Genomic DNA, 72,089 nt, shown 5'->3' with positions numbered 1-72,089 from the left:
TGACTGAGTAATTGTCATTCAAAGTGTGAGAGCACCGAAAGCTGAAAATTGGTCTGGTTAGGAAGGGGGTTTAAGTGCCCAGTGGTCAAGTGGTTAATAATTCAAATTCCCCATATGTATTATTAAGATTCCATACCACACTCACAACATAAATTTGGCAAGCACTGCTGAGATATTTTGTAAGAAGGAACCTTACCACATTACAGAACATACTGGTGATTGTATTTGCATATATAGGGATGTGAATAGGGATGAGCCAAACACCCCCTGGTTCGGTTCGCACCAGAACCTGCGAATGGACTGAAACTTTGCACGAACTTTAGAACCCCATTGCAGTCTATGGGACCCGAACGTTCGAAATTAAAAGTGCTAATTTTAAAGGCAAATTTGCATGGTATTGTCCTAAAAAGGGTTTGGGGACCCGGGTCCTGCCCCAGGGGACATGTATCAATGCAAAAAAAGTTTTAAAAATGTCAGTTTTTTCGGGAGCAGTGATTTTAATTATGCTTAAAGTGAAAAAAAAGTGAAATATTCCTTTAAATATCATAGCTGGGGGGTGTCTATAGTATGCCTTTAAAGTGGCGCGTGTTTCTCGTGCTTAGAACAGTCCCTGCACAAAATGACATTTTTAAAGGAATAAAAGTCATTAAAAACTGCTTGCGGCTTAAATGTAATGTCGGGTCCCGGCAATATGGATGAAAATCAGTGAGACAAACGGCATGGGTACCCCTCACCCCCCAGTGAGGCCCTTTGGGTCTTGTATGGATATTAAGGGGAACCCCGCACCCAAATTAAAAAAAGGAAAGGCGTGGGGCCCCCAGGCCCTATATACTCTGAATAGCAGCATACAGGAGGTGCAAACAAGACAGGGACTGTGGGTTTGTTGTTAAGTAGAATCTGTTTGTAATTTTGAACTGGTACATTTTTAAAGTGTAGCTCCAGCCAAAAAAACAATTTTAAGCTTTTTGGAAAACATAGGGAAGGGTTATCACCCCTGTGACATTTGTTTTGCTGTCTGTGCACCTCTTCAGAAGATTTCACCTCACTTTCTGTCCCAATGACAAATATTTTTGACAATTCGGGGTTTTTAGTGAAACAAGGATTGGTGATAAAGCATCAGTGGAGAGGAGACACGTTTTTTCCCATATTAACTCTTACAGGAAAGAATTTCCCTTCCTAGGAGTAGATTTCATCTCACTTCCTGTTGTCTCATTTGGTTTGCAAGTAGGAGTCTTTTGTAAGTTGGATGTTTGAAAGTAGGGGCCTGCCCTATATACTCTGCAGAAATTGGGGCCTTAGGTGTTGGTGTTGCCACAACACTGTAAGCCCTCACAGTTACTCTTGGTGGGCGCAGGAACGGGCCCTGCTGTGAATTATTAGATCAAGAATTGTAATTACATGCACCTGTTGAACAGGGGCAGAAAAATTGGGTCTTTGGTGGTGGTGGTGGTGTTGCCACAACACTGTAAGTCCTCACAGTTACTCTTGGTGAGCGCAGAAACGGGCCCTGCTGTGAAATAATAGATCAAGAATTGTAAGTACATGTCCCTGTTGAACAGGGGCAGAAAAATTGGGCCTTAGGCACTGGTGCCACAACACTGCAACCCCTCACAGATACTCTAGTTGGAGCGCAGGAACGAGCCCTGCTGCAAAATATTGCATCAGAAATTGTAATTACATGCCCCTATTAAACAGGGGCTGAAAAATTGGGCCTTAGGCACTGGTGCCGGTGCCACAACACTGCATTCCTCACAGATACTCTAGTTGGAGCGCAGGAACGAGCCCTGCTGCAAAGTATTGCATCAAAAATTGTAATTACACTCCCCTGTTAAACAGGGGCTGAAAAATTGGGCCTTAGGCACTGGTGCTGGTGCTACAACACTGCAACCCCTCACAAATACTCTAGTTGAGCGCAGCAATGAACCCTCCTTGCCAAATATTGCAGGAAACATTGTAATTACACACCCCTGTTAAACAGGGGCTGAAAAATTGGGCCTTAGCCACTGGTGGCGGCTACCAGAACCAAAAATATTCTTACAAGCTATCAGCATGATCATTGAAGAGGAAGAAGATAGTCACTCAGCATAACAGGATAGTCACTCAGCATCAGCATAGGCAGTCTTAAAAGGGATCTGACATTTCAAAAAAAAATATTCGGTTACATCAGCATCAGGTGCTTGGTAGCTGGTGGAGATCCAAGACTGATTAATTTTCATGAAGGTCAGACGATCGACCGAGTTGGTGGACAGGCGCACCCTGTTATCAGTTACAAAACCTCCAGCTGCACTGAATGTGCATTCCGAAAGAGTGCTGGATGCAGGACAGGCCAGTAGCTCAATTGCATACTGTGCAAGCTCTGGCCAGTGATCCATCCTCAAGACCCAGTAACCCAGAGGATTTTCGGTGGGAAAGGTGTCCAAGTCAGATCTTGCTCCTAGGTATTCCTGCACCAAGTAAAACAGATGCTGGCGATGGTTGCTGGAACCGATCATACCTTGGGGCTGAGGACTTAAAAATTGTCTGAACGCATCGGTCAGATGGCCACCTTCTCCACCGCTCCTTCTTTGACTGACCGAAGCCTCAGCAACATGTTGTTCAGGAACAGGAGTTTGTAACCTCCCAGTCTCTGGGAACGTGTTGCACAGACCTTTCTGCAAGGCCTCCCGAAGATGTTTCATCCTCTGCTCCCTCTGCAATGGCAAGATAAGGTCCACAACCTTACCCTTGTAACGTGGATCAAGGAGGGTTGCCAGCCAGTAATGATCCCTCTCCTTGATACCACGAATACGAGGATCCTTCCGCAGGCTTTGCAGGATCAGGGAGGCCATGCAGCGTAGGTTTGCTGAAGCATTCGGTCTGGAGTCCTCTGGGTCACTAAGGACAACATGATCCACAGCCACCTCCTTCCAGCCACGTACAAGTCCATGGGTTTCTTGGGACTGTAAATGATCCCTTAAAGACTGCTGCTGATGCTGAGTGCCAGGTTCCACCTCCATGCTGACCAAATCCTCCTCCTCCTCCTTTTCCTGTGTGATCAGCGGGCTAGAAGGAACACTGTCTGGATAAAGGGGGCCTTAAGAGGTAAGGAAGTCCTCCTCTTCCTGCCTCTGTTCTGCCTCAAGTGCCATGTCCATTATTCCACGCAGCATGTGCTCCAAAAGGTGGACAAAGGGGACAGTGTCACTGATGCATGCACTGTCACTGCTCACCATCCTCATGGCTGCCTCAAATGGTGACAGGACAGTGCATGCATCCCTGATCATGGCCCATTGGCGTGGGGAAAAAAACAAGCTCCCCTGACCCTGTCCTGGTGCCATAGTCGCACAGGTACTCATTGATGGCCCTCTGCTGCATGTGAAGCCGCTGCAGCGTGGGCAACGTTGAGTTCCACCTGGTGGGCATGTCACAGATTAGGCGGTTCTTGGGCAGGTTAAATTCCTTCTGGAGGTCAGCCAGCCGAGCACCGGCGGAAATACACACAGACTTTCCTGGCCTGCCTCAGGACATCCTGTAAGCCCAGTTACCTGCCCAAGAACCGCTGCATCACCAAGTTAAGGATGTGAGCCAAACAGGGCACATGGGTCAGTTGAGGAGTTTGGTGCCATTGTCGCAAACCACAATTCCTGGATGAAACTGGTGTGGCATCAACCACCTCTAAGCCTGCCCCTGCAGAGCTGACAGAATCTCTGCCCCAGTTTGGCTCCTGTGCCCCAAGCACACCAGCTCAAGCACTGCATGGCATCTTTTGGCCTGCATACTTGCATAGCCCCTTGAACGCCTACGGAACACCGCTGGTTCCGAGGACAAAGCACAGGAAGAGGCCATGGAGGAAGAAGAAGAGGAGGGCGTGGAGGAGAGAGGTGTGTCAGAATCACCAGTAGTAGCATTTTGGAGGTGTGGTGGTGGAACAACCTCCAACACTACTGCACCTTGTCCTGCATCCTTCCCAGTTGCCAGAAGAGTCACCCAATGCGTCATGAAAGATAGGTAACGGCCCTGTCCATGCCTGCTGGACCATGAGTCAGCGGTAATATGCACCTTACCGCTGACCACCCTGTCCAGCAAGGCCATTGCCTTCCACATGCCGGAAGAGAGCCGGAATCGCCTTCCATGAAAAAAAGTGGCGTTTGGGAACCTGCCACTTAGGAACCACACATTCCACAAACTCACAGAAGGGGGCAGAGTCTACCAACTGAAAAGGCAGCAGTTGAAGTGCTAGCAATTTAGCCAAGCTAGCATTCAACCGCTGGGCATGTGGATGGCTGGGAGCGAACTTCTTTCTGTGGTGCAGCAGCTGGGGCAGGGAAATTTGCCTGGTAAAATCTGACGTTGGTGTACCGATAGCAGATTGCCCGCAAGTACTTAGCTGTGACACACCTAATTCTACACCTTCATTCCTCTCAGTGCAGGTCTCAGAGAGGACTGAAGGTATAGTTGGGTTGGAGATCCTAGCTGATGAGGAGCAAGTAGAGGTCCTCTTTGTTCTTTGGTGCGGGTCTTTTAGGTACGCTTGCCAACAAACTGCATGGCAGGTCAACATATGTCTGGTCAAGCAAGTGGTGCCCAAGCGGGTGATGTTTTGGCCACGCGAGATACGCTTGAGACATATGTTGCAAATAGCAGCTGTGGGATCTGATGCACTCATATCAAAAAAGGCCCACACCAAAGAACTTTTGGAATAATGCAGAGACAGCACCGCCCTGCACTCTGCGGTGTGAACCAGTCAGTGTGCTGCCCTTAAGCTGGCCCCTGGAGGGCATCCTGCCTCGTTGGTGATGTGCCTCCTCCTCCTCCTCTCTCCTATCAGGCACCCATGTGGAGTCAGTGACCTCATCATCCCCTCCCTCCTCATCACTGGAGCAAAGCTGGCAGTATGCTGCAGCTGGGGGAACATGACTGCCAGATTGCTGTCCTTCTTGGGCACCCCCTCTGTCTGGGCTCACGTTACTGCCTTCCTCTAGCTGAGTACCATCACTGGAGCCTTCAAAACGCTGGGCATCCTCCTGGAGCATGTACTCAACACTGTGGTCAAACAGTTCGGGGGACTCCTCAGGAGGACATGGTTTGGCTAGGGAAGGAGTGACTGATGCCATTGAGCTGAGGGAAGAGGCCGCATTGGCAGCTGCTTTGCCAGACAACATACCCTGAGCCTGGGTGAAAGAGGATGAGGAGGATGAGGACAGCTTGGTCATCCACTCTACCAAGTCTTCTGCATGTTGCGGCTCAACACGGCCAGCTGCTGAAAAAAAGGACAAGCGTGTCCCATGGCCACGTGCTGATGAGGATGCACTTTGTCCAAGACCAGCACTGTTGCCTCTAGACACAGAGCCTGCTTGCCCTCTTTTATTGGCTTGTGACTGTCTGCCTCTCCTTGTTGGCCTTCCAGACATACTAATGACCTGCACTGCAGTGAGATGTAGCTGCACAAAACTGGGATGTACATATACTGATTATAGAGCAGCTAGCAGAATGCCTGCCTGTGGTATTAATAGGAAGAAGCACACCAGCACTTGTCTTCAGGTAGTTATAGGTGCAACTGTGCAGGGTACACAGTACACTAACTGTAAATACTTCAAGAGCCTGCCTGCACTATTAATAGGATCAGAAGAAGAACACAAGCACTTGTCTTCAGGTAGCTATACTGTAGGTGCAACTGTGCAGGGTACACTGTACACTAACTGTAAATACTTCAAGAGCCTGCCTGTACTATTAACAGGATCAGAAAAAGAACACAAACACTTGTCTTCAGGTAGCTATAGGTGCAACTGTGCAGGGTACACAGTACACTAACTGCAAATACTTCAAGAGCCTGCCTGTGCTATTAATAGGATCAGAAGAAGCACACAAGCACGTGTCTTCAGGTAGCTATAGGTGCAATTGTGCAGGGTACACAGTACACTAACTGTAAATACTTCAAGAGCCTGCCTGCGCTATTAATAGGATCAGAAGAAGCACACAAGCACTTGTCTTCGGGTAGCTATAGGTGCAACTGTGCAGGGTACACAGTACACTAACTGTAAATACTTCAAGAGCCTGCCTGCGCTATTAATAGGATCAGAAGAAGAACACAAGCACTTGTCTTCAGGTAGCTATACTGTAGGTGCAACTGTGCAGGGTACACAGTACACTAACTGTAAATACTTCAAGAGCCTGTCTGTGTTATTAATAGGATCAGAAGAAGAACACAAGCACTTGTCTTCAGGTAGCTATACTGTAGGTGGAACTGTGTAGGGTACACAGTACACTAACTGTAAATACTTCAAGAGCCTGCCTGTGCTAATAATAGGGTCAGAAGAAGAACACAAGCACTTGTCTTCTGGTAGCTATACTGTAGGTGCAACTGTGCAGGGTACACAGTACACTAACTTTAATACTGTAAAAACACCTGCCTGCCTGTCAGTATATTAGGAAGAGAATAACAGGAACAGATCTAGATAAACTGAATACAGTGTGTATATATATATATATATATATATATATATATATATATATATATATATATACAACACCTGGGATGGCCGCCACAAGGCCGCCATGCAGGTGGCCTTATATAGTGTGGGGCGTGTACTAAACCCCCTGAGCCATAATTGAACAAAGCCACCCTGGCTTTGGCCAATTACGGCTCTCTGTACACATGGCGCTGGGATTGGCCAAGCATGCGGGTCATAGCGCATGCTTGGCCAATCATCAGCCAGCAATGCACTGCGATGCCGCAGTGAATTATGGGCCTTGACGCGCCACTCAAATTTGCCGCAAATGGCCCATATCGTTCGCAATTCGACGAACGGTCGAACAGGCGATGTTCAAGTCGAACATGGGTTCGACTCAAACTCAAAGCTCATCCCTAGTTGTGTAGGATATCTGTTTATAGTAACATGGCAGGAAGTAATAATGAATCAAATTCATGGTAATACCACCTCAGCTGTAGCTACCTCAAACCTGAAAAAGGCTACTGAGCCTCAGGACAACTTAAATGGAGTCCTTGACTATGGTGTAAACAAATACATTCATGAGTTTATCAAAGAGGAGAAAGAACAGGCCGATAGGTTAAGTAATAATTTTTTTATTGACGATGGCCGGGTTTACCAACTGATTATGGCTTTTGCTGGCGCAAAAGACACAAAACAATCTAGACCGGCTTATTATGGAGTCATGGCCGATATTGTGGTTTTTGTGTAATGAAGTTGCCAAACAAATGCCAGCCTTATGCCGTGTACACATGAGTGGACTTTCGATAGACTGAACCCCGAAGGACTTTTTGACGGACTTTCGACGGAGTTCCAACGGAGTTGGAATGGACTTGCCTACACACGATCACAACAAAGTTCGACTGATTCGAACATGATGACACACGACCAGACTAGAATAAGGAAGTTCATATCCAGTAGCCAATAGCTGCCCTTGCGTCGTTGTTCGTCCGTCAGACTAGCACACAGACGAACAGATTTTTTGACCGGACTCGAGTCTGTCGGAAAGTTTTAAAACATGTTCTGTTTCTCAAGTCCGTCTGATTTTTTGACAGCAAAGGTCCAGTGAAGCCCACACATTATCAAATTGTCCAACGGTTTCATTCCATCGGACCTTTGCTGTCGAAAAGTCCGGTCGCGTGTACACGGCATAAAAGAAAGAACTGCTGGAAGCCCGCACCACCTTAAATAACAAAAAAGAGAAGAGAATCCCTGTCAATTGAGATTCAACAGATTGAAGGTAGACTTAGACAATATAGAGAAGGTCAGGAAAAGTTAGCAGGCTATATCCAAAATGCTCAGGCCTTATACTGTATGAAGAGTCCCGTCACGTATTCAAACAAACTGCAAGAGAAATATCAAAAAGGTAAACAAGAAATAGAACGTTACAAACAAGAGAGAAAAGGCCCCATTGAAGCAAACTCTGCTGCTGGAGATAAAGAGAATAAAGCAAAAATTGAGAGACTCAAATCCGAGCATAGAGCAATGGAGGAACGGATAGAAAAATTAACTTCCCAGTTAAACTATGAATCCATGAGCCGAAGTCGCTTAGAGGAACTGGAAATGGAAAGACGGAAATATTCATATTTCCAGGGGACACAATGAGACAGGTTGAGAATACAGATCACCCCATAAGCTCCAAAAATACTCCCCAGAGTGTACAGAGGAGGAAGTAGCTAGAGCTTCATATGGGCAGAAAAGGAAGCCTAGGACCCCAGTTAGGACACCCCCAAAATGATAAAATTCTTAAAAGAAACTGTTCCCGTTTTTTCCCAGAAAGGATCCCCAACCATCACTGACCATCTAGGAACATACGAATGTACCTTAAAAATATTAAACATTCCGGGGGGGCGGAGCCGGCGGCTAGAGCGGATGGCAGTGTGAGTGCTTAGCTCTGCCACAACAGGCTCTCTACAGTGGCTCACAGCACACAGAAACGTCCAATTTTGGCATCAGCAGAGAGGGGAGACAGCGGAGATCACACAGGGCACAATGCATAAGAGGAAGGAGAGAGAAGGGCCACGAAAGCTGACAGATTTCTTTCCTCCTGTGATGGACCGGCCAAACCAAGATGGCACTGGCGCTGGGACCTGTATTCTCACAGTGCCAGCTAATGTACCTATCAATCCAGCACAATCAGAGGGTGAGTCGCCTGATTCAGGCAATCTACTACCATCTTCACCTTTTACTAGCCCTTCTAAGCAGAAACAGAGGCTGGGGGAGCAGGAAGATGTGCAGCATGGCACAGGAGTAGAGGGGGAAGAAATGGAGGAATCTAACACATGCAGCCAGCAATTAGATGAGTTCCCCATTACAGGGCAGTCCATCCTGGACACCACAATGAAGGAGATGCTGCAAACATTAAGGGGGGCTCTCCAGCATGACATGGCAACTTTTATGAAATCCACAAAGTCTGAATTGGCTGTGGTTAGCAACAGAGTGGAGTATGTGGAAAAAAAATGGAGGAATTCACAATGGCGCATGATGAGCTAGTAGATGCCCACTTTGATGTAGAAGCAGAGATCAAAGCTATGCACCTCAAAATGGTGGACATCGAAGACAGGTCACGCAGGAACAACCTCAAATTTAGGGGGATCCCCGAATCCGTTAAACCAGCTGACCTGCAATCATACCTTCAAAAGCTCATGACAACGGCTCTCCCATCCCTGGGGCCGGCTGATATAGTCATAGATAGAGTCCACAGACTGCCAAAACCATCCTATCTTCCTGAGAAGATCCCAAGGGATGTGATCGCTAGAATCCATTTCTACCATGTGAAGGATCAACTAATGCGATACTTCAGGCAACACCCTGCCCTACCCGATCCCTTTACAGGTATCGCAATATACGCCGATCTGTCCCAAGCTACCATGTCGGCGAGACACAACTTAGTGCCTATTACTAAGATCCTGCGTAACCACAAAATTGTCTATAAGTGGGGCTTCCCAGCCAAGCTACTAATAGAAATGAACAATGAACCACATTCCATCTCGTCACTGGAAAGAGGTATGGCACTCCTCCAGAAATGGCGTCTTCTCCCCCAGAAAGGCGACACTGCTGACCCGGAACCATTCCTAGAGCAATGTCAGAATCACCGCCATATAAGTAGAGGTAAATAGTGCTACACTGCCAAAGCTACACAGTTTATACAATCACATCTCTTCCCTCATCAGAATGCATATAGCCCTGGTGCCTTACAACATCAATACATATTCTGTGATACTTCACCTAAGGCCCGTTGTTTAGGCTGATAAAAGCACTGATATTAACCCCACATTTATATGTGTGATGTTTCCCGCATTCTGTTTTCAACAACAGTTGAAATTTGTTATTGACAATTACTTGCCTATCTTTGTTTGGCTAAGTTTTGATGAACAATGTTCCTTAGGGGATATGCAGAAACTTTTTTCTCAGCACATGCACAATTCTTGCTTTGTTATTCCATCCCGGTCCACACCGAAGATCACCACTGGACGGCAACAACGCACCTCATACTTCACAAATTAATATTAAAGTCATGACATTCAATGTGAGAGGCTTGAAAAGCCCATACAAATGCAGATCTCTATGGAAATCAGCTCTGGACTTACACTGTGACGTTCTATGTGTGCAGGAGACGCACTTCTCCGACACAAAACCTCCGAAATGCACGCATGTCAAATTCCCATACGTGTTTACAGCCAATAACTCAACCAAAAGAAATGGAGTGCTAATTGCTATGAAGGACTCTGTAACCTTTTCCCTACTTCAACAGTATATTGACCCGCGTGGTCGCTTCATTATTCTGGTTGCAGAAATGAATGGTAAAACCTACACCCTGGTAAACCTGTATGCACCCAACACTAAACCCCTAAAGTTTATCCGCAATGTAGTTAAACTCGCTAAACAAATGTTGAAAGGTAATTTACTGTTGTGTGGTGATTTTAACATGATCTTGAATGAGGAGCTTGATTCCTCCTCAGTGGCTCGGAGAAAGAGAGCTAACCTAGGAGCTTTCTGCCTAGAGGAAAGGCTATTTGATCCATGGCGCTGCCTCCGAACCACTGAGAAGGATTACACATACTATTCCATGGCTCATAACAGCTATTCCAGAATAGATTTCTTTCTTACAGATGTGTACACTCTGCAGACCATAGGTAAAGCGGACATTCACAACATCACATGGTCGGATCACGCTCCGGTAAGCATTGAGGTTGTGGATTCAGGCAAAGTATCCCACAGACCCTTGTGGTGCAATAACACCTTCCTTCTGTCGCAACCCAATTTGAGGGATGAGATCGAAGGAAAAATCCAGGATTACTTCATGATAAATGACATTGGGGACTGTTCCCCCACGACAGTTTGGTGCGCACATAAGGCGTACACCAGAGGGATTCTTATACAAATTGCCTCTAGGGAAAAGAAAAAGAAAATGTAGCGTATAACAACATTGCAAAAATCTATAGCGGATCCTGAAGCACAACACAAAAACCCCAAAACCGCCTCTACCCAAATACTTAAGAACCTTAATACATGCCGCGATGACTTAAGACAGGAGCTTAGGGCAGATTATGACCTTTACTTCAAAAGACTCAAATTAAGATACTACGCACAAAACAATAGAGCAGGAAAACTACTGGCCTCCCAACTAAAAAAAACGACATGCACGCTCCAACCTCACCCAGATAAAACACCATCAAACCAATGCCACTATACTAAACCCGAAAGCTATAGCTAATGCATTCAAAGACTACTACCACTCCCTCTACAATCTTAATACTGACCCAGACATTCACCAACCCACTGAAGCCGAGATCAATAAATTCCTTAATGGTATCCAATTACCTTCGATAGATAGCACCACACTGCAGAAACTGAACTCCCCTATTACTGAAACGGAAGTTGACGCGGTTAAAACCCTTCCTATGCACAAAGCACCAGGAGCAGATGGCTTCTCCACTGAATACTATAAAGCATTTACTAACCTACTTACCCCTAAACTAGTTGAAATCTTCAATGGGGCGGCAAAATCTGGCGCTTTCCCGAGCAAAATGTTACAAGCAGTAATAATCACTCTTCCCAAACCTGGTAAGGACCCGTCAACCCCCCAAAACTTTAGACCCATATCACTGCTAAACACAGATCTTAAAATATTTGCCAAAACCCTAGCTAACGGATTAATGGAAATTACACCAGCCCTCATAGACCTGGATCAGGTTGGTTTTGTAAAAGGGAGACAAGCACCTGACGGGACTAGAAGAATGCTTGACCTACTGCGTTTTGCAGAAATGTCTAAAGAATCTAGCATTTTCCTAGCCCTGGATGCCGAAAAGGCCTTTGACAGGGTCCATTGGGGATTCCTGTCCAAGACCCTACATAAATTTGCATATCTGGAATGATCCATTCAGCGATCATGTCCCTGTACTCCAAACCCTCTGCTCCAGTTTACACATCCAGCTTACTTTTGGATCCATTTGCTCTCTCAAATGGGACTCGTCAAGGATGCCCATTATCCCCGATCATTTTTTCGCTTGTCATAGAGCCTCTAGCAGAATACATAAGATCCAGTAAAGTAATACAAGGTATCAACATAGGCAATGAACGTCACAAACTAGGTTTGTTTGCTGACGACGTTATACTGACCATAACCAAACCAGAATCATCTATCCCAGAAATTGGGTCTCTACTGATTAAATTTGGGGAAGTCTCTTTCTATAAAGTTAACACAACCAAATGTTATGCCCTTACACTAAATATCCCCAAGGAAGCAGTCCATAGCCTCAAAAAGGTATTCCCCTGCAATTGGGAACCCCCCTCGATCACCTATTTAGGTATACAGCTGACCTCATCATCCACAAAAATTTACGCTAGTAACTACCCTCCTCTGCTCACCAAAGTGGAAGAGGAACTTAACCAGATAGGCAAACTCCAACTGAAGTGGCTTGGTAGAATTGCGGCTTACCAAAATCAAGTGATGCCCAAATTACTATACTACTTTAGAGCTCTACCCATCCCCATCCCTCAATAGTTCTTTTCGCAACTAACAACATGCCTGCGGAAGTTCATATGGGCTGGGAAAAAATCTAGAATAGCACTATCACATCTATATAAAGCCAAATCACTTGGAGGTGTAGGTCTCCCTAATACGCAAGAATACTATAGAGCTGCAGTACTCGATCAAATGAAGGTATTGGTGAGAAATCACGCGAGGGCACAATCTTCCAGCATTAGCAATGGCGGCCAGCCTACACCATAACCCGTCTATTCCCCCTTACCAGACCATACAAGCCACAACAGCAGCATGGTCTTCACTGACGAGGCAAAAATTTGATGACACACCATTATGCACTCTACCAATACCCTTAGCATCCTACGAATATCTAATCCCGGGGCTATCTACCCTATCCTGGGCAAAAAAGGGGATGCATTTCTCTACAGCTGACATACCAGACCCAGATGCGCTAGATAGATACATAACTTATCAATTTCAGCACTACAAACTCTCAAATCAGGTCCACTCCATAGAAATACCGCTTTCAGTATGGAACTTTCTACGGAACAAAATACCAGGCAAAATAAAAGGGATATCATTATTTTATAAGGTTATCTCTCCCCTATATATTAAAGTCAAAACACCCAACATGATAAAGTGGGAAAGGGATTTACAGAGAGAATTTACACTACCTCAATGGCATGTAGCAATACGTTATAGCAGCAGCTCCTCAGCATGTGTTGATCATTGGGATAATACACAGAAAATAATGCACAGGTGGTATCTCACGCCTGTCCGCATAAACAAAATGGAGCCCATCGCCTCACCAAAGTGCTGGCGCAATTGCAATGGCACTGGAAATCTAATGCACATACTCTGGAGCTGTGTAGTGAAAAGTTTTGTCCCTCATTCAAATAACAACCGGAAATAGGTGCGCATTAACACCGTCTTTAGCATTACTGAGCTTGGGTGTTGAGCAATTTCCCCCACTCATGAGAAAAGTGATTATACATATTCTACTTGCTACACGTATCATGCTAGCAAAGGATTGGCAATCTAAGACATCTCCAAACATAGAGGAAGTTATTTCCAGAATGAACACGCAATATACTATGGAAAAGATGTTTGCATACAAGAATGGGAGAGCCAAGTATTTTCATAAACACTGGGATATATGGAGAAACTCCTCAAATGCCTCCTCACATTTCACATTTATGATGTACAACCAAGTTAACCATGACAGATGTTTCATGATATGAACAAGTACAAGGTTCACCCTCCGGTGATGATATTGACAATTACCCCAGCATACTAAGGCGACTGTAAAACTACATACGCTAAGAATTGCTAGAAAATGTGCGTAGAGCGACTCCGTATGCATGAGTTTTCTTCTTTTTTTTTTTTTTTTTCTTTAGTTTGTTTATTAACTAATACTACTAGACACAAGTAGGTTTGAAATAAATGAGCTCCCCAGCTCTACTCCAGGGCTCGGGGCAGGTCTCTGACTAATGTACATTTTGATACCTGATCACAGTGTGAACCCAAAAGGGGTGACAGGTTGTAGCTCATGGCAACACTACCCTATGTTGCATTTCGAAGAGACTGCAAGTGATTAGATATGTTTATGCCTTGATATCCTTCCTTGTGGTGAGACACTGCATAACTACTGTTTAGTTTTGTTCAAACTGCAACATGTACTGTAATATCTAATGTGAAAATCAATAAAAATCTATTGTTTAAAAAAAAAAAAAAAAAAATTTTAAACATTCCGGACTATCGTACCAAAATTGAGTTACTACCATGGATATTTGAAGAAAAAGTACAGACAATTCTTTGATTCATTACAGGCCCTGTATGGTCAGTCATGGAGGGAGATTAAACATAGGTGTCAAATGGAGTTTGGACCCTACAAAACTGTCACTGCTGCCAAAGCCATGGCCTACAATTTAAAATGTGGCCCTAATCAGTGTCCCACAGAATTTCTGGCCGTATTGAGAAGCGCTTACTTTCTGGCTGAAAAGAACCCCAATCCGGACCAGCCAGAATTCAAGACTCTATTTTATGAAGCATTACCTGCTTATATAAAATTAGGGCTGGCAAGGGCTTTTAAAAAGGGATATTCCCTGGATTGGTTAGTCAGAGAGAGTGATCACCTATTCTCAATCTAGCAATCTAGCGAAGGTGGGGTAAAAAGAGAAGCCAAACCCAACCCTAAAACCGTAGCAGCCACTACTGTGACCCCTCAACCTCTTGGTCTGCAAACAGAGAGAAAATCATATTCTGAGGTAGTCCAAGATGGGAAACCCAAGCTTTAACCAAAACCCACAACTTCATAAGAGACCCTAATTTTAATGAAAATCCCAATAATCACAGGTCACCTCCCAATCAGCACAAAAGAAGGATGGACCCCTGTATCGCTACTGGGATCCAAAAAAGTGGCTACTTCGGGCAACAATAAGTCAACACCAGGGTATGTATATTAAAAAAGTATAATGTATTTTATTGTTTTGATTAAAACACTGCTTCAACATGCTTAAAAAGCATCTACATGCAGGGCATTAGCTCTTGCACATAATGTGCACCACCAGGTGCTACAATAGAGCACTATCTTAGTGGGCACTTTGGTTGGTGAATACACATCAAACAACAGGAAAATTCACAAAAACCTGAACAAGCAAAAAGACAGACAACACACAAGGGACACATACATAACATAACCACAACACAGACAGTCTGGACGCCGGCTAGACCACTCACAGTGAGGATGGGTACAATAACCACAGGTGAACTCCGTAACTACCCAATGAATGGGCAGGAGATATGGGGATCAATTCCCATGTGTATGTTCATGCAGGGATGTGCCCAGTATTACTGTGAGGGCTCCCCATGGGATGACCTATGGTTATAAATGGCAATGCTGGGCTAAGGCTAAATGAACATGTGTTTATTGGGTAAATGGTGCTGTTGTCCAGGTATGGCTGGATTCAATGAGTTATTCCCAACCGGGAAAATCAAACGCTCTCACCAAAATCCCTCACAGAGTATAGTATACAGCAAATAATGGCTGTTATAGCCTCTTGATCCGCCAGATCATCTGTTTGGTCACATAAGGCAGTCCAATCCCATAGCAAAAACTTCTGTCAGTTCATCAAGTATGTAATACAATATAGTAAACGTGTTCACAGGGCACGTAAAGCCCTTAATGCTGGCATAGATTGTGGCAGCAGGTATAAGTGGACAGGTATCTGCAGATAGACTGACAGGTGAAAGGTGAAGAGGATATATAGAGGCAAGATGTACATTACCGCCTGGCCGGTCAGCATGCCTGGATCGCCATCTTCGTTTCATCGCACATTAATGTTATCCTATGTGCTAGCATGTAATAATGCTGTCTTTGATCTTTGCCTTATGGTCATCGAAGGCATGGGGCTGGTGAGGTTACTCCGCCGTGGCTTCAGTATGGCAATGCAGCAATAGGGCCGGTAAAAATGCTCGTCTATTCAGATTTCCCAACACTCGTCTCCTTCACCGTGATGATAACCAATGGGGAGATGGACGTGTCATCCGGCCGGCGTCACGTGACCGCTGTGACGTCAACGCATTTCGCTTGACCAATCAGCATAGCTTCATCTGGACTAGGCGTGGTTAGGAGCTGTCATTCTTTTATGTGTATCTCCATTACGGCCGCTCCGCCCAAGCTGTCATAAGCTTCGTAAGTCCAGGCCGTGCCTTCGCCTCCTGATTGGGATGATTCACTTGCATACAAACGTAAACATAAACACTTCACCTCCATCTATATTTCTCGTGCCTACAGCTCCTACTGTAAAACTTTAAGCTTCACACTATCAATATTGGTTTAATCATATGCATATTTAGTTAACTTACACTCACCCACCATGGCGTTTGTTTTGGGAGATGAAATAGATCAGGAGATTAGAATTGCCTTCCGGAAGGATTTGTAACAATCCACCAGTGCGGAGGAGGATATCAGAAACAAGTTCAGAGAACATAAGAAATTACTTGTAAAACATCTAAATAGGAAGTGGGACATATCGTTTCTAGAAACTTATATAGATCATAAAATTATCCCACGAGGACTAAGAGACCATACAGTTCCAGCTGAACACCTTCACAATGAGAGGTTCCTTCCTAAATGGAAGGAACTATGTATAAACCACGGGTTGGCAGTAATGGGTCTCATTGTGGAAGAAAAGATACAACTGGAGGAATTAAAAAAGAAAATAGATATAAGTGCTCAGGATCTAGACCCCCTAAAAAGTCTGGAGGAATTTACCAGGCAGAATGACACCCTTAAGAAGGAGATCGAGAGGATACAGCTTAACCTCAAGACAACCAAACAATCTAAATTTAGGAGAGACTTAGCAGACTTTGAAAAGGATGAGGTTTTTGACCTCACAATAAGGAGAGGAAGAAGCGGTTCAAGAAGGAGGGGATATAGGTCCCACTCAAGGGGAAGACAGGAAAAACAATGGGAGGAAGGGAACGAGGAAGGGACCACTAAAAGCGTGACTTTTTTGGAACAGGAGGGGGAGGTTGTCTTAGGAAACCTCTCCCTCCCCCAAAGAACAAAATTCAAAGGAAAACAACAGGAACAAGGAACAAACCAAAACAACGCAGAGAGGATCGCGTACACGCAGTCAGAGAAGATAGACTGGCCCCCGGAACCTTCAGAAGCAGATATGAAGGTTATCAACCTTTCTTCTTTCCCTCTCTCCCCTAATCATATTGATCTCCTCCAAAAAGGCATGTCATTTTCACCTTCGACAGGTATGGACAAATTCACAGTCTACAAAGACGTGGCTCTATACTTTAGGAAGGTTTTGTATAGATCCTTGTACCAAAATAAGGAGGCTGTAGCTCCCGTAGATACCCAACTGAACATAGAGGACCAACAGGCCATTGACATGTTAAATGCATTACTAGAGGAAAATGAGAATCCAACTGCCCCTAGTTGCCCCACCAGACGAATAGCAGACCTGACGATACGTTCAACCAAAATGCCCTCCCTAAGTAAAAACAGATGGCTTTACCTCTTCTTGGAAATGGTCCAAGACGATTTGAAGAAAATCGATTGGACCGAAAGAGGAAAGGACAATCTAACAAAGGAAGAGAGACTTGCACTCACTGAACTAAAAAAATGCCAAAAACGTAATTTTTAAAAAGAGTGATAAAGGGGGGAATGTCATCTTAATGGACGACAAACACTACGAGACAGAGGCAAAGCGATTACTGGGGGACTCCTTGACATACAAGAGATTAGACCATGACCCATTTCCTAATATGGTGCAAAAATTAAATGGCATTCTTTTGGAAGCCAAGGAATAGGCTGTATTGAACCAACGAGAGTTTGACTATTTATCTGTGAGGGAGTTTAATATCCCCACTTTCTATATCATTCCTAAAGTACATAAGTGTCTCGAAAAACCGCCGAGCAGGCCGATTGTTTCAGCTATCAAGGGACCTTTAGAGAAAGTGGGGATTTACTTGGACTTGCTGTGCAAACTAGCTGAACTGGGGGATGTGTGCTTGTGGGGATAGACGTTGAGTCTTTATACACCTCTATCCCACATCAGTGCGGACTCCAAGCAGTAAAAACTTTCCTCGAATCAGAATATCCAGAATTTTGATCTCAGAACAAATTCTTATTAAAACTCCTAGAATTCGCCCTCAAAAACAATTTCTTTCAGTTTTCCTCCTATTTCTACCAGCAGATCAGGGGCACCTCCATGGGAGCAGCATGGGCGCCTGCATATGCATGCCTCCATTTAGGTTTATGGGAAGAGGAGTAGGTCTTCCAATCACCAATGTACTCAGAACATGTGCATACATAGCTGAGGTACATTGATGATGCATTGGTCATATGGAGGGGCATAAAGGAAGAGGTATATGCCTTCATTGATGTACTAAACAGGAATGATCGGAATATTCGCCTGACCTACATCATTGATGAGAAACAGATACCCTTCCTAGATCTCCTGATTTCCATTGAAAATGGAAAAGTTTGCACCAGTACCTTTCGGAAGGAAACATCGGCGAATACGCTGTTAAGGGCCGATAGTCACCATCCTCCCTGGCTCAAGAACGGCATTCCAGTTGGCCAATTTTTAAGAATTAAAAGGAATTGCACCCGAAGGAACGATCTTAAAAAAGAGAATATAGACCTATATAAGAGGTTCCGGGAACGAGGGTATTCACATGGGCAAATTCGTAAAGCTAGGACCAAGGCGGCATGTAGAAGCAGGGAAAGTCTGTTAACTTTGAAAACTACACCAAAGGAGAGGAAAAACATCGACCCAGGCCCTGTGAGACTAATTACCCCATATGGTGCACAATGGGAGTCCGTACGAAGTATCCTCAATAAACATTGGGGAATACTTCAGAACGGTCCAGGAATTAGAGAGATTGTAGGAGCGTCACCCATTTTGGTGGCCAAAAGAGCCAGGAATTTGGGTGACATGTTGATATGGTCGGAATATGTAAAAGAACCAAATTCAAACTGGCTCTCGAACTACCCTGGAAGCAAAGGCATGTATCCATGTAATGGGTGTCAGGTATGTCCCTATGTGGATAGGACTGCAGTGTTCCATGACATATCGGGACAACAGTCCTTTGAAATACGGGATCTAATCAATTGTCTAACTAGTAAAGTGATCTATATGCTCCCCTGTCCCTGTCCGAAGATCTACATTGGTAAAACCAAGAGGTCTATCAGGACTCGGATAGGTGAGCATTTGCGAGAGATCAAAGGTGAAAAAGAAAGAGATCCAACAAAAACTCAAGAAAAACCACTGGCAAAGCACTTTGCTCTATATCATGGAGGTAAACCAGATGGCCTAAAGATAAAAGGCATTTACGCACTTAAATTGTCCCCGAGGAGGGGGGACTTCAACCGCATCCTCCTACAGAAGGAGAAGAGGTGGATTTATCGGTTGGGGTCCCTTGCTTCTCGGGGACTTAACACCGAACTAAACTAATGCCGCGTACACACAAGCGGACTTTACGGCGGACTTTGCCCGGCGGACTTTTCGTCGGACTTTGTTTGCTCCTTGCGCCGGACTTAAAAACGAACGGACTTGGCCACACACGGTCACTGCAAAAGTCCGCTGGTTTTGAACGCGGTGACGTATAGCACGTACGACGGGACTAGAAAAAGGAAGTCCAAGCCCCACTCCGGCACCCTTTGGGCTCCTTCTGCTAATCTCGTGTTAGTAGAAGTTTGGTTAGAGACGATTCGCGCTTTTCACACTTCAGCTTATTTCGTTCGTTTTCTGCGGTTCAGTTTGTGCTTGTGAGGTTTGTATCTGCTTTTCAGTGCGTGTTGGTCAGTTCGTAACCTGCCTTGCAGGCCGTTCTGCTCCGCTCGTTCCTGATTTTCAGGTCGTTCTTCATAGGCCTTGCTGTTCTTCAGTGTGTTTGTTATAAGTTTGTTTGTTTGAGCAGCCGACCGTTTTGAAGCCATGTCGAGTGGACGTTCTCGTTCTCGAGTTCGTGCTTTGTGGGGACTTGGTGTTGGGGTTAATACTTTGACCCGAGTCCAGTCCATGAACAGGGCGAGGAGGAGTTCATGGACCAAGAATTGGTTGCGCCAGCGTGACCAGTTCTGTCATATGCCTTTGCTCCGTGAGCTCCGTGAGAACAATCCTGATGATTTCAGGAATTTTCTCAGGATGACGGACCCCATCTTTGAGCGTCTGCTGGCTATGCTGACCCCCTATATCAGCAGGCAGGATACCTGCATGAGGCAAGCCATCAGTGCGGAGCAGAGGCTAGTTGCCACGTTACGTTATTTGGCGACAGGGAGAAGTCTTCAGGACTTAAAGTTCTCGACAGGCATCTCCCCCCAGGCTCTGGGGATCATAATCCCAGAGACCTGTTCTGCTATTATTCAGGTCCTGCAGAAGGAATATATGAAGGTAAGTTTTATCCTTTAACATTACATGATATGTATTAAATGTTTTTTGATGTATTGTAGAACTGTCCTCTTTACCTAATTGCCATGCTTTCAATCTGCTGTGAATGTCCCCTTTATCTTTGTGAATGCCTATTTTAATAATTTATTGCCCTATGCATGCCTAATTTTTTTCATTAACCTCCCCACCATGCAATGCTGGGTGCATTTTTATCTCTAGACTATAGTCCATTGAACAATGTATATTGTCTGCTCCATTGTCTTGTTTGTCCCTCCCCCACCCCACTAATGTTTCAGCCAGTCAGGTGTGTTTGTTAACCTAATTAGAACCCCTCCCCCACCCCACTAATGTTTCAGCCAGTCAGGTGTGTTTGTTAACCTAATTAGAACCCCTCCCCCACCCCACTAATGTTTCAGCCAGTCAGGTGTGTTTGTTAACCTAATTAGAACCCCTCCCCCACCCCACTAATGTTTCAGCCAGTCAGGTGTGTTTGTTAACCTAATTAGAACCCCTCCCCCACCCCACTAATGTTTCAGCCAGTCAGGTGTGTTTGTTAACCTAATTAGAACCCCTCCCCCACCCCACTAATGTTTCAGCCAGTCAGGTGTGTTTGTTAACCTAATTAGAACCCCTCCCCCACATTCAAATGTATCAATGGGCCATCATAGGGGGTGATTAATCTTATAAGTGTGCCTTATGTTTTTCAACATTTCAATTACAAACACACATATTCATAATATTTGACTGCTGTTGTTTACTAATGTTTTGGTGTAATCTGAAATAAAATTTTTGTTATTAAAGTCCTTATCTTTTTTTTTGCACTCCACAGTTTCCTACAAGTCCACAGGAATGGCAGACTGTGGCCTCCCAGTTCGCTGACCGTTGAGACTTTCCCAACTGTGTCGGGGCGATTGACGGGAAACATGTCCGGATTGTGCCACCACCGCATTCGGGGTCTTATTTCTTTAACTACAAGGGGTTCCATAGTGTAGTTTTGATGGCGGTGGTCTCGGCACATTTGGAGTTTATGTTTGTGGATGTGGGGAAGAACGGCCGGATGTCTGATGGAGGAGTCTTTGCACAGACCGAGCTGTGCCATCGTCTCCAGACCGGTGGCCTGGAATTGCCACCTGATGACGATAATGTGGATGGACTCCCCTCAGTTTTTATTGCTGATGAAGCATTTGCTCTCTGTGAGAACTTGATGAGGCCGTTCCCCCAAAGGACACTCACCCCTGAGAGGAGGGTATTTAATTATCGGCTGGCCAGAGCAAGAAGGGTTGTGGAGAATGCCTTTGGTATTCTGGCCAGCCGGTTCCGTATCTTCCTTACGGCTATTAATTTGGCGGACTATAAAATCAACCACGTCATCCTTGCTTGCTGCATCTTGCATAACTTTTTAAGGAGACATTCAGCTACATATCTATCCTCTGTTGGGCCTGAGCCCAGACTGGAAGAGTCTAGTAGCACTTTCACAGGCCTAGAAATTGGGCGTATTGGCTTGGCCCCCCGAACCGCACGTCAAGTGCGTGACCGTTATGTCAATTATTTTAATGGTCGGGGGGCCATTGCTATTCAGCAACAGCTGTAAGTTTATATCAAAAATAAAAAAGAAAATTGGTTTATCTAAATATCTTGTTTTTATTGTTGTTTACCTTTAAGTTATGTCTGTCTCCTAGTGCACTTGTAGTAGTGTCAAGTGCGTTTCGCTTTAGTTAATCAGGCCCACAAAAACAACCCCGAAATTTTGACTTCAAGAAACAGCCACACACATTGTATAGGGTAAAAAATTTTACTTGGTGCACATTGAAAGGTGCATTTTTTACCATATATTTTTTTTTTTTTTTTATTTTTTTTTTTTTCAAAAATATTTTACGTTGTGTAAAAAAATACTATTTTAGTAAATTATTCAAGCCATTTTTTCTCAAAAATATAGACCTTTATCTAACAAGATTTACATACACAACAGTGTTTTTAGAAACAAAAATTAGAATATAAATGAACTTACAAAGTTCAACAATATTTCGAGAACGGTGCATGTAATGTCACCCTTGGAAATTGTTCATTTATAAGATGCTCAAAATTGAGCTTTAAGAAAGGGTCAAGTCAACATGTGCTATCTCCTATCATGGGAGAGCAATGTACGTGTTTTGTGTGTGCAATCCCATTTTTGGTTCCTCTCACCACCAAAGAATTTTCAGGATGAAGGGTTTGCAAACACAAAACAAGTACATTGCTAACCCATGATGGAAGATAGCACATGATGACACACCGTGTGCATCACACATTTTAAATTTGGGTATACCCCCAAAATATTCCTAAAATTTTTGATAACAAAATAACTTCACAAGGAAATGAAGAACATGATTGATGTTTTTAGGCCAAACGTGATTATATTCGGCCCAAAACATCAATCATGTTCTTCATTTCCTGTTGCATGGAGTCCAGGCGAAGTTTCATGCTGTGAATTTGTTCACGCATTTGATCTATGTGGCCATTCCACAGCATAATCTGGCCAATTAATCTTTGTGCACTGTCTGTGGTGAAGTGCTCTGCCGCTTGGCCTTCCACAACCAGAAACTCACCTAAAACGAGTGAATAAAAACAAGGTTTACAATATGCACGCCAAAATACAGTAAAACTGAAGCTGGGGTGTCAGTCACTCACTTGGTGGGCTTGAAACCTCGCACACTTCCTCCACCTCTCCTTCCTCAAGGTCGTCGGGTGGGCATGGTCTTGGGCTGGGGCTTGGGGTAGGTTCGGCCTCAGGCTGGTGACTTGGGGGGGTCCTGAGATCCTTGGACTGTTGTCTGAGTCTTTTCTCCCCTATGAGATTAGAAAAAAAGGTATAGTTAAAAAACACTGATCTTTTATGTTTTAATAAATAAAGTAGAACGTTGGTTAATATTTTTTGGAAATTTTCACAGATGCTGACACCTCAATGATCTCCTATGTGTATTACCCCTCAAAAATTTCGTTATGGTCACATAGTACACTAGAAAATGCATTTCCTTAGCAAAATGCGTGGGAATGCTGAATAGCTACATGGCTAAAATGACCGCCATCAAAACTGCCCCATCATATTCCTATATTATAAATCAGTACATGGTGTGTCTGTCCCCTCCCCCTGGGCTCTGTAATCAGAGCTGAGATGCTCCAGCCACCTCCCCCCTGTGTATAACAGAAGCTTGGGTAACCATGGCAACAAAACAAACACAGTACACTCTGATTAATGTCTAAAATGTCACGAAATGACCTCTAAACAAAAATCTTTTTCTCCAAAATTTAAAAAAATATCAAACAGAAAGGATATAGCCAGATAGATGAATATTTAGTGAACATTGTAAAGTTTGTTTGGTGTCTCTAGGTGAAAGTATGAAGGACCGGAAACTTTTGGGAGCGGAAGAAGAATTTGAGGATTTCAAGCATGCTCCCATTGAATTCAATGTTGAAAAAAGTGAATAAAAAATTATTATTTAAGAAAGTATAAATGTTATTAACAAATTTGAAAATGACCACACATCAGCTAAAAGAGACGAACATTTTAATAGTTGAATGGTTTTAATAGCTGAAAGTATGCAGAAGTTACGCAGAGCCAAAAAACGTACGGAAGAAAAGTCTAAGTAAATTTATACACAAATAAAATCGAAGAACAATAGTGGGACTGCTAAATCATTCCCACTAACTATAGTGCTCGTGAGTCCAGATGTGGAAACAGCTGCTGTGTCCTGTCCCTACATTACACTGAATCATTTTGGATGAAGCATTATATTTTCAAACACATCTACACCACATCAACTCATTGTGGGAATTCGCAAAATTATCAAGCCATAAATGTATATCCAACCCTGTACCATCGTATTTGGCGAAAAAATAACGTCACTTTCTAAAGTATCCGATCTATTCCAAAGAACGGTATTTACGAACGATGCAGAAAAACCGCCAAAAATAAGGATCAGCATGCAAGTTCTGTATCTCAATAGTAAAACACAAGTACTTACTTTTTTTCAGCAGCTTCTTTATTCGCCAATATTGCTCTGGCTCACGACTTTTTATGTCAGACCACCGCTTCCGCAATTGTTCTTTCGAACGTTTTGTCCCAAATTTCTCTTCCAGAGCGGTGACAACTGAGGACATTATTTTGTCCTTTCTCAGATTGGGTCGTGTGTACGGTCCTTTTTTGCCATCGTAGTCCTCCCTTCTTAATATGGACACCATCTCCACCATCTCTCCAAAAGCCATGTTGGTGGCCTTATATCTCCTCCGGGATGTGGATGTTTGGGGCTCCGGGCTTTCCTCCGCGCTACTTGCACTTAATCGCTCCGCCATCTTTTGCTATCTACTCCCACTGCACAACGAAGAGTGAAGGGGCGGGGCCAAATCGTACTTACGAACGTCAGGGGAGGGCGACGCAGGCGGAGCATGACACATGCGCAGTGTATATAAAGCTAGTACGATGGCCTATGTATGTCCGTGCGGAAGTAGCGAGCGGAACAAACGAAGGTAAGATTAAACTGTGTGTGTGTGTGTGTGTGTGTTTGTGTGTGTCCCCGTGTGTGTCCCCTAGATTACAACACAAACTAATCCTGAGATTTGGGACTGACATTTAAGTTTTGATCTTGTGTCTTGTCTTGCAGAAATAATGAATCCCTTTAAAGAGGAAGAGTTTTTGACACATTTCATTGATCTCTATGAGCAGAAGAAAAACCTCTGGGAGGTCAAACACCCCCAATATTATAATCGTGATGTTAGGAAGGCAACACTGGGCACACTTTTAGAGTTTGTGAAGACTCGACTCCCCCAGGCAGACCTCAAGTTTGTGGACAGGAAAATAGGTATCTTGCGTAATATGTATAAGCGGGAACACAGAAAAATCCTGGAGTCGCTGAGATCCGGGGCAGCAGCTGACCAAGTTTATGTACCCAAGTTGTGGTATTACCACAAACTGCAATTCCTGGATGAGCAGACCGAAGCCAGGCAATCCCTTTCCACCCTTCCCTCCAGCCTTCCCTCCACCCTTCCCTCCAGCCTTCCCTCCAGCCTTCCCTCCAGCCTTCCATCCACCTCCACCCCAGCTGAGGAGTCCCAGGATGAACTGGGCCTTTTCACCATAGATGAAGTGGATGCGCCCAGCTTCAGCCAGGTATACTTTTTTGGAACATTTTGGGATTGTGTAAATGTTATTAATGATGTTAAGGTGTTAATTTTGAAAGTGCTTCATCAAAAATCACTTCTGCACAAAGAGTAATATGTAGACATATCACTAGACGTAACTTCTGATCTTGTTGATCATCTGAAATAATGGTGTGGTCAAATAGATAGCCTTTACTATTTTGTGTAATTATCTTTGAAAGTTAGGAGCTGAAAATTGTGTGTGATTGCATAACCGAAAATTACAACTATGTCCCTTTTTTTTACACAGGATGACCTCAGCCAGGAGGAGGCCTTGCCCAGTGGGAGAGAGGAGGAGGCCTTGCCCAGTGGGAGAGAGGAGGAGGCTGTGGCTGGGCCAAGTAGAAGCCGCACAGAGTGTCAGGTGCCTCCCCTCCGCATTCTCCACCAAAGGCCCAGGAGGATGACTGCAACAGAGCAGGAATCCCTGAAGCTCATACGGGAAGCAAGCCGGATCCTGAGTAAACCTCCCAATGTAGAGGAGGCGTATGGCACCTATATAGCCGGCAGATTACAGGAGTTGGAAAAGGGCCAACGCCTCCTCTGTGAGGGTCTATTTTTCCAGGCTTACCAGAAGGGCTTGAGAGGGGAGCTTACTGCTAACACATATATAGCAGATGAAGCCACTCCTACTCCTCCTCCTCCTCCTGCAACAAGTACACCACCAGAGGCACAACCTCCGAGGAAGGCTGCAGAGAAGCGTGGAGGGAAGGCTGCAGAGAAGCGTGGAGGGAAGGCTACACGGAAGAGTCGAAAGTGATTGCCTGGTTTCTGTCTGGTCTGACTGTGCTCCCTGTGCTCCCTATAGTCGCAAGATACCTATTTTCTTGTCCTGAAACTTGATGTGTGTCCTGGGGGACGAAAGGCTTCCCAGATTCTAAAAGTGTGTCCAGTGTTGCCTTCCTAATTTTTGTGTTTATTAAAAAAATACTTTTGGGTTTACCTTACATTCTTGCCTATGTCTTTGGATTAAAAGACGCCATTTTGTTTGGGAGTAGGCAGGTACAGGTCGAAAAGACTATGGGGTTGATTTTAGAAAAGCAAATAGTCTGTGCACTTTGCAGAGGGCAGTTGCCCTCTGCAAGTGCAATTGCTCCAGAGCATCAGAAATTAGTTAAAAGCTTGACTTTGCAAAGAGTACCCAATCCTGTGCAAGTAAAACCAAAAAAATAACCTTTTTGCTTGCACATGATTGGATGATGGAAGTCAGCAGAGCTGCTTCACATTTAATAAAGCTTGGGAGCAACTGCTCTTGCAGAGGGCAAATGCAATTTCAAAAATGCACAGCCTTTTTACCTTTAGGAAAGCAACCCCTATGTGTGTTTTTGTCAAATAAAAAGAATTTATTTTGATTTTACATGATTTTAGGAATCAATCAGCAGAGCTTCCCCGAATTTAAGCTCTTGCCCTCAGTTTTTATGCGACTGCACTTCCAACAAGTGCACTTGGTGTGCAATTTCTCAAGTGAACGTTTCACTTGATATTCTTAAATGATTTAAGCCTTTTGTCAAAAACAAGCTCGGGGGAAGCTCTGCTGATTTTTTCAGAAAAACATGTCAAATAAAAATTAATTGTTTTGGTTTGGGCTTCCTTGCATGTGCCCCTCGGATCCACAGCGAACACACTTCAAAATGCTCTTTATGTGGAATTATATGTATAATTAGCAATTGGAGTGAAAAATGATTTTGCATTTGTTAAATACACCCCCCTATGTCTAATGAACAAGGGACAACAACCTCATTAAGGTTCTTTAAAACAACACAAAATATGAATGTTAATTGTGGTAACTTGAAAATACACACCAAAAATGTGGTTAGCATTTAACACACATTGTAAAATAGCTAAAGTGTTGAAATAAAAAAAATAAAAAAAAAAAAAATATTTTACAATTAAAAATTTATGGAGATCTGGCTGTTACAAAATATTATATTAGTCATGGCAGGAGGATAAATCACGAAGAAAGAAGTTTGTGAGAACTCTGTGTGAATATAAAGCAGAAAAACAACTTCATTCCTCTCGCATTATCAATCCTAAAAAAAGGCTGTATTAAAAGACGACAGAAGAGGAATGTGCTAGCTTCAAGACGAAGGCTAGTTTTACCAGACCGAGCGCTTCCGTCTTGTAATTGCTTCAGAGCATGCGTCAGTTTGAGTTCGTCGGACTAGCACACAGACAATCGGTTTGTCCGCTAGAAAGAAGAGTCCGTCGGATAAATTTTAAACAAGTTTCAAATCTAATTCCGTCCAACTTTTTAGAAAACAAAGTCCGCTGGAGCCCACACACATCGAATTGTCCGACGAAATCCAGTCCGCCGGGCAAAGTCCGCCGTAAAGTCCGCTCGTGTGTACGCGGCATTACAGGCCTTCCTGGAACCATAATAATGTGAGAGCATGCATGTCACACCAGTCCCCTTTGAGTGGGATAGTCGAGGACCTCATGAGAGACATACTTCATCAAGGGGATTAAGACACATATGTCTAAAAATAAGTTTGGAGTTCTAGGCCCTAATTTTGTAGATGACTTACCCAGTGTGTAATAACTATAAGAACTTTTAATAAAGTTGGCTCTGTGCGCAACTTTCCTGGACATACTGATTAATTGTATTATGTGTGTTATAAATATATTTTCTATTATAGTTCAGGGGTCTAATCCTTAATAAAATTTATATACATCACAATAAACATACTGGCCTTTCATCCTGACAAATAGGTCCGATTGACCTTACTGTCTTTCTCATTATAAGACCAACAATGATTACAGGTCAACAGTTACATCTTAATCTATCTGTCCCAATCCATCTGCTCAAAACGGGAATACTGGAGTATATTTTGAATTGATTTTTGCATTTCTATGTTATCTTTTGTCGGTACCTTTCATGTGAGTCCCATCTTTCTTGTGAACCGAGGAGCCTGTCACTTCAAATAAGAGAATAGGTATAATTGAAATACCATCAGGAATAGCTCTGTGTGCTTGTTAATAAACAAGCACAAACCTTGTGAAAGAGATTGTCACAACAGTGACTTTTGTCAATATTAATCACCACTGATTATACCAACTAGGAATAGGTGATGGTAAAAATGAGATAAAGAACTCTGAACTACTAAAACACATATATATGAACAATATTCTCCCAAAAAAGGCACAAGAAATATAGATGGAGGTGAAGTGTTTATGTTTAAGTTTGTATGCAAGTGAATCATCCCAATCAGGAGGCGAAGGCACGGCCTGGACTTACGAAGCTTATGACAGCTTGGGCGGAGCGGCCGTAATGGAGATACACATAAAAGAATGACAGCTCCTAACCACGCCTAGTCCAGATGAAGCTGCGCTGATTGGTCAAGCGAAACGCATTGACGTCACAGCGGTCACGTGACGCCGGCCGGATGACACGTCCATCTCCCCATTGGTTATCGTCACAGTGAAGGAGACGAGTCTTGGGAAATCTGAATAGACGAGCATTTTTACCGGCCCTATTGCTGCATTGCCATACTGAAGCCACGGCAGAGTAACCTCACCAGCCCCATGCCTTCAATGACCATAAGGCAAAGATCAAAGAGAGCATTATTACATGCTAGCACATAGGATAACATTAATGTGCGGCGAAACGAAGATGGCGATCCAGGCATGCTGACCGGCCAGGCGGTAATGTACACCTTGCCTCTATATATCCTCTTCACCTTTCACCTGTCAGTCTATCTGCAGATACCTGTCCACTTATACCTGCTGCCACAATCTATGCCAGCATTAAGGGCTTTACGTGCCCTGTGAACACGTTTACTATATTGTATTACATACTTGATGAACTGACAGAAGTTTTTGCTATGGGATTGGACTGCCTTATGTGACCAAACAGATGATCTGGCGGATCAAGAGGCTATAACAGCCATTATTTGCTGTATACTATACTCTGTGAGGGATTTTGGTGAGAGCGTTTGATTTTCCCGGTTGGGAATAACTCATTGAATCCAGCCATACCTGGACGACAGCACCATTTACCCAATAAACACATGTTCATTTAGCCTTAGCTCAGCATTGCCATTTATAACCATAGGTCATCCCATGGGGAGCCCTCACAGTAATACTGGGTACATCCCTGCATGAACATACATATGGGAATTGATCCCCATATCTCCTGCCCATTCATTGGGTAGTTACGGAGTTCACCTGTGGTTATTGTACCCATCCTCACTGTGAGTGGTCTAGCCGGCGTCCAGACTGTCTGTGTTGTGGTTATGTTATGTATGTGTCCCTTGTGTGTTGTCTGTCTTTTTGTTTGTTCAGGTTTTTGTGAATTTTCCTGTTGTTTGATGTGTATTCACCAACCAAAGTGCCCACTAAGATAGTGCTCTATTGTAGCACCTGGTGGTGCACATTATGTGCAAGAGCTAATGCCCTGCATGTAGATGCTTTTTAAGCGTGTTGAAGCAGTGTTTCAATCAAAACAATAAATACATTATACTTTTTTAATATACATACCCTGGTGTTGACTTATTGTTGCCCGAAGTAGCCACTTTTTTTGGTCCCAGTAGCGATACAGGGATCCATCCTTCTTTTGTGTGCATTGGTTCTTTTGGCTGTAGCAACATTACCAGATTCTGGTATGTTCATAAAGGGTTCATTATCTTCTTTTCCCTATCACCGGGCTATGTATACAGTAGGACCTGGTTTTATTTTTTTTTCTTTTGGTTACACCTCCCAATCAGGAACACATCAGTAAACCCAGGGTTGGTTTAGCTCCCCTAATTCCCCAAAATCAAAGAGAACCACAGGAACCCCTGAGAGAAAGGCCGCAGCATCAAGACCAGAGGAGTGGTGATGAGTCTGATGCATCTCTGCAGTCTCGTCCTGAACGCAACCGGGTCAGGCGAAAAATGGCAAATTGCCAAAGTGTCATGGGTCGGCGAATTGAACAGGTAGAGACCCAAATTAATCGAATGTGCGAACAAATGACACACCTGATTAACCGCCAATCTGCTAACCCGCCTTTTTTAGAGGCCACTCCTTTGACCAACCCAGGGTCACAGAATGCATAAAAACCCAAACAGTCCTCCAGCAGGGGACAACCCTGGGTGCAATGACAGGAGATACACACCATACCCCTGACATGCCCCTAAACAGGGGGGATCAGTGCTGGATTGTTAATTCTGCTCCTGTTTTTCAGTATCCTTCTAACCCCTCTAATGTAGCTGAGTCACTGGGAGTCGTTGTAAATGACCAATCGGGCGGGATGCATCCTACTCCATGTGCTTCCGTCCTGAGCAGACCCCACAGGCCATCCTGCAGGAATCGTAAGCGCAAAGAAGCTGTGACATGGGGTGAGATAAATACCAACTGTAAATTATTGGAAAGCCCACAGATCCTCAACCACGCTAATTTCATGTGTGAGTTGATTGAATCTGATGGAAGATATTTCACTACGGTAAAGGTACATGAGGCTGGTGATCACCCCATTTCAGGTTTCATTGACACGGGATCCCAAGCCACCATCCTGTCACAGGAACAATTTAATGAAGTAATAAATTCAATGCCCAAAAACCAAAACTAAAATTCCCCATGATAAAATAAAATAGATCTCCCTCCAGGATAATGTACTGACCATATCCTTCCATCAGGAAAATAAAACTAAGAAAGGGGGAAATCATGCCCAGCAAAGACCTATTTATTCCTATCCAGATAAATGGTCTTAATAGGTCAAAATATGCCAAAATTGATTTAAAGCATGATTAGCCACCTTTCCGAAATGGAAATGATCCATTTCTCCACTTCTCAGTGACATTGGATGTCAGATGCCCTTGATGACTCTGAGGACCATAACTCAATTGCTAGATGCCTTTTAAATATCACTATAGGTAATAAGACAACCACCCATGTGTTCATAGTGCTGGATAATCCCCAATCCCAAACTTACCTCGGCAATGATTTACTGCATTGTTTTGCCACCAAAATTGATCTGATAAATGACTGCTTATGGAGTCGACTAAAGGGGGACCCCGAGGAATACCAGGACATGACCTCAGCCCTGAAATTCCAGCAACAGATGCCTTATACTGTTGAAATTAAGGTAGCTTGAGAAATTATCATCCCCAGGAACATAAAAAATGTCCTACTCCCTATAAATTTAAAAAAGGGACAATAACCGAAGGGGTCAGATGCATTAGTGTGCCTGTCCCAAAGAAAACAGGAGGAGGGAATAAAAATTACTCACACACCTTTGATCAATACACATCAGTCTATAATATCCATCTATGTCCACAACCTCTTAAATCAGGACCTAAACCTAACCAAGGGCACCCTTATCGGCCTTGCAGTAGAGATGGGTATTATACGTTTGAAGTCACCAACCAAGTGATTGGACTCATACCAGATGAATATTATCTGAGGAGAAATTAATTGAACAATCATTCAATTCTTTACCCAAGGGTATGTTCACTATAGAGTCCATTTACCCCTACAATTCTAAGGATGGTACCTGTAGAATTGAAGAGTACCCCAAGAGACCTGACTGGGAGAAAAGCACACATCGCATACTCAATGACCTGACCACCAGGCTTGAAGTGGCCTATGAGATAGGGCAACCTGAAAGCTTTTCTGTATTCAAAGAGATAATCGAGGAGATAATAGCCCTAGCCGATGCATGCACCAATGATCTTTAGCGACAAATGCTCCTTGAGCTTCTCTTTGAATTCCAGGAAATCTTTGCTCAGGATTCTTACGATTGTGGGAGTACTGAACTCCACATCGCCAGAATCCAGACCGACCCTCAGGCCCCACCAGTATTTGTAAAGCAGTGTAGACTTTCGCTAGCCTCCTATGAATCTCTCCCTGAGATCATTAGGAAGTTACACGAACGGAGTATAATTAAGCCCATTCACAGCTCGTACAATCACTACTTCCTGGAGATTTTGAAACCCAATGGACAGTGGCGCTTGTGCGCTGATCTCCACAAACTCAGCAAGCATGACTACATGTCAGGATGGCCCGTACCCTACACAGACCAGTGCCTTGCCCAACTCCAAGGGTCCCAGGTATTTTCGGCCCTCGAATGTGCCCAGGGGTACTGGACCATAAAAGTCAGTGAAGAAGATCAGTATAAACTAGCCTTCAGTTTTGGGAAACAACAGTACTGCTGGGTGTGTATGCCTTTCGACTATATTAATTCTGGCCATGAATTTGTTGTCTTAATGCACAAGGCTATGCCTTAGAGTGAGGGACATTGGCATACGTCAATGACATCTTCATCAAAAGTACTGATATGACCAAGCACCTTACAGAACTACGACATATGTTGGGCTAGTTAAGGACGGCCGGAGTGAAGTTATCCCTTCAGAAAGCACAGTGGTGTTGCACCTGGGTAAATTTCTGAGGCCATGAAGTTACCTCAGAAGGTTTAAATCCCCAGAAGAAAAAGGTTGAGGCAGTACTTAACTGTGAGGTCCCTACTAATCTTAAAGAATTAAGATTGTTTCTAGGAATGGTTAAATATTCGCGTAAGTTCATCAACAATTACGCTGAGATTAGCAAACCGCTACTTCATCTGCTGAAGAAAGATGCTGAATGGTCATGGGGCAAGGGACAAGCAGATGCTGTGAAGGAACTGAAGGTACGACTCACCCAGGCCCCCTGCCTTGCGTACCCAGAAGGAGGTAAACCCTTTTTTCTTGAGAAAGGGTACACTCAGGTGAGTATGAGTTCCGTCCTTAACCAAAAACAAGAGAATGTCAGTAAGATTATCGCCTACACCAGTAAAACATTGTCCTCAGTAGAGATTACGTTTTCTGACTGCTAAAAAGCTTTATTGTACACTGTCTGGGCATTACAGAATTTCTGCAGTTATATTCAAGGTGAAAGAATTATTGTTGAGACCGTATACCAGCCTTTACAGTATTTACAGAGTGAACGTATCAGGTATAGAAATGTGTCTAATAGCCGCATCATTGCTTGGACTTTGTCCTTGCAAGGGTGGCCCTTGGAAATTCGATACAAACAGAACAAGAAAAGTTCAGTGGCCCGGGGTCTTGCTGAGCTGCATTATTGTTCTGCCCCCGATCCCTGCGCGGGGACCACGGACATTGACTTTTTAGAAGAACAACAGTTGTCTCCCTACAAGGTTTATGATGATGAATACTGTAAACAGTTGCCATGTGTATATGTAGATGGCTGTGCCTATCATCATAAGGACAAAGAATAGCTCCAACTAGTGGCTGGTATCGGATTGTATGTACCCAAGGTGTAACCCCAATCTCTGTGGGATACAAGCTTGGGCCAAGAAGCAGCCAAGTTGCTGAACTCGCTTCAATCCTGAAAGATGGCCATAGATTACTGCCTTAAAGAGTTCGCCATCATCACCGATTTAAATTATGTCAGGAATAGTTTTGTTGGGTATCTTCCCCAATGGAAAAGGAACAACATGGTAAAAAGTAACCATAAACCTGTCAAACATGGTAAGTTGTTTTGTTAAATCGACCAATTGGTAAGGGAACACGAGATCACTCTATATTTAAAAAAAACCAAGGGCCACTCCAAAGTCCTAAGTGAAGAAAAGGAAGGGAATGATCAGGCTGATTCCCTAGCCAAAGAAGGGGCCCTAACAGGTGAGTTGCTAGGTATAGATCATCTCTTAGGTTCAGTACAGTTAGAAGCTGTCACTAGACAACAAGCTAGGATGACTGATGATTGAAATGTATTGCAATGGCGTCATGAAAACCCCAGTGAAAATTTAATCACAGCCCAAAAAGAAGACCCAATAATTGGCTTATTTTATAACCATTTAGAATGCCTGGACCAGAATCCCCTTAGTCAAGAAAATTATACTGGCAAGGAAGACGTACGTATATTAATGAAATCCAAATCCCAGTTTACGCTGCATCAGGGATTGTTGATCCTCACCTCAAAAGGAGGTATCCAACAATGGGTAGTCCCACTTAAATTCAGAGGTTTAATGCTACAGCATGCCCATGATGCTCCCACGTCCGGGCACAGCGGAGAAAAGATCACCTATGAGATCCTCCGGGATTACGCCTACTGGCCTCATATTCTGCATGATCTGAAGGCATACTGCCAGGGCTGCTTAATATGTCCTGAATTTCAACCAACTTCTCCCACCTAAAGGGCACACCTTCAGAAAAGGGGGATCTGCATGCCTTGGTCAGACCTTCAAATGAACCTGTAACTAATAGACATGTGCATTAGTTTTTGTCCAAATGCATTTTTGTCCGAATTTCTGGTATTTTCGTTATCGTTTTAACAAACAATAACGAACGTGCAGAAATCGAAAACCGAAAGACACAAAATAAACAAATACTTTATTTTCATTTTCGTTGCAACAACAGTTTGATATAGATAGGAGATTAGACATGACGCTCACAATAGCAATTTGTGTCCATCGAACCTGAGGTCGAATGTGCCTAACCTTAGCTCTATTAGTCCAAGTTTATTCTACATAGATAGAAAAGATTTGACATAGAGAGAAAAGATTCAACATTATAGAGACAATAGCAAAAAAGGTCGAATGTGCCTAACCTAACTCTATTAGTCCAATATTATTCAACATAGAGAGAAAAGATTTGACATGAAGATTTGACGAAGCAGTTGCCGGACATTTATGGTCAAATGCTTCGCCCATAGGCTATAGAAGAATTCCAATGTTGGTTGACTAGTAATAATAATTAATAAATATAATTATTACTAGTGTGATACAGCATTAGAATTCTACTATAGCTTGTAGGCAGAATATTCAACCAGAAATGTACAATTGCGGCGTCGTACAGTTTAGCTGCTCTGTCGAATCTTCTTAGAACATTCGACAGACACCATAAGCCTTCAATGACAGATTCAACCTTAATTATTTCGGATTTTCGGACGAATGCATTTTTTAACTAAACAAAATAAATAAGAACGAATTTCGTGAGTAACTAAATAAATGTATTTTTCGGACGAAAAAGAAATTCCGAAACAAAATATTTCAGTGTGCACATGTCTAGTAACTAAATTTTCACGAGAGAATCGATATATGTTAACCATGACATGTTTATTTACCAAGTATGTTGAGTGTATTCCAGCACCAAATAACAGCTCCTACACATGTGCCCCTCTATTGATCAATCATATCTTTTCACTCTTCAGCCTTCCCCAGAGAATAGAGTCTGATAGGGGTACACATTTCACTAGTGAAGTAATGACTAAACCGTGGAGAATATTGGGCGTAAAAAGGAAATTACACATCGCCTATCAGCCTGCCTCTAGTGGTGGAGTAGAACGGTACAATCAGACAATTGTAAACATACTCAAGAAATTTGTCAAGGAAACAGGCAAGGACTGAGATGTAAAGCTTCCTTTAGTCCTGATGGCCTTAAGGGCAACCCCGATATGCGGTCACAAAAATGTCACCCTTTGAACTCATGACCGGAAGGCGGATGGTCCTGCCCCAACACCTCTTGTACCACACCATTGACCATAATTTGGTCAATGCCACCACAACTCACTAATACATAGAAGATTTACAGAAACACTTACAAAATGTGTTCTCCTTCGCCCAGAGAAATATTGAAAGAGCCGCAACTAGCGCTAAGGCATACTATGATCTTAAGACCACCAAGAAGGAGTATGAAATTGGGGACAAAGTATATCTCTACAATTTTGCGAGGAAGCAGGTAAAGGAACGGAAATTCCTGCCATCCTGGAAAGGTCCATTTAACATTGTTGACAGGATCTCCACCGTGGCATATAAATTTCATATTCCATGAAATGGTGAAATCAGTGAGAGATGGGTGCACATCAATTACGTGCTTGCCATCCCAAGTCCAAATTACAGTTGTTGGAGGACTAACCCTCCTACCCCTCCTTGGTGTTTGAAAGGTCATGATTGGCAACCTCTAAATTAACGATCAATTAAAAAGGTTACCTCACCAGAATATCAATATATTTCTATATCTATGTGATACTCAAATTGTCTATCCCCTTGCAGTATGCGTGAACACAATGAGGTCCCTGAAGCCGTCCAAACCAGTGATCGGAAGTAGTAATGACCAGGTACTAAAAAGGGGGTCCTTTCCAAGTCAGGATGGTCTCATCGCCCAACCAAGACCTTCCTCTGAAATCTTCATCCCCAAAATAGACCTGGAGCCATCTGAAATGACTGACAGAAAAGGCCCCGGATCCCTACAAAGTTGCCACCTATCAGTAGAGGCTACAAACAAACTTCTGATCATCACCATGTTATGGAGTGAATTCCATGCATATTTCCCTTACATACCTGGAATGCAAAGGGGGATTTTGTCATGCCCAGGATACATAAAAATTTTCATAATTCATGAAACACTCAGCCAAGGAGTCATCATTCCAGGAGAACGTCACCCCCAACAGAAAAGGTTGATTAAAATATCCTCTCCAATGGAGGGTTGAGGTCAATATACAAAACATTATGTTAAAGCAGAGTAACCTGAACAATGGTTCAACCAACTGACAATGGTCAAACTAGTGTTTTGAGAACCATATAGCAAAGCCTTTCATAAAAGGAAAGCCGGGGTAAATAACCCCATTGTTTCAAAGGGTGAGGTTGTCTCCTTAGAAAGAACCCACTGTTGACTCAGCTTTTCCCCAGACAATGGCAGAAGACCCCCAGTTAATTATACACCAGAAGGACACCAGTCACAAGTTGAAATAGACCTAAGAGTATATTTATCTATATAGATATGGATATATAATATGTTAAATTACAATGTTGCAACGCATTTTGTAAAAATCAATGTGTACTGTAGTCATCCAAGTATTTGACAAGGATTAGGCATCAGTCTGTTATGGTTAAAAGGTGATGTTTGATTCCATAAATCTCTGTCAATCTCAATATATTTGGTTAGGTAGAGATTTCTTATAGCCAGAAAGGTACACGAGATGGGGACAGCAAATGACAGGGCAAAAGGCCAGCAATCACCATATTATATTAACATGAAACATATTAAAACACATTTCATAATAGCACTAGACATCATATTCTGATTACACCTTTACCATGATCACAGATGGGCGGGTGAGAATCAGGTCAGTTACCTCCCATGTTTGGAACCAACCAATCATGAGATGGTAAACATGAAATGAGGGAGGTAACCATCGAAGAATTTGCACCATACAAAAGGAGACACATGCATGATTTAGGGGAGAGAAGACCACAGATCCACATTCCGAACACAAATTTGGTTTTAAGCAACCACTCCCCATCTCACTGGGCATTGCTGCTAGGACGGATCGAATATACATCCTTTGCTTTAAACAGTGGTGAGATACTGACCATATAATTATTGATAAAAAAAAATTTCTTCCCAAAATCATAGGAATTGTATCTTACTGTTTACATTTTATCTTATCCAATACTGTGTGAAAGGTAGGTTAGTATTTAATAATTGTCCCACACTATTGGACACGGGTGTTGAAGCCGTTTGTTGGTTAAATTTAAAATCAACCTGTATTACAATAAATTTGGCTACTGTGGTCCCAGGGAAATTATTTATCGCCCCATTCAATCTGGCAGCTCTGTTAGATATTATCAATTTGAAGGAAAGATTAATTTATCTATTGACTCTGCTAGACATACTTTGTATTTCTTTCGGCTGGAGAAATTCAGAGAATTGTCTTCCCAAGCGACAGGAGATAATGGGGGTTATTTACTAAGGGCAAATCCACTTTGCACTACAAGTGCAAACTACAAGTGCAAAGTGCACTTGAAATTGCACTGAAAGTGCACTTGGAAGTGCAGTCGCTGTAGATCCGAGGGGGACATGCAAGGAAAATAAAAAACAGAATTTTAGCTTGCACATGATTGGATAATAAAATCAGCAGACCTTCCCCTCATTTCAGATCTACCCCTCAGATTTACAGCGACTGCACTTCCAAGTGCAATTTCAAGTGCACTTTGCACTTGTAGTTTGCACGTGTAGTGCAAAGTGGATTTGCCTTCCGTAAATAACTCCCATTGTGGTTTTGAACTTAAGGCACAATTACTGCAATTTTTATTTAACATAGTCATTTGGGCTACCCTGGGGTTATTTGCCAAATATTAAGGAAAATAGTTTTATTGTCGTGTTGATGTCTTTGGTAGGGTGTATGAAATATTAAACACGAGAAATCCTGGTTCTGTATGAAATTGTATAATTATACTTGTAAATTAATAAAAAAATATTTACTTATTAATTTATTGGGAGATATTTATACATTAGTAAGACTTCCCCATAGATTAACAAAGTTCACATTTTTACCGTGAGGTTGGAGGCACTGAGCAAAACACTAAGATCTTAATAATTCAAATTCCCCATATGTATTATTAAGATTCCATACCACACTCACAACAGTGTGCTTCATAGCAGGTTGCCTTGGCAAAAAATAAAAAAGCAGTAGAAAAAAGTTGGGAGCAACTGCGCCATCTGTAACCAGGAAATGAAGAACACGTTATTCCCTAAGTTCAGGTAATGGGTAGAAAACCGGGCAACATACATTGCAACAGGCAACTCTTTTTCCCAACATAATGTATAAAGAATAAAGCACATTTTTTGTGTACCTTTGTGGAACAGGTTCTCTGATGTGCACAGATAAGAAAACAAATAGTATTTTCACGACGCTTGATTCCCTTTAGTGGTCAAGTGATAGAAAAATAACTGTTCCTCCCCAACACACCCCCGCAAGCAGACTTGTAGGAAGACTAACTGAGGGCCATCTTCCAGAGAAGTGACAGTCATTGGTAGAAGACCTCCGAGAGCAGCAACTAGATTATAGAAGCATCCACAATTAAGCATCCTCCCCTCCAGCCAGATGATGTCTAAGGTCAGCTTCATAAGTGCCAATCCAAACTGAGATCATGGCCGCCGACTCAAAAAAGTGCCGCAGGCCCTCACAGGTTATACAGAGCCTGGCCGGGTACAACATGGCATACGTTGCTTGGAGGCACTGTAGTCATTTTCGGACTTCCGTGAATTTCTCCCTGCTCCACTGGACTTCACCCAAAAAGTCTGGATAGAAGGGGACTCTGACTCTATGGTATTAAATATTGTGGTGCTCACGCGCCACCCACAGAATAGTTTCCTTGTCACGCTAATTAGGAAAGCGAGCCAACATAGGTCTAGGTGGACTACCTGGTGGTAGAGGCCTAGTGGGAGTACGGTGAGCCCGCCCCACCGAAAACTGAGGTGTAGAGTCATCTTTGCTGAATATGTGGAGGAGCCAGCATTCGGTAAACTCTGTGGAGACTTGGCCCTCAGTTTTTTCTCCTCATGTGGTTTTCCAGGTCTTCCACCCGCAGACTATTTGCGCCAGCTAGCTGCTTAGTGGTCTGCAAATCCCACACAAGAGATGGTAGCTTATCCTCCAAGTCACTAATGCGGCTTTCTGTAGCAGTGGTGTGCTCTATGATCTTCTGGAGGTCCTGTCTAATCAGTACTACATCTTCTGACAGACTTCCTAAGATTTGAGCTTATCTACAGTTGCTGTACACTTATTAACCACTTTAAGGAATTCCCACAGCATGGGTTGTTCTTGCTCTTCTGTATTCTCCTCAGCGTCTTCCTGTAGCTGGGCATCCTGCTCTGTATGGCTACTGCTCCTCTATGCTGTCCCCCCTCCTCCTCCTCCAGCATGTCAGCAACAGACTCCTGGGCTGAGCATTAGGTAATGGCAGCTTTTGGCCGTAAAACAACATATCCTTAGTGCCTTCTTTACTTTGTGACTTGGCACCCTTCAGTTTTAAGTCCGAAGGTCTTTGTCTTTAACTTTCTCTGCTCCTCGAGGCATCCTCTGTAGTAGAGCCACAAAGCCATTTTGGGAGTCCTTCCTCCTTCTTAGACCGGATCATATCGTCTGCACAGTGGAATGACAAGCCAATTGGGGGATACTACAGATACCAGAGGGTGTGTAGGCAGCATGGGGTGTTCAGATTAGCAGGGTAGTGAGCCGGGGAGAGGATCAAAGAAATGCTCAGACACAGGAGCACAGAGAAGCTGGACCTCTTACATGCCATGCTTGGCTCCACCCGAGACATAATTTTGCCCCTATACAAATCATTAGTAAGATCTCATCTGGGATATGCAGGTCAGTTTTGGGAACCAGTTCACAAAAAGGATATTAGGGAAGTTAAGAAAGTGCAGAGAAGGACAACGAAACTGATAAGAGGCATGGGGGAGTTTAGCTATGAGGAAAGATTAGCTGAACTGAATTTATTCTCTCTTGAGAAGAGGAGATTAAGGGGGATCTGATCAACATGTATAAATACATACCGTATTTATTGGTGTATAACATGCACCGGCATATAAAACGCACCTTAACTTTAAGAGGGAAGTTTCCGAAAAAAAAACTTATTTTAAAATAATTGTCAGTGCAAATCAGTGCAGCCTTATCAGTGCCAATCTGCAGCCTCACCAGTGCCCATCAATGCAGCCTGATCTATGCCCATCTGCAGCCTCTAATATGCCCATTATTGCAGCCTGTTTAGTGCCCATCTGCAGCCTCTAACATGCCCATCTGCAGCCTCTAACATTCCCATCATTGCAGCCTGTTTAGTACACATCTGCAGTCTCTAATGTGCCCATTATTGCAGCCTGTTTAGTGCCCATATGCAGCCTTTAGCATGCCCTTCATTGCAGCCTGTTTAGTACACATCTGCAGACTCACCTTTGCCAATGATTGCAGCCATGCCAGTGCTGGATTACACAGATCCGCGATCTCACAGTCCCACCCAGCTCATATGATGGACAGAACAGTGGTCCAATGCCGGGCCATTGGGGCGGGACTGTGTGTGACTGAGTGCCGGATACACAGGAGATCGCGGCTGTGTGTAATCCAGCAGTGCTCGTCCCCTCCTTCCACTCCGAGGCAGCAGGGATTGGCATATAACATGCACACATGATTTCTCCCTGATTTTCAGGGGAAAAAAGTGTGTGTTATATGCCAATAAATAAGGTACATGGTCATGAACTTGGTGTAGAGTTATGCACTTTAAGGTGATCACAGAGGACAAGGGGACACTCCTTACATTGGGAGGAAAAGAGATTTAACCTCCAAATATGGAAAGGCTTTTTCACGGTAAGAACTGTGAAAATGTTGGATAGACTTCCTCAAGAGCTGGTTCTGGTCAGTTCAGTAGATTGTTTTAAAAAAGGCCCGGATTCTTTGCTAAGTGCACAAAATATAACAGGTAACTGAGTGTGTGTGTGTGTGTGTTTTCTCTATGGGTTAAACTGGATGGGCTTGTGTTTTTTTTCCACCAGACTAACTATGTAACTATGCAACTATATAGTTGTTGGAGTTGTGGCACCGATATAGGCACTATGCTACATACAGTATAGTATCTGGCGGTCGTGCCTGGCTCTTCAACCCTACTGGTACAGAGTGCATGATCTTATTATCAGAATCATGACTTACTTTCTTGACTTCACTCTGTTCTAATACCTCCTCTATCATTCAACAACCATGAAGTCTTCATATCATAAATCTCTGAAAATGCACATGCTTACTGCGGCACGGATGTGCATCCTGACCCGTTGGCACACAACATGTGCCTCCTCTTAGAGAATGGTTCACCCACATAAACAAACTTGCTGGAATGGTAAACTGTTTCATATGGTACGAGATGATCTCTAAAAATTCACCACCAAATTGGCCTGATACAATTCTAGTCCACTGCAGAGTATATTGATATCTTGATGGCCACTTGCTGATCTGAGGACGGCTCCTTGATACAGTATGTGATCTGTTATTCTCAATCCTGGGGCATTGCTGTTGCTCTGATGACTTGCAGTCATAGAACCTGATTGGAGATTCGCTTTTAGATTATTTTCCCTATTCTTCAGCTGCAGTAGGGGTGTTAACACCCCCCCCCCGTCCCTATCCTTACTTTGCTGATCATCACACCCCCCCATTTTGAAATTATTTTCCTCTCTTTCCTTCTCTTTCCTTCTGTCCCTTCTTTCTCTTCTACTTTCTTTACTTCTTCTTCACAGATTCTTTATTGTCAGATTAATTATTTGGCTTTTTTCAAGCATATCTCCTCAACATCTTTCCAAGGTGTTACTGTTCGGTAACAGAAGGCTCCTTTGGAGTTCTTTTTTTTTACATTTTGAATTAATTTGTATTCACTTTACACAACAGAGTAATCCTAAATTAATTGTAATGTGCCACACCCCTGTATTGTAAATTTCTAGTAACGTATTGTGAAAGATTGGATTTTTGAGGCACAACTATTAAAAAATATACTCTCCTTATTCAATTAAGTATAAAAGCATACTAATATACCATACAATATACCATAAAATAGATCCACGATACAATCTTATTCATCGGTTTCACTAAAACATTTTGTAAAAGCGATATACATATATGCTGGTCTTTTGTGGCTCTACGCATTTAATGGAATACTCCACTTCTTCAGGTGCCTCCAGTTCAGTATTGTAAAATTGATCTGAAGAAGAAAAGGTACACATACATGTGTCATAATTATGAAGTACCATCTTGACTCAAGGACCCAGCCACCCACCACATGCCATGAGAGAAAAAGGAAAGACAGTCATGAAATAGGGTCCGGGGGGGGGGGGGGGGGCAACAGCAATGAAAGATTCATCTCCATAGTTTCCAAACATATAATTCAATAAACTGTAATGAGGGTCACTGTTTTACCTGAGTAAAAACAAATGACCAGAATCTATCCATTGCTAGTGTAAGAAAGGGATCTGTGTTCATAGCATTATGCAAAATCTTCCAGTTTATACTAGAGGAATCTGACAAAAGGAAATTATATTTTGGATAGCTTGTTTGAACATATACTCTATATCTATTGAGTTGCTGATATTCAATAGACAAGCCAACATGTGGTCTTATAATATATCTGATATAAAAAAACAGAAACTTCAATAGATCCTGCCCTAGGAAGCTGTACCCTGGATGCTAGTTGCAGGATGTAATAATCAATTCCAGGAGATATATAAAAAAAAGCAGTGCAGGCTAGCAGTGGATCCTCAAAATCAATCCACAGTCCCACAACAAAACCAAATATCACAAAATACTCTCAAGCCCATTCACTAGTTGTAGATACTATAAGTGGTCTTATCATGTATACCTGGTATCAGGAGGACATAACTTCTGTTTCAACTTCTCAGTAAGTCCTGTTCTAGGTAGCTATAGCTAAGATGCAGGTTACAAGGTTATAGTCATAGATTCCAGACCATGTATATAAATTGTATTGCAGTACAAACTGGCAGTAGGTCTTCAAAATGAATCCACAGTCCTGCAACAAAGCCAGGTGTTACAAATTACTCACATACCTATTAACTAGCTCTAGATGCTGCCCACAGAAATATAAAAAAATCACATACCTTTCACCCAAAAAACATACATTTAGAGATCTCCCTGGAGGATACAATCCAGGAGCCCTAGAGGGAGTACTCCTCCCATTCCATAAATAGCCCTTCTAATGGGGCACGGGTGGCTAGCTCCACTACTGCAGTATCATGCGATATGGTGCCCACTAATGCACAGTATTTGTGTTGCAGTTATCAATGTATTTTCACAGCAGATGGCAAAAGCAGTGCGGGAAACGCACATGGAACAAGCCTTTTCTGCATGGCGTTCCGGAGTGAACTGGTCCTAAAAGTGCAAGACAAACTGGTTTAACACTGATAACTGGTATTAATACTGGCTGTTAAAATTGTTATTATTATTATTTTTTTTTTTTGCATGAAGAGTGTTTGTTTGGTACATCAGCAATAGTTAGGCAATGGGGGTCTGAGACTAGAGCTCACCCTGCTTCCCAGGTAACAGCTATAAGCACCTCTTTGCCAGCATGCCAACATCTAGCTATAGAAAAAAAAATACTTTTAAAGTGATTTCAATTTAAACCCCAAAATGATTAAACATGACTCCAAATAAAACAAGTGCTTTCATCTAATATGTTATATGTATATAAAAAATCTGTTTCTGTAACTTACTTTATTGCAAGCATAAATTTGTACTATTACAGCATTAAAAGTGAAATGCCTCGTGATCATTTTACTGAGACCTAAAATAAAAGTCAGTATTGCGTGTTGACAAAATAATTTACATATCAGGAGATGTTTAAGACTAGGTATATGTTAGACTATTTACAGATCACTTACACAGCACAATGAAAAATAACAATGTATAAGTAGCTTTTCAAATTACAATTACTTCTGGACTCACTTATGCTTTCACTAGGAATCAATAAGATGTGCTTTGCGAGAATTGTATTGGCAGCCAGTAAAGAAGTGGAAGGATATTGAACTGTATGTTATTCAAAGCTATAAATCCTCAAAGTTTAAGAAGCAAAAATAACAAAGAAAGAGGCTGCACCCTTTTGCCTCTGAGCAAAGATATCATTTAAGAAGGTTTAATCATTTATGTTATTACAGTTGATATACATGATCAGTGTTAGAGAAAATATAGTTCAATTGAAAGTTGATAACATTTCAGTAATAAATAATCATAATTGTAATGTTTTAGCAAAGATTATTTGATAAAATGTTATTTATTAGGGATGAGCTGAGCATACCTGGTTTCGGTTCAGGGCAAGTTTGGGTGCTATATCTAAATCTTATTAAACCCAATGGATCTGAATGGTAAAAAAAAAGAATGTCAATTTTCTGGATGAATCGGCAAGGGAAAGTAAAACAAATGGCATGAGGAGTTGGGCACTGCCCTGGGGAACAATTACCAAAGAAAAAATAAATCTGGTGAGGAGCAGCAACTTTAACACTGCTAAATGTAACATGAAAAAAAGCAAAATTCAGAAATAACATGCCTAGGGGTGACTTTAAGCTTCCTCAAAAGTGGTGCATCTCTAATATGTACGCAACCTACTACATCAAAACTGACAGTTATAAAGGATTGCAGTTGCAGTTTAAAATGCCAGCAAAGTGATGGGCGCTTACTTCTTTTTGTAAACAAAGCAGCTGAGGGTTCTCTTGATTTATAGCAGAGTCTTATCCTAAATGAGGGTCTGGTATGGATGTTAATGGGGCACCACACAAAAAAATGTGGATTTCCCCCTAAAAATGCATAGCTTTATTTTTGATGAAAGTCTACTATGGATGAGAGTATTGTATGGATATCAAGGAGGTCCCCACACAAAAATAACACATGGTCCTCCAAATTTCATACCATACCTTCTGATCTGACGTCTTTTAAGGGGGAACCCCAAGCAAAAAAATGAGTAAGAAAAGTGTGGGGTCCCCCATACCAGACCCCTAATCAAGCAAGCAATCAGGCAGGCCAGAAAAAGGGGGATGGGTACTAAAATATCCCACAGACACAATCTTCTCCCATCACTTTCTTGTGCTAAATTACATCTTCCGGGGCCCTACTAAAAGTAAACAAAGATTGACATGAAGATGTTTTGTCAGTGATTTCACATGGATTTTTTTTCTTATGGCAGCCAACAGACATTGTTCACTGTAATTGATGTAGATCTGCATCACTTGATGATGTGATTGACAATGGATTTGCATTGTTGAACTTTTTTGCATTTTTCCTTATACAGGACTTGTCTAAATGTGTCACTGTGTTTATATCGACTTTTTTTGTAATGCATAGGAATGTATAGGGGTACAGGGACTCAGATTCAGATTAATTCACATGAGGGGGTGGTATCTGGGGCCCTCATATTGTTAAAGGAGGCTTCCAGATTCTAAGAAGCCCACCTGAGGACCATCACAACCACCAGGCCAGGGTTGAGGGGATGAGGTCCTTGTCCCCATCAACATGCGGACAAGGTGGTTTGCCAGGGGGCAACCAGGTTCCCCCCATGTTAAGAGTACACATTCTTCTTCCCACCAAATAGAATTTTTTACAAATATTTTTTGCTTTGGTATATGTTTCCCAGGCCAGTGCCCAGCCCCACCCCCACTCCCCCCATGTTATTTGTTTGACAATACCTTGCCTATTAGACTAGAAAATGGTCATTACTTTTTCAAAAATGTGCTCCTATTGAGGTTATTGGAATTTGGATCTGACTCCCATACTTTAGTTTTGTTCACTAAACCCACCTCAAACCAAACCCAGGTACATTCGGGCCATCCTTACTTTCAAGCGTGAAGTGTTATGAATTTTGAAATAACTCAGTAATAATGAGAGTAGTCTATGTTGGGGTGAACCAGAGTTTGGTGAGAGTGCACTGCCTAGTCATGATAAAATCTTGCTGGAAATTAGGTGTCTGTAGATACAGTACATAGTTATATACTTACGTATTTGGTAAGGTTGATTAAAGACACAAGTCCATCTAGTTCAACCTGTGTGGGTGTGTATGTTCATTTCAATAATCGTTTCCCATATCCCTGTATATTTTGTTCATTAAGATGCATGTCCAAGAGTCTTTTAAAACTATCAATACTGCTGACACCACCGATCGTCCTGCCAGTAAATAACACAGTTAAACCGTTTCTCTTCCAATTTACATTCCCTGAGACTGAATAACTTTTTTCCCACACTGGGATCACCATTTAGATAGTTGAGGTGGTAGATGGTTTGTTGTAGGGGGAAATACATGAACTTGAGTGGCTGTTTCGGATTGGAGGGAAGGTGGGCAATGAACAGATCAAACTGATCAGTATTGTCAAGTCTTTGTGGCAATTAATGTTCAACACTATACAACAACAAAGCAAAAACAGGCCCTAAAGGAGCTGGTATGGATAGAGGGGGACCCCCGTGCCATTTTTTTTTCACATATTTGTATTGCCAGTAGGGATGAGCCGAACACCCCCCTGTTCGGTTCGCACCAGAACTTGCGAACAGGCAAAAAATTTGTTCGAACACGCGAACACCGTTAAAGTCTATGGGACACGAACATGAATAATCAAAAGTGCTAATTTTAAAGGCTTATATGCAATTTATTGTCATAAAAAGCATTTGGGGACCTGGGTCCTGCCCCAGGGGACATGGATCAATGCAAAAAAAGTTTTAAAAACGGACGTTTTTTCGGGAGCAGTGATTTTAATAATGCTTAAAGTGAAACAATAAAAGTGTAATATTCCTTTAAATTTCATACCTGGGGGGTGTCTAAAGTATGCCTGTAAAGAGGCACATGTTTCCCGTGTTTAGAACAGTCTGACAGCAAAATTACCTTTCAAAGGAAAAAAGTCATTTCAAACTACTTGTGGCTATTAATGAATTGTCGGTCCGACAATACACATAAAAGATCATTGATAAAAATGGCATGGGAATTCCCCACAGGGGAACCCCGAACCAAAATTTTTTAAAAAAATGACGTGGGGGTCCCCCTAAATTCCATACCAGGCCCTTCAGGTCTGGTATGGATATTAAGGGGAACCTCGACCAAAATTAAAAAAAAAAATGGCGTGGGGTCCCCCTCAAAATCTATACCAGACGGTCTGGTATGGATTTTAAGGGGAACCCCGTGCCAAAATTAACAAAAAAATTGCGTGGGGTCCCCCCAAAAATCCATACCAGACCCTTATCCGAGCACGCAACCTGGCAGGCCGCAGGAAAAGAGGGGGTACGAGAGAGCGGCCCCCCCTCCTGAACTGTACCAGGCCACATGCCCTCAACATTGGGAGGGTGCTTTGGGGTAGCCCCCCAAACCACCTTGTCCCCATGTTGATGGGGACAAGAGCCTTATCCCCACAACCCTTGCCCGGTGGTTGTGAGGGTCTGCGGGCAGGGGGGCTTATCTGAATCTGGAAGGAGATGGAGGAAGAAACCGAAGGAAGATAGAAGATAGAAGATAGAAGAAAGAAGATAGAAGATAGAAGAAAGAAGAAGAATTTAAATAAAGGAATTGTTAAAAACTGTCTCTTGTCATTTTTAACATTTTTGACAGTTTTTTTGTGAAATGGTAGGGGTACTTTTGTACCCCCTTACCATTTCACACAGGGGGGAGGGCTGGGATCTGGGGGTCCCCTTGTTAAAGGGGGCTTCCAGATTCCGATAAGCCCCCCACACGCAGACCCCCACAACCACCTGGCAAGGGTTGTGGGGATGAGGCCCTTGTCCCCATCAACATGGGGACAAGGTGTTTTGGGGGGCTACCACAAAGCACCCTCCCAATGTTGAGGGCATGTGGCCTGGTACGATTCAGGAGGGGGTGCTCTCTCGTCCCTCTCTCTTTTCCTGCAGCCTGCCAGGTTGCGTGCTCAGATAAGGGTCTGGTATGGATTTTTGGGGGGACCCCACGTCATTTTTTTAAAAAATTTTGGCCGGGGTTCCCCTTAATATCCATACCAGGCATGAAGGGCCTGGTATGGAATTTAGGGGGACCCCCACGTCATTTTTTTTTAAATTTTGGTTTGGGGTTCCCCTGTGGGGAATTCCCATGCCATTTTTATCAATGAACTTTTATGTGTATTGTCGGACCGGCAATTCATTAATAGCCGCAAGTAGTTTTAAATGACTTTTTTCCTTTGAAATGTCATTTTGCTGTCAGACTGTTCTAAACATGGGAAACATACGCCCCTTTACAGGCATACTATAGACACCCCCCAGGTACGAAATTTAAAGGAACATTACACTTTTATTGTTTCACTTTAAGCATTATTAAAATCACTGCTCCCGAAAAAACGTCCGTTTTTAAAACTTTTTTTGCATTGATCCATGTCCCCTGGGGCAGGACCCAGGTCCCCAAACACTTTTTATGACAATACCATGCATATAAGCCTTTAAAATGAGCACTTTTGATTTCTCCCATAGACTTTTAAAGGGTGTTCCGCGGCTTTCGAATTTGCCGCGAACACCCCAAATTGTTCGCTGTTCGGTGAACTGGCGAACAGCCGATGTTCGAGTCGAACATGAGTTTGACTCGAACTCGAAGCTCATTCCTAATTGCCAGCAATGTTTTTTTTTTCATTGAGCTGTCAGCAGGGAAGCCCAATGACAACTGATGACTCATCCATTGTTAAGGACGCGACCGCTGGCTTCCCGACCTGCTACTTAACAACCAGCTATTCACTGCTCTGTGCCCTGATTGGGCAAAGCCTTGCACCTGACTAGCGATCAGGTGCATTGCTTCAGCCAATCAGAGCCCTAGAATGCACTGTGCAGAGCACAGTGCATTGAGGGGTGCTTGGTAGGCAAACATGCTGAACCGATGCTCGGCTCGAACAGGTCGCCCATCTTTAGTACAATCTCTGTACAATTTCTGTTAGATTAAGTAAATAGTGTAATATCACTTTAAGTAGCAAGGACACACTAATGTGTAAGTTTGTGAAGTGTGCAGACACAACTCTGCTGTCTATTAACATCAATTACTGACATAAGTTTAAACAAATAAAGTGCTCAAGTGCGAATAGTGTAAATCAACAAAATAATGTCAGTTTCTTGAAAAATATTCAATATATAAACAAACGAATATATCAGCAAGGAATCATAGTTCATAATTTCACATAAGTGATCATCTTCAAAAAAGTGGCTGTTGCTTGAGTGAACACTTGTAATAAAATCGGTGAATCTTCACACGTGCTCACCCCTCAGGTCCACGCTCACCATAAAGTTGTACCCCCATCAGTGGTGAAAAGCCTCACAATGGAGTGAGCTCTTTTTTTTTCCATAAAGATTTTATTCAGTTTAAGAACATACACAAACAGAACAAATCCGATACATACTTCTTATAACAAAAGATATATATACCATCAGATTGGTACTCTTTGAAGATACTTGGGGAGACATTCTGAAACATAGTGAACAAGAACTGAACTTATAATATACCAGTAGTGTATAGGGGCAGAGGATCTCTTTCTCATTTTTTCACCTCCCCCCTCCCCCTCTGGACACCAACCAAATGAGGGGACAGATAAGTGGTTCATTCTCGACCAACAAGTAATGCTATGTGCATCGCAATAAAGCTAACCAGGTATCAAAAGGAGGGTACCATAACGTAAAATAAATCATGTATGTTAATTTAGTATCTATAGAAAAATGTGTCTAGAATCAGAAAGGACAAAAAGAACAGAGAAAAGAAAATACAAACAGAGAAAAGGACAAGGAGTGGGGAGACATGGGAGTAAAGATAAGGGAGAAGGGGAAAATATAGGGGGGTGGAGAATGAAAAGGGGATATCAGGAGGAGTCATAAGTAGACCCGCGCTCATCCCCCCCATCCCCCAGTGTCCCACCATCCATTGCAAAGGTCACTTAATCACTCCGCGAAGTGTGTTGACGGAATCTCTCGGTGGTAGTGAAGTGTGACCAGCAGGCCCAAAGCATTGAGAATTTATGAACTCTGTCTTGTGCAATATGGATCAGTTCCCCCATCTCTTTAATTTTTGAAATTTTTCCGAACTATTCCCTGATCGCTGGGGCGCGGGTGGACTGCCACAGTTTGGGTATACAAAGTTTGGCCGCATTGACCATGTGCATGGCCAGAGATTTGAAATAGTCCCTTCTGGGTAGAGAAGTATGATGTAGGAGAAATTGAGCTGGGGTATAGTCTAAATTAAATGTTGTGATATGTGTGATGATGTTGTGGACCTCCCTCCAAAATGGTTGGAGGATCTCACAATCCCACCACACATGCAGCATAGTGCCTATCAGCGTCCCATACCTCCAACAAGTGTTAGGGATGGCAGGCGAGAACTTATGTAGACGCGAGGGGATTCTATACTGTCTAGTGATCACTTTATAGCAGTTTTCCTGGATAGCCACATTTAGCGACCCTTTATGTGTGTAGTCATGAATAATGTTCCAGTCTTCCGTAGTCAACGGAGTGTTTAGGTCTCTGGTCCAAGACAATTGTGATGGGGTCGGGGTCTCGATATCAGGGTGTGTAGGAGGGAAATTAAGTGTCTCTGTGGCGTTTTGCGATGACATAAGGTCTCGAATGGTGTAAGTTGTCTCATCCATTTTGTTAGAGGGGCCTGAGTCTCCAGGAAGTGTCTAATCTGTCTAAAAGTCCAAAAGGAGAAAGAGGTAGTTTTAGAAAGCAACCTCAGTGTTTCTAAGGAAATGGGTTTTCCACTGGAGAAAAACTGCTGAGCAAGCACGTCCTCAAAGGGCCATTCCTGTTTGAGAAAGTTGTTAAATGTCCCGGGTGGAAATTCTGGGTTTCCTCTAAGGGTCTTTAGAGGGCCTGGGATGAGGGTGGAATTGCCACTTAGCAAAGCCTTCTTATAAGCTAGGAGGGATGGGTAAATTAGTGGGTGAGTCAAGACGGGGTGTAACCAATTTTTGGAAGGGAGCCAAGGAAGAAGATGTAGCGGCCCAGACAAAAAAGCACCTTCAAGGAAGACCCATGACTTGTGAGAGGCATGGATATTCCAATCGGCGATTCTTGTAAGATGGCAAACACATAGTACTTATGCAAATCAGGCAGTCCTATCCCCCTCTTAGATTTGGGTAGCGTGGGGCGTGTGTATTTGATGCGAGGAGGAGAGTTTCTCCATAGAAAGACAGAACAGGCCTTCTGATAGGTCGCGAAGAAAGCTGCCGGTAAAGAGATCGGGACTGCTTGCATTAAGTAAAGTAGACATGGCAAGATGATCATCTTGATCAGGGCAGAGTGACCAAACCATGAAACATTTAGACCTGACCAATCCTTTAGAAGTTTTTGGATCTTCATAAGTGCCGGATGATGGTTAACGAGAAAAAGATCAGATAGCCGGGCAGGAATTTGGATACCCAGATATGTGATCGCATTCTTATCCCACCTAAAGGGGAACAAGTCTTGGCAATGGGTCATTTCCTGAAAAGGGAGCGTGATATTTAGAGCATGAGACTTGGTATAATTCATTTTTAGGTTACAGATTTTCCCAAATGACTGTAGATCTTTGAGGAGGTTCGGTAGGGAGATGCGAGGCATTCTTAAGGCTAGGAGAATGTCATCAGCAAAGGCTGCCACCTTAAACTCCCTCCCCTTCACTGTTATCCCTTGTATGTTTGGGTTATCTCTCAGTTTGTTGAGGAGGGGCTCTAAAGTTAAAATATAGATTAAAGGGGAAAGGGGGCATCCCTGGCGCGTGCCATTGCTGATAGGGAAGGCGTTCGACAGGTGGCCATTAACCCTCACCGCTGCAGAGGGACCGGAGTATAAGGCCATTACATGTGATAGCATGCGGCTTCCTAGCCCGATAGCCAGCAAAACCTCACGCTTTTAGTCCCAAGTCACCCTGTCGAATGTCTTCTCAGCGTCTAATGAAAGGAGAAATCCCTGGGTCTTAGATGTCGTGAGCCAGTGGTGTAGATTCAACGTGCGGATGGAGTTGTCTCTGGCTTCTCTGCCAGGGACGAATCCCACCTGGTCCAGAGAAATGAGATTGGGGATAAGGGGCGATAGTCTGTTGGACAATATTTTTGTGTATAATTTGACGTCAACATTTAAAAGTGAGATCGGTCTATAATTGGCAACCAACTCTGGGTCCTTTCCCTCCTTAGGTATCACCGTTATGTGAGCTGTCAACATTCCCTTTGGTCTGGTCTGGGGGTCTGAAAAAGCGTTGAAGGTCTCCAAAAGGTTGGGCGTAAGGGTATCAGTGAAGGCTTGGTAGTACTGGAGTGAAGCCATCTGGTCCTGGGCTTTTGCCCGCTTTCAATTGTTTCAAGGCCGTCTCCAGTTCTATCGCCGAGATACGATTCTCAAGTTCAAGAGTCTGTTGGGAGGTGATTGGTTTAGGACTGTATTGAGAGAGAAAGTCTATGATATGTTTAGATCGTGCTTCAGGAGTGGTTTGTGTCATGTGGTTGGTCTGTAAATTATAAAGGCCAGAACAGAATTCCTTGGCTATTTCTTCATTCTTGGTCCGGAGAGTTCCCCCAGGGCCCCGGATGTGGTGAATTATAGATGAGCTTTTAGAATTTTGTATCGACCGAGCCAAAAGTCGCCACACTTGTTGCCCTGCTCATAGAAAACTCTCTGGCCAAGAATGTATCTTCTTTTGACGTGAAAATGAAAACGGCGCTGCCCTCTATATTGTTATTAAGTAACGGGTAAAAATGTCACAAGATCCAACCTGAATCCAGACGACTCCGATGCATAAAAGCTCCACCAATATCAAAACATAATACGGTCTAAACCAGAGTGGACCATATATTTGGAGATAACCAAAATTTCAAAAACATCAGTACTTTAGAAGCTGCTAAATAAAATGCGTCCCCCCAGCGGGATAAAAGTGTCATCCAAAGTGGAATATATAATAAATGAGTGAAAAAATTATGGTGAACAGTGCGAACAAAGGACAGTGCAAAAAAGAAAAAAAATAAGAATTTAACCCCGGAGTTCAAAAATATTGGGACAAAATGGCGCCAAGAAAAAAATGATTAGATAGTTAAAGAGTATGTGTGCGTATTATTATCAGTGTGATGTCCGTGTTGCCCCTTCCATATATATATATATGCAAAGAATTGAGTAGGGTTGTGTTTGACCCCAATATTCAAAAATATTGGGACAGTATGGCGCTTGTGAAACGTAAGGTGTCCTACTGAGTGACAAACTAAATTATAATTCAATTAAACCACTCCCTGTGCATAAATTACAGTAAATAAAAAGATATATACAATTGATTCCAATGTCTTTTGTTTGTACCAAGTGATATAGTTAAATTCTAAAAAGTTTTTTTATATATAATCCATGCAGAAACGAGTGTTGTTAACCAGGTGGGGAGAACAGAGTTCAACTGTAAATGCTGTTTATTTCACCCTAGAGGGTACACCGCAATGACTTCTGTGCGATTTTTCATAAGGTGACTTGAAGTGCTCGCCCCCCAGTGCTACTCCACTCACCAGAGATAATCACCCCTGCAGGGGTACCAAGCGACAAAAGTGGGTGCCTCAGGGCGGATGATGTTCACTCCAAAAATGCTTCCATTCCTCTGCTCTGTGCGATCCTTACGGCTGTTCCAGGGAAAATATGTGCGCTGATATGACCTTGCTACTCCAGCAGTGTACCACCTTAATCCAAACTTTTGGCTGCTTCATCCAAGTCAGCATAGGCAGTCTTCAAGGAATCCCACATCCATAGCAAATTCCCTATGCTATGGATCTTCCCTCTGCAAATTCCCTATGCTATGGATGTGGGATTCCTTGAAGACTGCTTATGCTGACTTGGGTGAAGCAGCCAAAAGTTTGGATTAAGGTGGTACACTGCTGGAGTAGCAAGGTCATATCAGAGCACATATTTTCCCTGGAACAGCCGTAAGGATCGCACAGAGCAGAGGAATGGAAGCATTTTTGGAGTAAACATCATCCGCCCTGAGGCACCCACTTTTGTTGCTTGGTACCCCTGAAGGGGTGATTATCTCTGGTGAGTGGGGTAGCACTGGGGGGCGAGCACTTCAAGTCACCTTATGAAAAATCGCACAGAAGTCACTGCGGTGTACCCTCTAGGGTGAAATAAACAGCATTTACAGTTGAACTCTGTTCTCCCCACATGGTTAACAACACTCGTTTCTGCATGGATTATATATAAAAAACTTTTTAGAATTTAACTATATCACTTGGTACAAACAAAAGAAATTGGAATCAATTGTATATATCTTCTTATTTACTGTAATTTATGCACAGGGAGTGGTTTAATTGAATTATAATTTAGTTTGTCACTCAGTAGGACACCTTACGTTTCACAAGCGCCATACTGTCCCAATATTTTTGAATATTGGGGTCAAACACAACCCTACTCAATTCTTTGCATATATATATGGAAGGGGCAACACGGACATCACACTGATAATAATACGCACACATACTCTTTCACTATCTAATCATTTTTTTCTTGGTGCCATTTTGTCCCAATATTTTTGAACTCTGGGGTTAAATTCTTAATTTTTTTCTTTTTTGCACTGTCCTTTGTTCGCACTGTTCACCATAATTTTTTCACTCATTTATTATATATTCCACTTTGGATGACACTTTTATCCCGCTGGGGGGACGCATTTTATTTAGCAGCTTCTAAAGTACTGATGTTTTTGAAATTTTGGTTATCTCCAAATATATGGTCCACTCTGGTTTAGACCGTATTATGTTTTGATATTGGAGGAGCTTTTATGCATCGGAGTCATCTGGATTCAGGTTGGATCTTGTGACATTTTTACCCGTTACTTAATAACAATATAGAGGGCAGCGCCGTTTTCATTCTCACCTTACTTATCTACTATGCAATTAGACCCCTAGGGGTACTAATTAGAGATAGGCAGCAGCTCTTATACTGTCCTAAGTGCGGATCTATCTATTTATATCTTCTTTTGACGCCTCTGTCTAACTCCTCTAATAACTGGGTGCGTGCGTGTGTTAAGTTTTGGAGAGTGGATTGTGCTTGTGTCAGTTTGTGAGTTTTCTCTAGGGATTTGATTGTATTTAGAAGGGAATTAATGGTTTCTTGTTGTTGTCGTTTAGCTTTTGCGGCCAGTGAAATCAGTTCCCCCCATATAACACATTTGTGGGCTTCCCAGATAGAGATCAGTGAGATATCCGGGTTTGAATTTTCAGAGAAATATTGTCGGAGTCGTGTGTGAACGTGTTCTAATACGACTTCATCCTTGAGTAAGGAAGGATTCAGTCTCCAGATCTTTGTTCTTAAGTCTGTGTCAGGGTAGGATAGAGTGAGTGTTACCGGATGGTGGTCAGATAGGAACATACAGTAGGTTCTATAGTGGACTGATGAAGGGAGGGCAAGTTAGTCTGGGAAATAAAGAAATAATCGATCCTCGAATATTTCTGGTGTGGAGCTGAGTAAAATGTATAGTCCTTAACTGAGGAAGACAGGGTACGCCACGCGTCATGAAGGGCTAATTTATGGAGCTGCGTTTTAATTTGTCGCAATGCTCTGTATGTTAGTGTAGATGTACCTGAGGAGGAGTCCAATATCCGGTTTAGGGGAACATTGAAATCCCCTCCCATCACAACCAGTCCTCTCCGAAAAGAGGTTAGAAGTTCACATATTTTCCTAAAGAATGCCACCTGATGGTCATTGGGGCAGTAAATGTTGGCTAAGGTGATTGGTTTGGATGCGTAAGTCCCCTTAAGAAAAATAAATCTGCCCTCTGGCAGACTATGAGAGAGTCTGATAAATGAAAGTTTGCATTTTTAGCGATAAGTATCGAGACTCCTTTGGTTTTGGCCTCAGGATTCGTGGGTGAACTGCTGTATGATATATGTGGTTGGAGAGTTTAGGGGTGGCATCCGAGCGAAAGTGGGTCTCTTGCAAAAAAATAAAGTGAGCCTTGTGTTTGGTGAGAGACGTTAGGACTTGCGACCTTTTTTCCGGTTGGTTTAGGCCCTTGACGTTAAGGGAAATACATTTCAACGTCAGGGAATGTGTAGCTGCTGTTTTTGGATCCATAGTTAAATTGAAGCAAGTCAGTTATTCTACCACCACGATCTTTGGGGTTTAAAGACTACCGGGGGAGGGGTCCGGAGAGCGCGCGAGGGCCCAGTCAGAGAAGGGGTTTTGTGGAACCGTCCACAAAGAGAAGATTAGATTGAGGCACCAGGGGTAGGGGAAAGAACAGGAAATGGGGCGTGTGGGGGAAAGAAGAAAAAAATAAATACAAAAATAGGGTAGAGGGAGGGAGAGAGGGGAATTAGATTAAGAGAAAAAAGGAGGAGAAAGCGCAGAAAGGAAGATAAGTCAGACCAGAGGTGGATATAGAGTATATAGTCCACCTAGAAAGGGAAAATCTGGAATGTCAGCTAAAGTCCACAATTGGACTGCTGTGTGGGGGTGAAAGGATGAACGGAAACCTCAGGTCGCTTGCGAACCGGGGACCTGGTAGGTTAATCTTAAGTGTATGTATAGAGTGCCTACTAAATAGCAGGAGTTATAACATAAGTGAACCAGAATTCAACATGTTGCCATGAAGCGCCTTAGTGGTATCTAATGCAAAAATTAAAATACACCTTCAAATTGACATTAATATTAATATTGACCCTGTCATACCAGCATAGTTCGTATCGGTAGTTAAGTGAAGTTCTTGGGGTAGGAAGGTTGTGGAAGGTGAGGGAGGGAGGGCGCGGGAGGGGGAGGGTAAGGGGGGAAGGAGGGGGATGGTAGGGGGGAAGGAGGGGGAGGGTGTGGGGAAGGAGGGGGAGGGTGTGGGGAAGGAGGGGGAGGGAGGGGAGGTGAGGGGGAAGAGGAGGATGAGGGTAGAGGGTAAATTGAGGGGGGCAGGGAAGCTCCTAATTTTGTTAAAGGAGTGTGTTTTTAATTTTTGTTCGGCCCTAGGAACCCATTCAGGCAAATAAGCCGATCGAAACCTTGTCGCCCTGGCTTGAAAAGCTTCGAGGAAGTTCTCTGGACCTAATACCAAAATACCAGAGTTACCTCTTGCCCCAGTAACATCCTAGGATGAATAACAGCGCTCTGCATAGGTACATATCTGGAACTGCATAGAAGTCAAGTAAGTAAGCGAGACAGTGCTGATGTCATCACAGGTGTTCCCCTTTTGTTCAGTGGTAAGGGAAGGGAGATGAAGTAACAGGTTGAGGCTTGTACTTATCACAAGGGATCCTGGATATTGTTCGAGCAGCAAGTAGAGGCTATGTAGCGAGGACAAGGTTCGATGTCGTCAGTCACGCTCGTTGGGAAACATAGGGAATAGGACAAAAACTGAGATTGTTCCTTGGAGTGAGCATGTGTTGGAAAAGGAAGGACCATAAGTTTGCATCCGCAGAACACACCACTGTGTGCTGGTGTGGGTAGGAAATCCATGGAGCAATTGCTTCTTCCTCTAAAGTCCGAAGCAGATCGTGGTCCAGGAGTGATGCTATGTGTTCCAAGTAAGTGCACAGTGATATAGTCATAGAAGCGTCATGTCCATAGCGCCCATTGTGGGTGAGACACATGGGAGGGATCCTAAGGGAGCATCAATTCAGTGTAGAGTACTGGGGGTCAGAGAGTTAAGTTTACCCTTGCGGGCAACGATGAAGGTATGATGTATGAGAAATAGAAGTCATACTCACAGGCGGCGATCCATGGCAGTGCCGTAATGTGCGACTCATGCTTCCTGCGGAGCCCTTCTCCCTGGAGGTGAAGCAGGAGAGCTTGGTCCTCGCTGATACAGATCTCGGCGAGACGATCTTGGGGTTGGAGAGGATCTATCTGTCCTGTGTCTGCGCGATCTCTGTGGTTGTGCTTTAGGAGAAGGATTGAGAGATACCGGGAGCCAAGGTTCAGCTGGGAAATAGAAGGAGCCCCACTCCGGCAGCTCAATGTTAGGGAGATCGAGCTGTTCACAAAAGCTTTGCAGATCTTCCGGTGTACGAAGCAGAGCAGAGCGTCCTCTGGCGGACGCAGACAGGCCGAAGGGGAACTTCCAGCGATATTGGATGTTTTGGGTACGTAGAGCATCCAGCAGGGGGCGCAACGCTCTCCTATTTTGTAGAGTTATCTGGGACAAGTCCTGAAACAGTTTAATTTCTGCGCCATTATGGAGAATGCAGCCTTTCTCCTTGGCTTTGCGGAGGATCTCCTCCTTAAGTGGAAAGTTTACAACACAGCAGATTATGTCCCTGGGTGGTTTGTTCTCACGGGGTTGAGGGCGTAGAGCCTGATGGGCCCTTTCCATTTCAATCGGTGAATCTGCAGGGCGGTCAATCAAATCATTAAAGATTGTGCAAATTGTCTGTTGGATCGAGCCCGGGTCTGTGCTTTCAGGGACACCCCTTACCCTGATATTGTGCCTCCTGCCTCGGTTATCGAGGTCTTCAATGTGTCTGTGGAGGTCATACATGTGGGAGAGCTGTGCGTCATATGTGTGTTGGACCTATCGAATGGCGGCTGCATGGGTCATGGTAGTTTGCTCAACATCATCTATTCAGTGGGCCATTGTCTGTAAGTCTGACTTTAGGTCAGCAATCGCAGCTGTGACAGTGTTCTTTATATCTGAAGCCACCTTCTCTAGGTCGAGTAGGCTAGGGGCTTGTGTGCTCCCCTTCGTCTCTCCGTGCTGGGAGTTAGGTGAGGTCGGGGATTGGGCCTGTGCGGCCGCATGGAGTGATTGCTTTTGGGTCCGGAACAGCTCCAGTATGTTTCTACTGAGCTGGGTGCCTGGATCCATGGCTGTGCGGGTTGCCGAAGAGCTCCGGGTGGATCTGTTCATAATGGCTCACAAACGTAGGCAGTCTATTTGGTGAGATTCGGTCCCCGGGTCGCAGGAGCTCACAACTTATGCTGCCATCTCAGTCTTCGGCCAGGCCATGCCCCCGGAATGAGCTATTTATCCCGCGTTCCCTCCTCGTCATCCATGGTCATATGGTGCAATCACATATGAATGGGAAAAGAAAGAGGACATCCCCTCATGTGAATCTGTATGGTCAAATTTATTAGGTAAAAAGTTGATAAAAAGCGCTCTCAATAGTGCTGTGAAACAATATACAGCTGTATAACGATTTGTCTGGGACACCTTGTGTTCCACAGATCAGAAACTCCAAACTGGAAGTGACATAATGACGCTGTAAGCTCCGCCCTGGTGGGCTGATGACTCATCCTTTGTTAAGGACGGCAGCTGGCTTCCCGGCCTGCTCCTTAACAACCAGCTATTCACTGCTCTGTGCCCTGGTTGGGAAAAGCTGTGCACCTGACTAGCGATCAGGTGCATTGCTTCAGCCAGTCAGGCCCTAGAATGCACTATGCAATGCACAGTGCATTGTGGGGTGCTTGGCAGGCAAACATGCCGAACCGATGCTTGGCTCAAATAGTTCGACCATCTCTACTACAATCTCTGTATAATTTCTGTTAGATTTACCAAAACTATGGAATAGGACAACCCACCTGAACAATCCATTCAATTTGTATCAAATCAGGCAGGCCCATGTACTACATAGTTGATGGTAGATGTAAAGGAGATTATACAACAGGGCCGATCCTAGGGTCACAGGCGCCTGGGTGCAGAAATATGTCTGGCGCCCCCACATGGGCGTGGTCATCTTACTAACTCCTCCCCTTTACTAATGTTTCTATGGCAACAACTCCACCTCTCTATCTGTAAGCCCCACCACTTTGCTTTGACAATAACTTGGTTAACGGCTTTGAGTCAAAATAAATGTTTTATTTATTGACAATTCTGTGTCAAGTGCATGTAAATCAAAAAGTGTATCAGAAAAAAAACTTGGAATATAAATATGAACTGAACAATATTAAACTTTTGAACAGAAAATGAGGTAGCATAAAATATATAACTACAGATGTAAAATATGCAAGATAGATTGATTCTGTACTTTTTATATTTTCAATAAATACAATCACTAAAGTGCAAATAACAGATTTGCATAATGCATACAATCACAAAACAGTGCAAATATCAATTAAATAAAGTTAAAGCGGCTGGCTTCCCATCCTCCTTAGCAACCAGCCATATACAGTGTGTTTAAAGAGAAAAAAACCCGCAAAATGCATGAAAACTGCATGCAAAAACAAGGGTTTAAAAGTGCAAAATGTAAAATGCATCAAGCGCAGCAGCATAGATGTGAACCTAGCCTCGGAGTGCTCTGATTAACCCCAAATAAAGTTCAGCTGTTCTTTCCTGACATTTTCTTAGTCGCATCCTACAGCAAAAGTCATGGTCCACAGAGGGCTTCCAAAGCATCAGAGGGATCCCGTTGTTAAAAGGTATCAGTCAGGAGAAGGGTACAAAAGAATTTCCAAGGCATTAGATATACCATGGAACACAGTGAACACAGTCATCATCAAGTGTAGAAAATATGGCACAACAGTGACATTACCAAGAACTGGACGTCACTCTAAAATTGATGAAAAGACGAGAAGAAAACTGGTCAGGGAGGCTGCCAAGAGGCCTACAGGAACATTATAGGAGCTGCAGGAATATCTGGCTGTGCTACATGTGACAATAATCTTCCGTATTATTCATATGTCTGGGTTATGGGGTAAAGTGGCAAGCTTTTTCTTAATAAAAACATCCAAACTCAGCAAAATATTGCAAAAACACATCTGCAGTCTCCCAAAAATTTTTGGTACATTACCTTCCAGTTGTGAGACACTAGGGAAGGATGCAGTGTGTACACATTGTTTGATTATTTAATCAAACAAAACTAACTCTTCGAGCCTTGGCAACAGCAAAATTTCTAATCACATCATGTATATCCAAGTCTTCACAGAAGGATTTTTCAATGGATATTATGGATAAGTTGGAAAGTCTTGCCTGGGACATTGTGGAACGGAGATAATTTTTTATCAGCTTTAGTTTTGAAAATGAACGTTCCCCAGCAGCTACACTTACAGGAAGTGTCATCAATATTCTCAGTGAAATAGAAAGGTTAGGGAATGTGTTGGTCAAGTTATTCTCCACTAGATACTGCAAGATGTTGGTGACTGTCATCTCCTGAGTTAGAAAAGGTCTAATGGTGTCCAGTTCATCACAAAGATCTATTCCACTAATGTCAGAGTGGGATAACTGGCTGTCAGTTAACTTGTTTTGCAGATCCATGCAACACTTCAATATATAATTTCTGTCCATTTCAAGTTTTGGGATTTCATATAAAAACGCAAATGTGTCACAGTGGCTCTGAAGTAGCGTAAATATCTCATTTATGGACTGGATGGATGTGTCCAAAACGGCAAAGAAAAAATTCACTTTAAAATATTGTGCTGGGTCTGCAAGAGACTCATCTTCATGTTCATAGTCAAACATCTTCTTTCTCCTTCGAGGTCTAATTGTAACGGCATCAGGAAATCGCGCTTCACAATCAAGCTTTTCAGCTATTTCTTTGGCATCAGATAGCACATTCTCAAAGCCTTCATCAGATCTGTATTCCACCAAGTGCATGATCAACTTTTCCAGTTCCTGTACACAGCCTGATAGGTTTAATGTTGTTTGGTGCAGTATTTTGCTGATTAGGTTCACCTTTGATAATAATTCATACCAAATGACAATGGAACAAATGAATTTGAATGATTTAATTTTCATTGCCAAGGATTGAGCCTGATGTTTGGTGTTAATATCCCTGTTGTCATCATCTGAGATGTCATACAGTGCATCAAATACCTCAGGTAGGAAATAACGCAAGGGTTTAATTGCTGCAACTCTGCTTTCCCATCTGGTATTGGAGAGTGGTTTTAAAGTTAGATTTGTAACATGCTCCTTGAGTACTTGCCATCGTTGGGTGGATGAGACAAAGAACACATAAAGTTCTTGAATGATGCCAAAAAAAATCTATTGTCAGGCATGAAATCTTTGCAGCGTCATTCACAACCAAGTTGAGAGTATGTGCACTGCATGGAACAAAAAAGGCTCTTGGGTTGATATTGAGTATTTTTTGCTGCAAACCATTATGTTTTCCTTTCATATTTGCACCATTGTCATAGCCTTGGCCACGCATATTCTCAATTGCAATCTGATTGTTCTTTAAGTAGGCCAGTAAAAAGGATGTCAGTCCTTCAGATGTTGTATTGTATAATGGGCAGAAATCCAGGAAGTGTTCTCGGATTTCAATTTTTTTTTCAATTTGATCTAGAACAACAAATCGGACAACAATGCTAATCTGCTCTATGTGGCTCACATCAGGAGTACAATCCAGGATAATGGAGAAATATTTGGACTCATTCAGGCTTCGTATAATTTTTTCTCGTATTTTGGTTCTAACTATGGCAATTATCTCATTCTGAATCTTGTAACCAAGATAATGTGGCATTTGTGAATGCAGTGAAATGGAGCACTGAATTCTCTGAATGTGTTCAGAAATGATGGGATCAAATTCATTTCAACCAATTTCAGGAAGTTACCATTATTGTTTTGAAACAAACGGGCATCACAGCCATGAAGCGCCAGATTTTGTCCTGCTAAATATTGGATAATGTAGATTATTCACTGTATGACAGAATACCAGCGTTTCTCTTCTTGTTTAATGATCTTTTGATTGACATGATCAATGGTTGTTCCCTTTTCCAGAGCTCTTGAAAGATCCATCCATTTCTTATAATTTGTGACATGGATTGTGTTTTTTTCATGTCAGCTTAAATGTCTTGACAGATGCTGCCAATCATTAAAGCCTTGTTTTGAGGCCAAAGCCATATTGTCAGTGTTGAATAGCCGGCAAGCAAAGCACTGGACTGAATTAGTAGATATGGAATAAATCAACCAATTTCTTTGTATCTTCTCTCCATTATCCAGTACTCTTTGGTAGTAAGAGACAGAAAAGCTCCTGCTGGTATCATCTTTTGGGAACGTAGATAACTTTTCTTGAACAGGACCAATTTTTATCAAAGTTAGTCTGTGTTGGTCATCTATATTTTCAGGCCAGAAAGCAGGATCACTTGAGATTCAACTTGATGTTGATGGCTGTTCAAGTTCCATTTCCGTTTCCTCATCCATAAGTACAATAGACTCAGTGTCTGAATTAGAGGAAACCTCAGATACATCTTCCTCTTCAATGTCAAAATGCTCTGCTGCTGAAACAATGTAACCTGAAGTTACATCTCCAGTTGTTATTCGCTCAGTGACACACTCAGGATCCACGGGGACCAGATCATCATCACATTCTGATGACTCTTCTAAATCTGTATTTTTTTCACCTTCTCCACCATGTGAAATGTCTGTGACACTGGACCTTAACTCTTTGCTTGATGTGGATGCATCTGTGCAAAGGGAATCTTGACCACTGCTTAATAAAGACTGTGGCTGTAAGAAGCTTGTGATGGGAGAAGTAATTTTTTTCAAAGCTTCTTCCTTTCTTATCTGCTGTAGCTTGTTTTGATGTCCTGACAACTTTGGTTTTTTGCTAGCCATCTAAGGGGAAAAGCAAATGTACACTACACTGATCAGCAACAACATTAAAACCACTGACAGGTGAAGGTGCAATGAAAAATCTGGACTGCCGCACTCCGGATTGGAATAATAAAGGTAAAATCTTCTTTATTGAAAAAATTACATGGTATAAAATGCGTACATTGCTCTGTTGAAGTGATACAGCATAACCGCTGACGCGTTTCACGCTCCCATAAAGCGCTTACTCATAGCTGGTTTGTACAACAATGAAAGTCACTTATATACGCATTTTACGTCTCACACATGACCCCATACTGATTGTATAACTCTAAACAGCTGATCGTTAGATTGTATGGCCTCTTAACATAGAGTTAATTGGGTGTGTGTTTAATGGTGGAGTGTTTATTGAAGACGTGAATGTGCAGACAAGATGTTTCTATAGACAATACAAAAAATATCCATAAATAAAAAGTTTATATTGCTTTTAAAAGTCTTTTGAAGAAGGAAAGTTAGGAAGATATAAAGTTTCCTTTCTTTCCACGGGACTGAGATAGGTGCTAAAACTAGCGCTTAGACGTATAAACATGTAAACCATTATATAAATGAATGCAGGTATATATGAGCCATATGGCCCAGCAGCCACGGCATAATGTGAAACCTGTGAGGGTTTCCAGAGGCTTGGCTTTTGGTAGATCTGATGGGCTCCGATGGAGTTAAAGATCTGTCTAGTGACGATTTGGATGCGGTACGTGCTAGAGTGTTGTCGGCCGACTCTCCTTCATGATGGGAAAAACTCACTCGTTTGCCTCGATTTTTACGGAATTTGCTGGAATTATGAAATGACCTATTCCAGGTGTAAACGCTGTTGCCTTGGTAGTCATCTTTATCTCGGGCCATTTTGCTCTTCTTGGTGTCAATTACTGCTTTTTCCATTCAGTCCAGTTTTCTATTTAGCTTTTCATCAAGTTCAGCAAAGCCTTTGGATGTTTGTGAGGTGGTGAGGTCTTTCTGTATTGCAGATATGTCTAGCTGTAATTTCTCTGTTTCCTTTTTCTTTGAGGCAATCAAAATTTCCATGAGTTTAAAGGAACAAGTATCTAGAGTGTCCGTCCACTCTTTTTTGAAATTTTCATCGAATAAATCCGAGGTGGGGAACTTTTTGATCCTTATGCCGCGTACACACGGTCGGACTTTCTATCCTACTTGGTCCGGCACACTTTCCGACGGACTTTGTCCGCCAGGTGCGCCGGACTTTAAAACGGACGGACTTGCCCACACACGCCCGGACTTTCCGGCGGGCTAAGTCCGCCCGTCTTTCCGACGGACTTTCGCCGGAGTTCTGGCGGACTTTCAGAATGAACGGACTTGCCCACACACGGTGCGACGGGACTAGAAAAGGATGTCAATCTTGCTGCTTTTATCGGCTGCTTTTATCGGCGAGATTGACACCTTGCGGGCCCCGTCGCGGGGCATACCAGGCCCTTAGGTCTGGTATGGTCCCCCCTAAAATCCATACCAGACCCCGATCCGAGCACGCAGCTTGGCCGGTCAGGAAAGGGGGTGGGGACGAGCGAGCGCCCCCCCCCCCTCCTGAACCGTACCAGGCCACATGCCCTCAACATGGGGGGTGGGTGCTTTGGGGGAGGGGGGCCGCCCCAAAGCACCTTGTCCCCATGTTGATGAGGACAAGGGCCTCTTCCCGACAACCCTGGGCGTGGTCACTGGGTGATGTTGACCACGCCCCCTAAAACGTCACAGTCCCAGCATGCCCAGGGACTGTGACATCAAAAGGGGGCGGGGTCTCCGCCTATATAAGTCACAACGCAGCCCTCGGAGAGCAGTCCAGCCGGAGAGAGCGTCGTGTCAACATCTGGAGAAGAGAAGAAGACAAGAAGACCGGACCTCTGCTGGCAAGAGAGCTACCTGAAGACAGCAGAGGAGCCGGCCGAAGAACTGGAGAGAAGAGAGCGGAGAAGAACCAACCGGACGCCGGGAGAAGATGAAGCGGAGGGACCCCCGAAGCCGGAAGAAGACCCCCGAAGCCGGAGGAAGATCCCCCGGAGCTGTTTAATAAAATATTTTAAAAACCTGTGTAGTGTGTTTTATTACTTACACTTTTTCCCTAGGTGAATGGGTAGGGGTACCATGTACCCCATACTCATTCACATAGGGTGGGGGGCCGGGATCTGGGGGCCCCCTTATTAAAGGGGGCTCCCAGATTCCGATAAGCCCCCGCCCGCAGACCCCGACAACCAACGGCCAGGGTTGTCGGGAAGAGGCCCTTGTCCTCATCAACATGGGGACAAGGTGCTTTGGGGTGGGGGGGGCCCGCAGGGCGGCCCCCCTCCCCCAAAGCACCCACCCCCCATGTTGAGGGCATGTGGCCTGGTACGGTTCAGGAGGGGGGGGCCCGCTCGTCCCGACCCCCTTTCCTGACCGGCCAGGCTGCGTGCTCGGATCGGGGTCTGGTATGGAGTTTAGGGGGGACCCCACGCCGTCTTTTCGGCGTAGGGGGTTCCCTTTATAATCAATACCAGACCTAAGGGCCTGGTATGCCCCGCGCTCGCCGCAATAGGAACATTTGTTTTTCCTATTGCAGCGAGCGCGAGATGCAATACCCTGCCCTCGTGTCGCATCTGGTCCGTCGGACCAGCATACACACGAGCGGGCTTTCCGTCGGACCAGCACACACACGAGCGGACTTTCCGCCCGAAACTGAGTCCGGCGGAAAGATTTAAAACTTTCTTCAAATCTAGGTCCGGCGGGCTTTTGGGAAAAAGTCCGCTGGAAAAGTCCGCCGGCGCCCACACACGGGCGGATTGTCCGGCACACTCTGGTCCGCCGGACCAAGTATGCCGGAAAGTCCGACCGTGTGTACGCGGCATTAGTCCTCGAGGAATGTGTAGTATTGATATATATTCTGTGAGAAAAGTTATGTCCCAATATGCTCTTATTTCTTTAGCCATCAATTGTTCCAATTTCCTAAAAAGCCTTATTAATTGTATCTCATCGTCTTCCGACGATTGTAAGGTGTGTGCTTGCAATGGCTGTCTTAAAGGATTATTGGATGGTGCTGTGAGCGTTCTGCTAAAAGCTGTTTCCACAACAGGCTCTTGCGTACTGATACGATCCATAATGGATATCCAATATGTTCTCTCACTCTGAACTAGGAGTGGTTTTCCAGTATTCCAAGGTAATAATAAAATATATGTACCTTAATGATGCGGGGACATGGCCAAGCTGGTGGAGAGAAAATATGTAGCAAAAGTCCAGATGCTTGAAATAAACAGGTTGGCGACCACCGCTCCAGGTAACTGGGTTTGAATTTCCCGTCCTCCGCTGGGTGAATTGTGAGAGCTCCAGGTGCTGGCGATTGCTATTCCAATGGTATAGGTGCAATGAAAAATCTGGACTGCCGCACTCCGGATTGGAATAATAAAGGTATAATCTTCTTTATTGAAAAAATGACATGGTATAAAATGCGTACATTGCTCTGTTGAAGTGATACAGCATAACCGCTGACGCGTTTCACGCTCCCATAGAGCGCTTACTCATAGCTGGTTTGTACAACAATGAAAGTCACTTATATACACATTGTACGTCTCACACATGACCCCATACTGATTGTATAACTCTAAACAGCTGATCGTTAGATTGTATGGCCTCTTAACATAGAGTTAATTGGGTGTGTGTTTTATGGTGGAGTGTTTACTAAAGACGTGAATGTGCAGACAAGATGTTTCTATAGACAATACAAAAAATATCCATAAATAAAAAGTTTATATTGCTTTTAAAAGTCTTTTGAAGAAGGAAAGTTAGGAAGATATAAAGTTTCCTTTCTTTCCACGGGACTGAGATAGGTGCTAAAACTAGCACTTTATGATACACATAAATGCACATATACATGCATTTATAAAATATATATTTTTTTTTTTTTCTTTCCTTCTGGAGTTCAGATTACTAAAAAAGCACCCACACACCATATATGCATACACTTTGTTTGCATTTCAAATCTGGCAGAGTTCACATAAAGTCATGAAATTTGAAAGTCATGCAAACACTGTCACAGATCCTCACATGTAAGACTTTATCGTTTACAAAACACAGTGGTTTTTCATAGTGTCTCCTCATAATAACCTTTACAATATTCTCATTTATATATAAAAATTTTTTTTGTAAACTGAGCAGACATATGATATCTTTCACACTATGCCGTGGCTGCTGGGCCATATGGCTCATATATACCTGCATTCATTTATATAATGGTTTACATGTTTATACGTCTAAGCGCTAGTTTTAGCACCTATCTCAGTCCCGTGGAAAGAAAGGAAACTTTATATCTTCCTAACTTTCCTTCTTCAAAAGACTTTTAAAAGCAATATAAACTTTTTATTTACGGATATTTTTTGTATTGTCTATAGAAACATCTTGTCTGCACATTCACGTCTTCAATAAACACTCCACCATAAAACACACACCCAATTAACTCTATGTTAAGAGGCCATACAATCTAACGATCAGCTGTTTAGAGTTATACAATCAGTATGGGGTCATGTGTGAGACGTACAATGTGTATATAAGTGACTTTCATTGTTGTACAAACCAGCTATGAGTAAGCGCTCTATGGGAGCGTGAAACGCGTCAGCGGTTATGCTGTATCACTTCAACAGAGCAATGTACGCATTTTATACCAGGTCATTTTTTCAATAAAGAAGATTTTACCTTTATTATTCCAATCCGGAGTGCGGCAGTCCAGATTTTTCATTGCACCTATACCATTGGAATAGCAATCGCCAGCACCTGGAGCTCTCACAATTCACCCAGCGGAGGACGGGAAATTCAAACCCAGTTACCTGGAGCGGTGGTCACCAACCACTGACAGGTGAAGTGAATAGCATTGATTATATCATTACAATGGCACCTGTCAAGGTGTCGGATATATTAGGCAACTACAATGGGGTCTAATTGAATCTGGAGGGGGGGTCTCTCTACCAGAGGCCCTCTTCATGTCCATTAGGCCCCTTTCACACGATCGGACCGTTCAGGTCCGACTGTCAGTTTTGACGGCGGACCTGAACGGGCGTTCCATGTTAGCCTATGGAGCGACGGATGTCAGCGGAGACATGTCCGCTGACATCCGACCCGGTCCGATCCGCTAAAAGCAGACGGATGGCCCTACGTCCAGGTCCGTCGCTGGCGGATGGGATCGGGTGAGATCTGACGAAAACGGACATGCTGTCTGTTTTCATCCGATCCCTCCATAGGCGGCAGCGGCCCCTGACAAGCCCCTCCCCACTCAGTGAGCAGAGAGGGACCTGTCATCCGCCGGCTCAGAGGAGATCAACGAACAGATCTCCCGCTAAGCCGGCGGACTGAGGCGGGCTCCGTGGAAGCGGAGTCCGCCTCGTGTGAAAGGGGCCTTAGAGGGTCCTTTAGAGCCCCCACCAGGCCCCATTACAAACTACAATGGGGTCCAATGGATCCTGGAGGGGGCTCTCTAACATAGGCCCTCTTTGTGACCATTGGAGAGTCTCTTATAGAAAAAGTCCCCTCCAGGCCCCATGAAAGACTACATGTAAAACAGGGATATGCAATTAGCGGACCTCCAGCTGTTGCAAAACTACAAGTCCCATCTTGCCTCTGCCTCTGGGTGTCATGCTTGTGGCTGTCAAAGTCTTGTTATGCCTCATGGGACTTGTAGTTCTGCAACAGCTGGAGGTCCGCTTATTGCATATCCCTGATTTAAAAGAACAAAGCGTGGTCATTGTGTGCATGTGACAACAATATCACACATTCTACACAAATGTGGCTTGTATGGGAGGGTTGCAATAAAAAAATAACACTCCTCAAGAAAAACCACCTGCATTTACTTGAGCTTTGTCAAAACACACCTTGAAGATTCTGAGGCCACATGGAAAAAGGTGTTATGGTCCAATGAGACTAAAATTGAATTATTTGGCCTCAATACCAAACAATATGTCTGGCAGAAATCCAAATACAGTTCACCATCCACATAACACCATTCTTATAGTAAACCACGGAGGTGATAATATCCTGGTATGGGGGTGGTAATATCCTGGTATGGGGGTGGTAAGATCCTGGTATGGGGGTGGTAAGATCCTGGTATGGGTGTGTTAAGATCCTGGTATGGGGGTATTTCTCTGCAGTGGAAAATCTGCTGCCCACTGCCAGAAGGTTGTCAATGGGAAGAAGGTTTACCTTCCAACATGACAATGACCCAAAGCACACAGAACAATGAGCACATAGTAATTGAAAGAGAAAAAGGTGAGTGCCCTTGCATGGCCCAGTCAGAGCTTAGACTTAAACGCCATTGAAAATCGGTGGAATGACATGAAGACTGCAGTCCACAAACGGTCAGCATCAAATGTAACTGAACTTGAGCAGTTCTTGCAGTGGAATAATAACGGTCAGCATCAAATGTAACTGAACTTGAGCAGTTCTTGCAGTGGAATAACGTCCTTACAGGACGTCTCCAACTTACAACCCGACCTCAATGCACTGTTTTATTGGGCAACTATGTGGCAAAATGAGGTTTCATGTTGATAAATGTACAGTTATGCACTTGGGTCTAAGAATATGCATGTATCATAAATACTAGGAGATCAGCTGGGGGATCAATGGTGGTAAAGGATCTGGTATATCATAAGCTTAATAATAGCATGCAATGCAGGGTGGATTGGATTTAAATCACTAGTAAAAAGGGTTGATTTAAATCCACTCGATAGAAATCATAATTTTTAAAGAGCAGCTGTCATCTCTGTCCCCCACCAGCTTCTCCTCTGACTCGCTGTTGACTCACCGACAGTCCCATTCACTTAAATGGGATGGCTGGTGATGCGGCAGTGACACAACAAGGTGAGGGACGTGGCGGCAGCAGGTGAGTGGACGCCGCTAACAGGCACTGCCATGATGGATCTGTAATGACAGGTGCTCTTTTAATGTAAGGACTCATTCTTCCTGGTAGTAAATATTTAATATTTGCAAACAAAATAAAGGTTTCCTCTTTAGAATAATAATCTGTTAGGTTAGTAAAACATTGATATCAGAACCAATTCAATCATACAGTTTGTAGTGATATAGCACACTGTGAAAAAGCGTTATTATGGTCAGAAGTTGGGCCTAGTCACTTTATGCACTGCACTCCTATGCCCCAGTCTATTTACCCACAAAATTCTCCTAATTACTGACCACAACTGACAGCCTCACAGCTACACATACACCTAGGGCTACACAATCATTTTTTAAAACATTTTAATTTTCAATAACATTTGCACAAAGAATGATATCCCTTTGTCTGAGCCTACCTTACAGAAGAACTTCTTTACAATCAGTAACTGTTGAGAGAATGAACACTTTGGTTAGGACTATGCAACATACAACACGGAGTATGGGAACGAGAGGGGGAGGGGAGAGATCTATGTATTATATGATCTGACACTCCCGGGTCTGGGGAGTGCATACGCACCGCCGGCAACCCTCTCCCGCTGTGATTACACGCAGTGGGAGCTGATCTGTGGGTACCGCAGACTTGATGTCCACCAGAAACCGGCTATCATTAGGCAGAGAGCCAGAATGGCGTTCTGCATATGCAAACAAGGCAGACCGCCATTATGTCTGTTTGCAAGAACACAGGATCCATTCCTTCCCCTAGTAAAAGCAGTTCCCTCTTAAATATGAGACCTGGGGTCAAAAAAGCACTTCCCACACAGTGCACAAGAAACAGCTAGGCACACAGTTAACCCTTTAATCGCCCCCTTTTTTTAACCTTTTCCCAGCCAGTGTCATTAGTACAGTGACAGTGCACATTATTACCAACGATCACTGTATTAGTGCCACTGGTCCCCAAAAAGATATACTGCAGCGGGGCAGCACATGCAGGCTCAGTCATGTGT

This window comes from Aquarana catesbeiana, linkage group LG05 (assembly GCF_042186555.1).
Source record: "Aquarana catesbeiana isolate 2022-GZ linkage group LG05, ASM4218655v1, whole genome shotgun sequence".
NCBI classification, from domain to species: Eukaryota; Metazoa; Chordata; class Amphibia; order Anura; family Ranidae; genus Aquarana; species Aquarana catesbeiana.
Note: the sequence above shows the minus strand (reverse complement) of the source record.